The sequence below is a fragment of the Harpia harpyja genome, chromosome 1 (assembly GCF_026419915.1).
Source record: "Harpia harpyja isolate bHarHar1 chromosome 1, bHarHar1 primary haplotype, whole genome shotgun sequence".
Classification (NCBI taxonomy): Eukaryota; Metazoa; Chordata; class Aves; order Accipitriformes; family Accipitridae; genus Harpia; species Harpia harpyja.
In genome coordinates, this window is record NC_068940.1 from 164,712 (window position 1) to 234,870 (window position 70,159).

Here is a 70,159-nt window from a genome sequence, read left to right on the forward strand (position 1 = left end):
GCCCCCACGCCGGCTGACTCGGGGCCCATTTGGGAGCCAGAAAACCCGGCTGCCGAGCCTGTTCTCAAGGCCCAAAAACGCAGGGCCGGACCTCTGTTTCTGGGCCCAAAGCCGCGCAGCAGCTCGGTCTGTTTCCGAGCCCCAAAATCAGCCAGGCGAGCCTGTTGTCAAGCCCCAGGAACAGAAAACTTGTTCTCCATTTCTGACCCTGCAGCGCCCACGGGCGACGCCGAGCGTAGCCACCCCACAGCCCTGCACCCCCGGGGCCCCACGCGCAGTTTTGGGGAGTGCTCGGGACCGGCGGAGGGCCCGGCCCCACGCCTCTGCGGGGCAGCCCCAGCACAGGCAGGGCGTCGCTTCACGATCGCCGTTTCAGGCTTTATTTCCCCGCCACGGCCGGCACGGCCAGGCCCCCACCCCAAACCCCCGAGCCGAAGCACCCCCGCGGGTAGCCGGGCCCAGCCACCCGGAAAACAAGAAAACCAAAGAGGGAACAAGACAGAGAACGTGGGGAAAGGCAAGGAGACGGACACAGAAACAGAGAGAGCGCGAGAGGGATAGGGAGCAGGACAGAGAGATGGAGCAAGAAAGGAAAAAGGGACGGGAGGCAGAACCAAGGGAAAGAGACACAAGGACGGGGAGCAGGACAAAGGGACGGAAGAGAAAAAAAAAAAAACAGCGACGGGCTGCAGGACAGAGATGAAGGGATTAAATAGACACAGGGAGCACGACAGAAGGACAGGGAGAGACAAAAGGGACAAAGAGCAGGCCAGCAGCGGAGGGGAGAAAACCAACTGCGATGGGCAGTGGGAGAGAGATACGGAAAAAGAAAAAAATACTGAGGAGCAGAACAAAGAAAGAAGAGACAGCTAGCTGGACAGGGGGACACAGTTAGAAAGGATGGGAGAGGGAACGGGGCACAGAGAGACAGACAGAAAAGGTAGCGAAAGAAAGCAAGGCAGAGGGACAGCAAGGCGGGGCGGGGGGGAAGGGACAGGGGTCTGGACAGATAAGCAGCAGGGACAGAGAAATAAGCAGCAGGGACAGAGGAAAAGAGACAGAAAGAGGGACAGGGAACATGGCAGAGAAGGACAAATCAGGACAGCGGCAGGACGGAGATAAAAAACTGGGACGGTCCTCAGGACAGAGAGGAATACAAATACGAGCAGGGAGCGGGACAAAGGGATACAGCGAGAAACGACGGGACAGGAAGCAAGACAGAGCGACAGACAAGAACAATGGCAACGAGAGAGAGAGAAAGAGAGAGACCGTGAGAAGCACAGGGGGTTGGGGAATTTAGAAAGAGAAGTATCAGGAGCCCTGCAGAGAGAGGGAGGGTGAATAAAAAAGGGGCAGGAAGCAGCACAAAGGGTCAGAGAGAGTAAGAGATGAACAGGAAGGAGGACGGGAATGACAAAAATAAACAGCAACAGCGAGCAAGACAAAGGGATAGAGAGAGAAAGAGAAAGTAGAAAGAAGAGAGAGAGGAAGGCAGGGACACAGAGCGGCACGTACAGGCGCAGAGAGGAAAAGAATGCCAGGGAACAGGCCAGAGAAATTGGGAGGCGGGGAAAGAGGTGGATGCAGATCAGGACAAGGAGATGGAAAAGGAAAAAACAGCGACTGGCTGCGGGACAAAGACGGGGGGCGGCAGGGGAGGAAGAGGGAGAGGGAGCAGGACGAGAACGCAGAGAGAAAAAGGAAGGGGGGCAGTCGACCAAGAGAGAGAAAGGGGAAGAAGAAGAGGGAGCAGGACAAGAGAAGAGACAGAAGAGGAGAGGTACAGGGAAGAAAAAAAAAAAAAAACAAAAAAACCCACAAACACCACCCAAAAAACCCCAAACGTCACAGCAGCATGGGAAAGCGAGGGGGCCAGGAGAGGGGGAGGGAGGGACCGGGACGCACAAGAGGAGCGACAGGGCCTCGAGGGCCCAGGACTCACCGGAGCTCTCGCTCTTGGAGCTGCCAGGAGACCTTGCCAGCTCAGACGCTTCTTTCTCCTTCTCTCCTCCCTTCCTCTTCTGGAACTCCCGTCGCTTGGCTGTCCTCCATGTAACGGAACACGCGAGCGTCTCACAGCTCTTACGAGATGAGGCCTCCTAGACACGTAGCCTCGCAAGCCTGAGGCTGCTGCAGTCAACGGCATCCCCAGGGGACGAACGGACAACCGCACCCACAGCGTGGCCTCTGGGAGAGGGAAAGAGGCAGCAGTGACCGTTATTACCGCAGCTCGACCCTGGCTGGAGCCCCTCCTTCCGCAGGGCTTCCGCAGACGCCGCTCGTTCCCCGCGCCGCTGCTAACGGCACCCCCGTTAAGGGAGACTCCAGACCACCGCAGGGCCAGCTTGCTGCCCTCGCGACAGGGCTCGGGGGCTGCCTGCGGCTACAGCGCAGGCTTCAGGGGAGGGGCTGGAGCTGGGGGCAGCCGCACGGGCCGAGCGGGGCCGGGGGAGCTCTGGCGACTCGGGCGGGCGCCCGCTGGCCGCGCCTGGGGGGTGCCCGCCTCCGTCCCCTCTTCCCTTCTACCGGCTCTCTCTCGGGGAACTCCCCGGCGCTGCCCTGGCCCGGCTCGCCTCCGGCGGACCGGCAGCCTGCCGCGGCGGCCGCTTCGCAGCTTCCCGTCCCGCCAGCCCCGGGCGGCCAGCGGGCAGGAGGCACCCCTCGCCCTCGCCCCCGCCCCCGCCCCCGCCGGAGGGGATCGCTCGCCTCACCCGCGGTCCCGGCGCTCGCCCGCTGCCGCCGAGACCCGCGCGCCGCCACGCTGCTCCCGGGGACCGCGCATGCGCCGGAGGGGCCGGAGCCGGCGCGCCAACGCCGGGCTGCCCCACGCGCAGGACGGCGCATGCGCCCGGGAGGGCTGGTCGGGGAGCGGGCGCAGCGGGAAGCCCGCGGAAAACCACGCGAAACCGGCAACGCTCCTGAGTCTGACCTGGTCGCACTCCGGGGGCCGCGGCGGCGGCAGCAGCGAGGACTACGCCGCGCCCGAGAGCCACGCGGCTGCCCGGCCGCCGAGTCCGCGGAAACTACAGCTCCCGGCATGCTCCGAGGGGACGCCGCTTCCGTTTCCGCCCACCCCCACGCCGGCGCAGCCGCAGTCCCCGCCGAGCCCCCAGCGCCGCTCCGGGCAGCTCCGGCGCGCTCCCGCCGCCGGCTCCGGACAGTCCCCGCCGCCGGCTCCGGCACGGCGCGGCACCCCCCGCCCGGCTCCGGCTCCGGTCAGTCCCCGTCGCCGCCGCTCCGGCACGGCGCGGCACCCCCCGCCCGGCTCCGGGCAGCGCCCGCCGCCGCCGCTCCGGCACGGCGCGGCCCCGCCCCGCTGCCGCTCCGCGCGTCCGGCACGGACCCCGCCGTCCTCCTCGGGGCTTTCCCCGGGACCCGCCGGGCGATCGCGCAAGCCCCGCCACGGGGCCCGGGCCCCCCCCGGCCCACGTGCTCCCGGCCCCCCGCGAGCCCCCAGGGCCCCGGCCCCCCCCCCCGGCCTCGGCACAGGCGGCCCCCACCTCCCCCGGGCCACCCCCGCCTGGGACGGTCGCGGTCCGAGGGGCGCCCGGCCCCGCTCACCTTCTCCCGAGGGGCAGCCGCAGCCCGGCCACCGCTCTGCTCTGCTCTGCTCCTGCCTGGGCTCCCACCGGCCCCGCCGCGGCCCCTCCCCCGGCAGCCCCCCCTTCCCAGGGAGGGGCCGTCGCCATCAGCCTCACTGCCCGCACCTGGGGCTCCTCCAGCCCCGGCCCGCAGCTGCGGTACCGAAATCCCGAATAAAACTCCACAACACCCATGGGAAGTTCAGAAGCAGGCGCTTCGTTTATGGAATGAAAGATGTCAAAGTAAGATGACTCTTGACGAGCTGTTCACTGGGGTAAAAATACAGATTTTAATACCCGTCTTATTTTAGTTCTAAGACTTGGCAATTGCCAGGTATCATCTTTTCGATTTACCCAGGTCCACCGCCGAGGCCACAAGGGAGATTTCTTCCAGAGAGAGGATAGAGTTATTAAGTCTAAAGTCCATTATTTGCTTTTGTCCTTCAGGAAGAGGTGAGTGGAGCATCTATCATCACTATTCACCCACACAGTTAACCCTAAACTTTTCACCTGTCCTTTAATACAGTCACTTCCAAGCTAATTTTTTTCCATTATTAAGAGGGGACCCAGGATCATTTAAAATATTATTCTACTTTCTACAAATACATGCCCCATCTTAGAGCTTTAGCTACTAGAGAAAGTCTTTGGATTTTGGGGTCAGAGGAGTTGCAAGTCTAAACTTTCATACCCTTCTCTTTAGGATGTGCGATTTTTCTCTGTATGTCTAAACCAATCTAAATTTCCCTAGATGGTCCTGACTCTGGGTGGATCTAACAAGGATCCTGGAACTCCAGTAAATTCTAAACATGGTTTTATATTTTAAATATGGTCCCAAGTTCCTTTCTGCACTTGTCTCTACGGTTTTGGCAACTGACAGCCCCAAGGGGTCTTTGTACAAGTTTCTCCCGAAGGGCGATAAATTTATTCTTTTGTCCGTGAGGTGGATGCTTTGGTAATGTTATAATTCAAAATGCTATAATTCCTTCTTTCAAATTTAAAAAAATAATTGCCTTTTAAATCCATCCAATTTAATTTGCTAAAATGATTCTCATTGTTCTACGTCTTTTCTCAAGTTTTGGTTAAATTCAGTGTCAGTATTCTCCACGGAACTAGATTTTCATCTGACTTTGGAATCGGAAGGCAGGCTGTTATCGAGGTTAAATTTTGTGTCTTTACAAAACTTCGAATCAATTCCAAAACTAGAATTTTTTTTTTTAATCAAAATTACAGAAACGGTTAATATCAAGATTAATAGCTCAAACAATAATTGTTTCATTTTGTTTATCTTATGTTTAGAACCCCTCAAAAAAAATACTTAAACCCTATAACACACAAAAAGATTACTGCCCTTGACAATATTCCTAATAGCAACCCCAATATTATAAACTTTACACAATTGTTTTCCCAAATAGATAACGTGAAACTTACTTATAGGTTTTCAGTTTCAAAGGGCCAGTTTCTTTAGACTTCCAATTTCCTGTTGGTGCTTTCTTTAGTCTTGAATAATGAAGCCAAGGTTCTTCGCCCAGACCTTTACTGCTCTAAGTGTTGTTAAAATGACTCGATACGGTCCTTTCCACTTCTCAGTGATTTTATATATATTCAATCTCCTGGTCGGAAGGGATGCGCTGCTACGTCCAATTCTAAGGGTCCAGCTGCGGAGACATACTGACGAAGTTCTTGAAAAGAATTTCTCAAAGAATTCATAACACCTTTTAAAAACATATCTCCAAAGCCACTCCAGATACTCAGAACATAGGACTCTTGATACGGTCTTTCATATAACATTGCATAATGACTTAAATTTTCTCTCTCTTCTGGCTATACTCTGATTCTTAATAGAGCCATGGGTAAGGCTTTAACCCATGTGAGTGAGGTTTCCTGACAAATTTTACTCAACCGTTGCTTGAGGGTATAGTTCATTCTTTCTCCCCACCCCCCCCCCCCCGCCCCCTTGCTTGTGGTCTATATGGGGTGTGATAGTCTCAATCTATAGATAATACTTTGCTCGACTTGTCTCATCATCTTTGCTATGAAATGAGGGCCATTGTCAGATGACATTCTTACAGGCACCCCATAGTTTGGTATTATCTCTCTGAGCAAGACTTTAACTACTTCTCTTGCTTTGTCGGTGTGACAAGGGAAAGCCTCGGGCCACCCAGTAAAGATATCCACTAAAACTAGGGTAGATCCTTCTTTTCAAGGCAATTCTATAAAATCAATTTGCTAGTATCCCCCTAAAAAATTTCCTTATTTAATAATTCCAAAGATAATCTTATTACTGATTTGGGGATCATTTTATATATAAATTTCACATCCGCTTATAATTGTTTAAACAATCTTTGTCATATTTTACTTTCTGTTCCCCGATATACTTTGTTATGTTCAGCTCGGGCAATTTCTCTTATTATTGTGGGCGGGACTATTATTTGACCTGTCGGTGTTACAGCCTGTCCTGTTTCATTTTGTTAGCCTGCAATCTAACAATTAATTCTTCCATCTTTTTCATTATAATTTGGAGTTTCTTTAGGCAATTTTATACTTTTCTCTGGAACTAGCGCTAGGATGCCTTTTTCTGCAGCCTCTTTAGCAGCTTTATCAGCCAGTCGGTTACCTGCGTTAGGAACAGTCTTACCTAACTGGTGCGCTTTACAGCGCGTTATCGTGACTGCTGTTGGTTTTTGAACGGTTTCTAACAATTTCGGTATTTGTTCTGCATGCTGAATGGTGGTTCCTTGTGCAGATAACAGTCCTCTCTCTCTCTCCATATTGCTCCATGCGCACGTACTACTCCAAAAGCGTACTTTGAGTCTGTCCAAATGTTGACTCGCTTTCCTTGACTTAGTTCCAGAGCTCGAATAAGAGCTATCAATTCAGCCTTTTGGGCAGATGTCATCGAAGGCAAAGTTCGCAACGCAATTACCTCCTCGGTTGTTATTGTCTATCTGGATAAACGTTTTCCTTCACAGATGAAACCGCTTCCGTCGGTATACAGTTCCCAGTCTGCTGCTTCTAGCGGCACATCTCAGAGATCCAGTCAGCTGGGGTAAACTCTTTCGATTGTCTGCAAGCAGTCACGTTCCAGTTCTCCTTTAACTTGATCAGTTGTTGAAAACGCAACAGGGTTAACGGTGGTAGTAGTTTTTAAGTAAACATCATCTTGTTCCAGCAACACCACTCGGTATTTCAGCATTCTGCTAGGGGATAACCAATGCCCCCCTTTCTGTTTTAGCGCAACAGTTATCGTATGGGAAACGTACAGCGATCCTTTGTCCTCAGGTGAACTTAGGAGCTTCCTGGATCAGTAGCGCAGTTGCAGCGACGGCTCTCAGACGACCAGAGCATCCCAGACTCACGTGATCTAATCGCTTCGAGAAGCAGGCCACAGCTCGCCCACTTGGCCCTAAATATTGGGCCGGGATGCCCAGGGCTATACCTCTTCTTTCGCGAGTGAAAAGTTCAAATGTCTTTGTGAGATCCGGCAGGCCTAGGGCTGGCACCCCTATTACAGCCTGTTTCAATTCCTTGAAAGTAGCTTTCTCGGCATCAGTCCAATCCATTGTTTGAGGTTTTGAGCTGCTCCTATAAAGGTCGGACCCGCAAGCCACAACTGATAATCGACAGGTGACACCACGCAACCGTTCCCGGAAATGCTCTTCATTAATTTGTTAGTCTTAGGTTCGGGGAGACGACAAATTGCCTCTTTGCTCTCAGTTCCTAATTGTCTCTGTCCTTTTAGGATTTTAAAACTCAAATAAGTTTCTTCTTTCTGGGTTATTTGGGTTTTTTCTTTTGACACTCGCTATCCACTGATTCCCAAAGAGTTCAAAAAGTTAATAGTTAACTTTGTGCATTGTTCTTCCATCTCAGCTACAATTAACAGATCATCCATACATTTCAACAAGATTTCTTGATTATTTTCTTTCTTCCAAAGCTCTAATTCTCGTGCCAATGGATTTCCAAAGATGGTAAGACTATTCTTAAAGCCTTGAGGCAAGACTGTCCGTGTATATTGTCTTTTTCTCCCAGTCTCAGGATTTTCCCATTCAAAAGCAAAAAGCTCTTGACTGTTGGGATCCAAGGGAATACAGAAAAAGGCATCTTTTCAGTCTAACACTGTGAACCATTCTCGTTTCTCTGTTAGGGTTGTTAACAAAGTATAAGGATTTGCTACTACCGGATGAATATCTTGTACTATTTGATTTATTGCTCTGAGGTGTTGAACTAATCTATAATCTTTTTCATTAGCCTTTTAACAGGCAAGGTCGGGGTGTTATATTTGGATTCACATTCTGTTAACAATTTATATCTTAAAAATTTTTGTATTATCAATACTAACCCTTTCCGGCTTTCCAGTTTTAGGGGCTATGGCTTAATTCTTAGTGGATTCGATCCTGGCTTTAAATCCAGTCTCACAGGTTCTGCTTTTTGGATTTACCGGGAACTTCACAGTCCAGACGATTGGAATTACAGCATTATACTTTGACTGGTATGATCTTCTGCTTTCGGTAACCATCCTGTAACAACAAAGCCACTGCTTCGATACGTTTAGTTTCTGGAATTAAAATTTTAATCTCTCCATTTTTTAATTTAATTTCTGCCTCTAAGTTCTCCAGTAGATCTCCCCTTAACAGGAGTTTAGGAGAATTTGGCACATACAAAAACTGCTGAGTGACCCATTGCTTTCCTAATTTCATTGTTAAAGATTTAAAGAAGGGTCTAGTTTCTCGTTCACTTGTTGCACCAACACCACCAATTTCTTCAAAACTTAACTCTCCCTCTAAGGTATTTAAAACTGAAAAGGTGACTCTAGCGTCAATTCATATTCAATTTTCTGTTCTCCCAGTTTAGCTGTAACCAGAGCTTCTGCTGGGAGACTCCCCTCCGGTCCCCGTCAGCTGCGTTCACTTAAAAAGAACAAATCGACATATGGCACTTCATTCCATTTACTCTCTCTCCTACAAAACAACAGTAATTGCAATATAGTATTATAACTCAAAGTTCTGTTTGTTTCCCATTTTTCCTGCAATTCACCCCAGTGTGCCAACAAACATCCCAACGGTGATGTTTTTGGTATCTTTTCATCAGCAGTTCTATTTCCTGCACTCTTATTCTTAAACAATTTTGCTAGTGCCATTATACTTATATACATTCAAATCCCAAATCCCAAACAAACGCAAATGACAGCTGTCCCAAATAATACACAAAGTCCAACCCAGCAATAGCTTTCGCTTACGACTTAGGGGCAGACGCCTAGGCTTCCACTGCAAACGGGTACCCTCCAAGCCCCAACCCTGCGAAGCTTTCGCCGCGCCTCACGGGCAGGCTTTCCAAACAAATTCCAAAGCAGCAGCGCCTTACCTTTTTTCCAGGGAACGCCGCGAGGAGCTTTGTGAGTCGAGGGCGATGGTTCTCCCCGAGAATACCTCGGCGCCGGCCGGAGTTCGATCGACACTCGATCTCGTCCAGTCTCACTCGCAAGGTCCCGTCTGGGTCGCCAAAACCGTTACCGAAATCCGGAATAGAACTCCTTAACACCAACGTGAAGTTAAGAAGCGGGCACTTAGTTTATCGCAGCGCTGGGGACACGGGGGATCGCTCCTCCAAAGGCGTGTCCCACTTAGTATCAAAATCCGTCAGTTTTTACAGACTTTTTCTGTCAGGTCATTGTTACATAAGCTCTTTCCATAAAAAGGCATACTATGCTCGTTCTTAAATTTAACCTTTCTAAGGATTGGTCCTTTGATTATATAACCTTATCAATATTCTTCTTTAAAAACAATCATTGGTCAGTTACACTTAGCTCTACTGACTGGAATCTTCGATACTCAAATCAAGATGGGAAGGGTAAGGGGGTTTCCAAGCCGCAAACTGGCGTCCACGACGGTTTCCTTCGTTTCTTGAAACGGAACATAGGAAAACCTGTAACTTCCTGGTGAGGTTTCTAGGGTTAGCTATTTCCAACCTTAACAATATTAAGGTTCCGATAGTCACACGTAACGCAGTTCCTAAAGTTTCTATGGCTACGTTTCAAACGTAACAGTCCTATACGTTACGCTTCACAATTTTACTTCTTAATCAAACCTAACTCTTCTACGTGATTAAATTTTGATTTCTTTACCAGAATATTTGCAACAGCTGGAGCCCAGCAGGAACAGGGGGGGCACGGCCCGACCCCCCCCAGCGCCTCACCTCCTCCTCCCCTGGGCTCCCTCACGGCCCCTCGCCCCGTGCAAAGGGAGCGCAAACGCAGCCCGGAGGGCAACGGGGCCGGCCGGCCGGCGTCCGTTCGGTCAGTCGCGCGCCTAACGAGTCCTGCCAGCGAGTCCGCTCCGGGGCTCGGGGCCCCCCCCGACGCTCCCCCTGCCCCTGGGACACCTCTGATAGCATATTTCCGTACATTCTGTATGGCACGTCTAAATAGTTCTGGATGGTTTTAATATTTTGTACCAGCCGTGGAAACTGGTTTGCTGCTAGGTGACTGTAAAAGTGAGATTTAGTAAATAATTATTAGAAATCTTACACTAACGCGATGATTGAAACAATAGACAAAAGTATAGCCAAGCAATTAACTAGCAGAGGTAGGTACTCCTAAGTTTTGCAGTTCTTTGCTCTTATGACTAGATGAGAACAATGCTGAAACTGACCGCATGCGATTGAAACTGCGTTAAGCTTCAAGATCAGAGAACCAAGGACAAGAATAAAGACTTCAAGGACAGCCAGCAAGAACTTCAAATGGGTCGGTGGTCGCAAAAGCAGCCCTTCGTCTCAGATGGATCCTTCATTGCGCGTGATCGGATGTAGGCAGTGCTATGATAATCAGTTGCCATCATTTTTATGTATACATATACTAATCTGATTCATATGCAATTAGTTAGTCTATATGACCTGTTTGTGCTAAAGGTGTGGCACGCACGCTAGGTGGAACTATCCCCCGTGCATCCAGCGCTGCAATGAAGAATGCCTGCTTTCTAAAACGCCAAAACGAGCCTTAGAGAGTTTCTTGGACCGGCTTTTCAGTATCAGAGGTACAAGGGAGGAAAGGAAAAAAAAAAAAAAGCAGCGGTGTGGGAAAGAGAGGGGCAGGGAGGGACCAGAACGCAGAAGAGGGGAGAGAGAGACAGGGCCCCGAGGGCCCGGGGCTCACCACAGCTCTCTTTCTTGGCGCTGCCAGCAGACTTTGCCAGTTCAGACGCTTCTTTCGGCTCCTCTCCCGCTCCCCTCCTCTTCCGTAACTCCGGCTGCACGGCCGTCCTCCCCCTAGGAGAACACGCGTCTCACGGGTCTTGCAAGACGAGGCTTCCTGGGCACGGAGCCTCGCTCGCCCGCACGCCACGCGGCCGTACCGCACCGTACCGTCGGTGCTGCGTACGGACCCTGCGGTGCACCCTGGCGGTCTGACCTGCTGTGGGCTACGAAGAGGGATCCTTCCACACGCGGAGAGGCAGGCGCTCTCTTGCCTGCAGCGGGAGGCAGCTGCCGGCCGGGCGGCCGGCCGGCCTTCCATTTCTTCTTCTCTACCTTTCTCTGGCCTCTCCAGCTTCAGCCGCAGCAGCTCCTGCCCACAGCCAGTAAGTGCCCTGCCTGTCCCTTTGTGCTCCCACGCCATGCCGCGCCGCGCCGCGCCGCGCGGAGAGGGAGGCCAGGCAGAGACAGCCCATGCAAGCTTTCCTTTCCGGCGGCGTTTCCTTACCGGGAGGAAGCGAGGAGCGCGGCGGCACCTCCCGCCGGCGCCGCATTGCCGGTACCGTCGGACGGCACGTGCGGGACGGGGGCAGCCCTGCGCACTCGCAGCCTCCGAGCTGCAGTACCGAACGTTGGTCACGAGGTGGCGGAAGAGAGCGGCGGCGAAAGGCGCCGCCAGCGCGCATGCGCGGATCCCGAGCTCCTGTGCCGCGTTCTGGTTGCCAGGCAACAGCAGGAGGGCTGCAAAACGCGCAACCGCGCATGCGCGGCTCCCGAACGCCAGGACCGCCTTCTGGTTGCTAGGCAACAGCAGGAGTGCCGTAAACCGCGCCACCGCGCATGCGCGGTTGCCGAGGCGTCGTGTCGCGCTACGGTTGCTAGGCAACAGCGGCGAGGGCCGTAACAGGCGCACCGCGCATGCGCGCCTCCGCTCTGCCGTACAGCGTCTCGGTTGCTAGGCAACAGCACGAGCGCCGTAAACCGCCCCACCGCGCACGCGCGGTTGCCGAGGCGTCGTGTCGCGCTACGGTTGCTAGGCAACAGCGGCGAGCGCCGTAAAAGGCGCACCGCGCATGCGCGGTTTCCGAGCTGCCGTACAGCGTCTCGGTTGCTAGGCAACAGCACGAGCGCCGTAAACCGCGCCACCGCGCATGCGCGGTTGCCGAGGCGTCGTGTCGCGCTACGGTTGCTAGGCAACAGCGGCGAGCGCCGTAAAAGGCGCGCCGCGCATGCGCGGTTTCCGACCTGCCTTACAGCGCCTCGGTTGCTAGACAACAGCACGAGCGCCGTAAACCCCGCCATCGCGCATGCGCGGTTGCCGAGGCGTCGTGTCGCGCTACGGTTGCTAGGCAACAGCGGCGAGCGCCGTAAAAGGCGCGCCGCGCATGCGCGGTTTCCGACCTGCCTGACAGCATCCTCGTTGCTAGGCAACAGCACGAGCGCCGTAAACCGCGCCACCGCGCATGCGCGGTTGCAGAGGCGTCGTGTCGCGCTACGGTTGCTAGGCAACAGCGGCGAGCGCCGTAAAAGGCGCGCCGCGCATGCGCGGTTTCCGACCTGCCTTACAGCATCCTCGTTGCTAGGCAACAGCACGCGGGTCGTAAACCGCCCCACCGCGCATGCGCGGTTGCCGAGGCGTCGTGTCGCGCTACGGTTGCTAGGCAACAGCGGCGAGCGCCGTAAAAGGAGCAGCGCGCATGCGCGCCTCCGCGCTGCCGTACAGCATCTCGTTGCTAGGCAACAGCACGCGGGCCGTAAACTGCGCTACCGCGCATGCGCGGTTGCCGAGGCGTCGTGTCGCGCTACCGTTGCTGGGCAACAGCGGCGAGCGCCGTAAAAGGAGCAGCGCGAATGCGCGCCTCCGAGCTGCCGTACAGCGTCTTGGTTGCTAGGCAACAGCACGAGCGCCGTAAACCCCGCCACCGCGCATGCGCGGTTGCCGAGGCGTCGTGTCGCGCTACGGTTGCTAGGCAACAGCGGCGAGCGCCGTAAAAGGCGCACCGCGCATGCGCGGTTTCCGACCTGCCTTACAGCATCCTCGTTGCTAGGCAACAGCACGAGCACCGTAAACCGCCCCACCGCGCATGCGCGGTTGCCGAGGCGTCGTGTCGCGCTACGGTTGCTAGGCAACAGCGGCGAGCGCCGTAAAAGTCACAGCGCGCATGCGCGCCTCCGCGCTGCCGTACAGCGTCTCGTTGCTAGGCAACAGCACGCGGGCCGTAAACTGCGCCACCGCGCATGCGCGGTTGCCGAGGCGTCGTGTCGCGCTACGGTTGCTAGGCAACAGCGGCGAGCGCCGTAAAAGGCGCGCCGCGCATGCGCGGTTTCCGACCTGCCTTACAGCGCCTCGGTTGCTAGGCAACAGCACGAGCGCCGTAAAACCCGCCATCGCGCATGCGCGGTTGCCGAGGCGTCGTGTCGCGCTACGGTTGCTGGGCAACAGCGGCGAGCGCCGTAAAAGGCGCACCGCGCATGCGCGGTTTCCGACCTGCCTGACAGCATCCTCGTTGCTAGGCAACAGCACGAGCGCCGTAAACCGCGCCACCGCGCATGCGCGGTTGCCGAGGCGTCGCGTCGCGCTACGGTTGCTGGGCAACAGCGGCGAGCGCCGTAAAAGGAGCAGCGCGCATGCGCGCCGCCCCAGCTGCCGTACAGCCTCTCCCTTACCAGGCAACAGCGGGGGCCCAGCCACACGCGCCACCGCGCATGCGCGCCTCCCGAACGCCAGTTCCCACCTTCGCTCGCCGGGCAGCAGCACCCCCGCAACGATCCTCTTCTGAGCATCAGCTGGATGAGACACCACTGACAGCTCAGCCCAGTAGAGACCAGCCACAGGCGGCAGCTACTTACTGGGGGCACAGGGCTTACGTTTCCCTGCCCTTTCCCCACTCGCAGCCCGGGCAGTCCTCTTCATTGCCTCCGTTCCAAAAAGCACCCGAGTGGCTGGAGCCTTTACAGCAGTCAAGCGCAAACAACAGACAATGTGGGCGGTCGCTTCTGTCCCTGCCCCCCCACCCCATTCTCTAGAGAGGAGAAGCAGCACAGGGAACCTGCAAACGGCAGGGGGGGTTGCCCTGGACCAAGCCCTAGGGACTGCTGTACCCGTCTGCACGTGGCATCAGGGTTGTGGGAGGGACAGCAGCCAGTCAACAGATACTGGCGAGAGATTTAAAAAAAACAAAAAAAAAATAACGCCTGGTTCAGGTGACAGCCTGAAGGCAGGCCACGAGAGACCCAAAGCTGCTTCGTGCCAGAGGGGCAGCTCTGTTCAGCAGGAAACGGCGCGTCCCAGCGGACCAGATGCGAGCGGCCGACCTGCAAGTGAGCGATACCCTGGCGATCCTGGGGCTCTCTTGGGGTGGGCGCACCTTTCCTCACCTCTGTGCTATCACAACTCTGCTCTCCTAATCCTGCACGCACGCAAGGCTTCTTGGGCGGGGCTTGTCTCTTATGGAAGAGACGCTGCACGGTGTTACTTACCGCCCTGCCCTCCGGCGTGCAAAGTAATTAGACGGGAAGCAGGGAAAGCAAAAGAGGCGCGTCGGGATATTAGATGTCCTCAGCAGATGACCGTAGAGCCCTCGAGGTTCCACCTTTGCTCCCTACAGGAGCGTGGCTCCGCACTCCTTGCCGCTCCCGCCAGCAAGCGTCACAATTGCCCTTTGCTGCCTGCAACGCGCAGTACCTGCACGGCCCGAGTACTGCTGCTTACGGAGCAAGAGGCGCTCGCTATAAAGCGGCAATGAAGAACAAGGACGGCCCGTCAAGACGGCAGGAGGAACACAGAGAGCCTCCAGCATTAGCCAGGCAGGGCTTCCAACTCACCCCGTGTCGTGGTTTAACGCCAGCCGGCAACGAAGCCCCACGCGACCGCTCACTCGCTCCCCCGCCCCCAGTGGGACGGGGAGACAATCGGAAGGGCGGAAGTGGGAAAACTCGTGGCTTGAAACAAAAACAGTTGAATCATTAAAAAGAAACAACAACAACAACAACAACAACTTGTAAGGAAAAGAAGAAAAAAAATGACAGAGAATGGGGTGCAGGCAGCATGCCAGGGGTCTGAAGCCTGACGGATGATGGGGGGGGGGGTGGGTGTGTGGAATACGGAGGAGGGAAGCGGGGGGGGGGGCAGGAGATAGGAGAGCAGGGGATGCGGGGGGAAACAACTCGCGTGGGTGAAGGGGGCGGGCCGGAGCAACAGGGGGGCATATGGGGGAGAAACACACACGGCGGGAGGGTAGGGGAGGGTACAAAGGTGCACGGGGGGACACGGGTGGGGATGACCTACCCCAGGGAGTCCACCCGGGATGATCCACAGCAGGTAACTCACCTGGGATAACCCGCAACAGAGAATCCACACCGGGAGGACCCCCAGCAATGCCCCTCAAACTGCCTGTGCTTCACCCCCAATCTTCCCCAAACTGGGGAGTTTTCTGCTTTTTCAAAATACTCAGTTTGGGGTGTGTTTCAGTGCTTTTCCACAACATAAAAAGGGGAGATCTTTTGGTTGTGGTTTTGTGCATGAAAACGGGGTGGGTTTTTTTGCTTTCCAGCTGCGCAAATCCAGGCGGATTTGGCTTTCCCAGGAGTCCCAAATTCGTTCGGTTTTTTCCCGTTGCAGACCCAGAATCAGGGGGTTTGGGGTTGTCCTGGTTTCGGCTGGAATAAAGTTAATTTTCTTCTGAGTAGCTGGTACAGGGCCATTTTGGATTTAGGATGAGAACAATGTTGACAACACACCGACGCTTTAGTTGTTGCTAAGCAGTGTTTATACTAAGTCAAGGACCTTCCAGCTTCTCATACCGCCCTGCCAGCGGAGGCTGGGGGTGCACAAGAAGAGTCGCTGAGCTAAAGGAGGATTCCAGGTAAACAGGTCAGCTCGAAATACACCACCTCCTTTAAAAGTTAAGAGCGATTTGAACGCTTAAAATCAGCATTCAGGCTAATCGATACCATTTTGAACACCTTCTTAGCATACAAGTAAACACTCTCGCCGGTGTTGGAAAACGTCTCCTCCCTTCCTTACAGCACTGCTGCAGGGAGATAACCCTGGGAGGCTGCGGGACGAGGTCGTACGCAATCAGAATCTACGCTTACGGATCCACCGCAACAGCTACAGCCCTTGCGCTGCTGCTGCTGCTTTGCATCTTGCTCGTTTGGTGAATAAAGCTGAAAGTGAAGTGGAAAACTTCAAAAAGCAAAATGAAAAATAAAGAATAAATCTCAATAATTCACTTTACACTAAAAGGGTGTGCCCATGTTTATATACATCCAATAAAAATACATTATTGAAGCAGTAACTCACCAAAACCACCTCAGGACTCACTGTCACTAGTTACAAGGCTGCTGATGCTTCCTGGGAAAACCTGGAAAACACACGGAAGCGCCGCCAGTTTGTCCTGTTTTGTCCGCGTCTCTTCTTTGACCTTGATTGCTTTTAGTACAGGTGCTAGTTATCTCAGTAAGGTTGTCGAGTACTCCTATAAGATATTTAAAAAAACTCATTGACTGCAGAAGCATAAAGCTTTTATCGTGAAAACAAAGCCCGTTTCTTCTGAACAGCTGAACTCTTACGAACAGTTTCTCCCCTCTTTTAGTACAAAATTATTTTCACGGTATCATTTACTAGTAAGCGCACGGAAACAGAAGATTACGTGCTTTCAGGAAGAGGAAATAGACAGAGGGAAGTCAACCTGGCGTAGGCGTAACGTGCTCCAGAACAGACCTTAGTTTTAGTATTCGTATTAAAATATTTCACAGAAAAAATGTGGAAGGAGAGTTGGCACATTCTTAATGTTAACTTTAAAGTCCATACTACAAGTACCTTTGGAAAAATGCAGACACGCATCGTAGGCGTACCTTGTACTTGCAGACCACTACGGAATCTTTCCATCTGTCTTGTACTTTCACGGCAGAAGAAAGGGCAACCACGGTGAAATGGTGGCAGCTGACATCCACCTGAGAGAGGGGGAAAAAAAAAACCCAACAAACAAAAAAACAAAACAAAACAAAACTTTAGCATAAAACTGGGTAGGAATCCAAAGCTGCCTTTTTTTGTGAAGGTTTGTGAAGACAGTACGACTGAGCAGAGCAAAAACTATTTTTGCATCATCTTCGGTACAGCGGTTGACACAGGCCACTAGAGCTTTTGCATTTTTCAGACAACCGTGCCTTTTTTTATTTTTTTTTTATTTTTTTTGACTCATTGGTAACTTTAGTTTCACTAGAACTCCCTTTCCTAGATACACGCAGGTGACAGACATAGAGACCTACATACATTTTCTCAAGCCTTAGTATAGCCAAGACTTCATCACCCTATATGTCCCAAGCCGAGTATTTTTGCTAAAGAGCACAGCAACACATCTGTCCTTGTGAACTGCCTCGTTGCAAAAAAGGAATGATTTTTTCCAGGCCGTTGCTCCAAACGGTCAAGATCTTTTAAAACCGCAGTTGTGCCACCAAACCCGCTCAGGGTCCCTCCTAGCTTTTGACTGCCCTGAGATTTAACAGGCACACGCTCCATTCCATCTTCCAACAGCAAAAATACATTAACGCTCTCGGACCCAGAGCGCGACCCTACGGATGTCCACACACTCACCCCTTGCCGTTTTGATGAGGAGCCACCGAGCATCCCTGCGAGCACAGCTGCACGCGCCAGATCGGTTTCACCTACGCCGCCAGTTACCGGTTTCGGTGAATGTAGTTTCTGACGCTTTAAACCGAAAACCGTATCTCGGTGCTTCGCCACAGTAGAAACGACCCATCGCTAGAATGCTACAAAAACGCAGTAACACAAGTTGCAAACCCACAGCAGCAACAGCTCCAGAAATATTTAGACCAGGAACAAGGGAGAAAAATAAAACAGCTTCATCTCACGCACAGGGGAGCGGCAGGCAGAGAAAAGGGTCGGCATTCTGAGCCCTTACAGAAAACGGGCATTCTCCTTCCATTCCTCAGCCCGTCCGTTAAGGTCTCAATACCGCAACGCTACTACGGCAACGTCGAGAGTAGGGAACAACAGCCCTGCCGCTGGACGTGCCATTGACCCATGCTATTTACGTAGCAGGATGCGTACGCAGAGGGACGCGTTTTGCCACACACAACCCTGAACTTCCTGAAAGTTTACGTTTACCAAAAAAAGCCATTTGGAACATATTGCCAAACAACATTTGGCAATAAAGCTTTGATGCGTTTGACACACGCAAATTTTTGGTCACTTGCTATTTGCTTCCTGTTGCTGCTGCTGTTCTTCCTTCAGAAATTCTACTTGTAGCCAAGTTATTCACTACTGGTTCAAGCATTTGCCTTCCTGGTATTACCAGCACATTCACAGAGGCAAGTAACTTAATTGCTCTTCTACGATTGTCCAAATGACAATTACAGCCATGAAAGAGAAGGAGAGGTCAGGCAGCAGAAGAGCTCTGCAGGCTGGCACCAGTCAATAATGCACTCTTTAAAAACAAACAACAACAAAACAAAACCGTGACCCTGTATCCTTTTTTTTTTTTTTTTTTCTTTCAGAGCTCATCCCTGCCTCAGCATTTTGTCTCATCAGAGCATGAAGCGCAGGTGACCCGTGCCCTGACGACTTTTGCGTGTGATGAATGCCTGTTCAGAAATAGTCCAGATCTGCAGGACTGGTGTCATTTTTATGGTTTTAATCATCATAACTCAGATTTTATTTACTCACGCATTTGTGAGGAAACTAATTCACTTTTAGACACTGCCTCTCCTTTTTTTTGGGGGGGGGGGGGGGGGGCAGGAGGGGGGGTGGAATGTGCTAGAGACTGAAAAAAATTACGATTCAGAGCTCCCAACCATGACAGAGTGGTGGAGAAAGCAATGAAAGCAAAGACCAACAGCAGCAACATTAACTGAAAGTTGGCTTTAATTCCGATCACGTACTTAAGCGACTCTCCAAGTCTACGCCTCGGTCCGATGAACGACTAGTCCTTTTTTGGAAGGACAAACTTTTTTACTTAAAAGGCCTAGACTGAAGACTCCGCTGAACGGAATGGGGATTGTGCCACGGGACAACACGCCATCACCACTCTTAATGGGGAAGAAAAAAAAAATAAAATACAAATAAAAATCAAGTTTAAGTACCAGTTTCCATCATGTTTCACCCATTACATCTCTACTGGCATCTAGGTGCTCAAAAGTGAACTACAGGGACACCACATATTCCTAAAAATTCAGTTATACATAAAAAAATAAAAGGCTATCTCCAACTTGCCCATAAAATCAGTATGAACAGAGAGAAGAGAAACACTCGACCCTAAAGAAGCTAACAGGCAGCTCTGAATTTACCAGACATGAATTTTCGTTCTTTCACCTGAAACACAAACATATCAAGGGACCAGTTCAGGAACCGGGCACGATCTGTTACAGCAATTTTTCCATCAGCTCTTCTGCACTAGCAGCAAATTTGCCTTTTCTGTGGGTTTAACGTGGAGCATCTGTAGTGCCCTCGAACTCGCAAGTGTTTCTCTCCGCTCCCCCAGCCCGATACGTGCGATTACCTGAGCAGCAAGCGGAATTAACCACGCAGGATTTTCTTCGTGTGACGCGGAAGGTGACGCTGGGAAAAGAGGAGACAAAGGAATGAACCTGCTTGTCACACCCAGCCAACGGTGAAAAGACAGGGGAGGATTCTGCCGGAAGGGCTCTGCACCCCAGGAGCTCCCACCGGCCGGTTTCTCTCCCCTTTGCCCGGTACCGAGGGGACGACGACACCTCGCCCGCGCCCCCTGGCGGGGGGGGGCTGCCCCAGGAGAGCCGGGGGACCCCCACCTCGCTTCCGCCCGCGGGAACGGACCGGGCGAGACCCTCCACGCAGAGAGAGGAGCGTGGCGTGGATCGCATCCCCGAGGGAAGAGGCCGGGCTCCCCGCTGGCAGAAGGACAACTCACCTCCCCGCTGCTCGGAGCCGCTCGCTGCGGACAGCCCTGCCTGCGCCCGGCCGCTCTTCGGCCGTGCCGGGAGCGCGGTCTGGCCGACGGATGCTCCAGCGAAAAGACGCTCCAGCTCATCGCGGCTCCTGCTCGTTACAGCCGCAGGTACTTTTGCCTCTGGCTAACGCACGCTCCAGACAGCGGACACCCCGCCTCGTTCCAGCTCCCGCTTGCTACGGTTCTGGCTCACTGAAGCCCCAGCTCCGCACTGAAGCTCCGGCTGATTTCAGCTGCTTCTCCTTACAAGCTCCAGCTATGTGCAACGGCCTGGGCTTTCCATAAGGTTGTATATCAACTGCTGTCAAAACCGGAGCATTAGGATTAAACATCAGAGTTACACGCCATATAAATATGCGTTAGTTTGGGCGATTAATTACTGAACAACTATTCTGAGCAGCGCAGAAAGAAGAGCTGCACTCAAAGAGGGCACGTGGGGTCTGAAAAGCGCCTTTCCCCCCCACAGACCATCGCAGATGTTGAGTTCGGCCGGCTGCGTGCCGGCCTCCCGAACTTCGGCGTCCGACACAACCAGACCCCCATCTCCGGGGAGGATCCACGCGCCCTGCCCACCCCCTGCTTCCCCCCGCAGCTCCCCACACCCTCCCACCCGCCTGCCAAACCAGCCAAGCCGGCTCCCGCTTTTGGCCCCCACGCCGGCTGACTCGGGGCCCATTTGGGAGCCAGAAAACCCGGCTGCCGAGCCTGTTCTCAAGGCCCAAAAACGCAGGGCCGGACCTCTGTTTCTGGGCCCAAAGCCGCGCAGCAGCTCGGTCTGTTTCCGAGCCCCAAAATCAGCCAGGCGAGCCTGTTGTCAAGCCCCAGGAACAGAAAACTTGTTCTCCATTTCTGACCCTGCAGCGCCCACGGGCGACGCCGAGCGTAGCCACCCCACAGCCCTGCACCCCCGGGGCCCCACGCGCAGTTTTGGGGAGTGCTCGGGACCGGCGGAGGGCCCGGCCCCACGCCTCTGCGGGGCAGCCCCAGCACAGGCAGGGCGTCGCTTCACGATCGCCGTTTCAGGCTTTATTTCCCCGCCACGGCCGGCACGGCCAGGCCCCCACCCCAAACCCCCGAGCCGAAGCACCCCCGCGGGTAGCCGGGCCCAGCCACCCGGAAAACAAGAAAACCAAAGAGGGAACAAGACAGAGAACGTGGGGAAAGGCAAGGAGACGGACACAGAAACAGAGAGAGCGCGAGAGGGATAGGGAGCAGGACAGAGAGATGGAGCAAGAAAGGAAAAAGGGACGGGAGGCAGAACCAAGGGAAAGAGACACAAGGACGGGGAGCAGGACAAAGGGACGGAAGAGAAAAAAAAAAAAACAGCGACGGGCTGCAGGACAGAGATGAAGGGATTAAATAGACACAGGGAGCACGACAGAAGGACAGGGAGAGACAAAAGGGACAAAGAGCAGGCCAGCAGCGGAGGGGAGAAAACCAACTGCGATGGGCAGTGGGAGAGAGATACGGAAAAAGAAAAAAATACTGAGGAGCAGAACAAAGAAAGAAGAGACAGCTAGCTGGACAGGGGGACACAGTTAGAAAGGATGGGAGAGGGAACGGGGCACAGAGAGACAGACAGAAAAGGTAGCGAAAGAAAGCAAGGCAGAGGGACAGCAAGGCGGGGCGGGGGGGAAGGGACAGGGGTCTGGACAGATGGAGAAATAAGCAGCAGGGACAGAGGAAAAGAGACAGAAAGAGGGACAGGGAACATGGCAGAGAAGGACAAATCAGGACAGCGGCAGGACGGAGATAAAAAACTGGGACGGTCCTCAGGACAGAGAGGAATACAAATACGAGCAGGGAGCGGGACAAAGGGATACAGCGAGAAACGACGGGACAGGAAGCAAGACAGAGCGACAGACAAGAACAATGGCAACGAGAGAGAGAGAAAGAGAGAGACCGTGAGAAGCACAGGGGGTTGGGGAATTTAGAAAGAGAAGTATCAGGAGCCCTGCAGAGAGAGGGAGGGTGAATAAAAAAGGGGCAGGAAGCAGCACAAAGGGTCAGAGAGAGTAAGAGATGAACAGGAAGGAGGACGGGAATGACAAAAATAAACAGCAACAGCGAGCAAGACAAAGGGATAGAGAGAGAAAGAGAAAGTAGAAAGAAGAGAGAGAGGAAGGCAGGGACACAGAGCGGCACGTACAGGCGCAGAGAGGAAAAGAATGCCAGGGAACAGGCCAGAGAAATTGGGAGGCGGGGAAAGAGGTGGATGCAGATCAGGACAAGGAGATGGAAAAGGAAAAAACAGCGACTGGCTGCGGGACAAAGACGGGGGGCGGCAGGGGAGGAAGAGGGAGAGGGAGCAGGACGAGAACGCAGAGAGAAAAAGGAAGGGGGGCAGTCGACCAAGAGAGAGAAAGGGGAAGAAGAAGAGGGAGCAGGACAAGAGAAGAGACAGAAGAGGAGAGGTACAGGGAAGAAAAAAAAAAAAAAACAAAAAAACCCACAAACACCACCCAAAAAACCCCAAACGTCACAGCAGCATGGGAAAGCGAGGGGGCCAGGAGAGGGGGAGGGAGGGACCGGGACGCACAAGAGGAGCGACAGGGCCTCGAGGGCCCAGGACTCACCGGAGCTCTCGCTCTTGGAGCTGCCAGGAGACCTTGCCAGCTCAGACGCTTCTTTCTCCTTCTCTCCTCCCTTCCTCTTCTGGAACTCCCGTCGCTTGGCTGTCCTCCATGTAACGGAACACGCGAGCGTCTCACAGCTCTTACGAGATGAGGCCTCCTAGACACGTAGCCTCGCAAGCCTGAGGCTGCTGCAGTCAACGGCATCCCCAGGGGACGAACGGACAACCGCACCCACAGCGTGGCCTCTGGGAGAGGGAAAGAGGCAGCAGTGACCGTTATTACCGCAGCTCGACCCTGGCTGGAGCCCCTCCTTCCGCAGGGCTTCCGCAGACGCCGCTCGTTCCCCGCGCCGCTGCTAACGGCACCCCCGTTAAGGGAGACTCCAGACCACCGCAGGGCCAGCTTGCTGCCCTCGCGACAGGGCTCGGGGGCTGCCTGCGGCTACAGCGCAGGCTTCAGGGGAGGGGCTGGAGCTGGGGGCAGCCGCACGGGCCGAGCGGGGCCGGGGGAGCTCTGGCGACTCGGGCGGGCGCCCGCTGGCCGCGCCTGGGGGGTGCCCGCCTCCGTCCCCTCTTCCCTTCTACCGGCTCTCTCTCGGGGAACTCCCCGGCGCTGCCCTGGCCCGGCTCGCCTCCGGCGGACCGGCAGCCTGCCGCGGCGGCCGCTTCGCAGCTTCCCGTCCCGCCAGCCCCGGGCGGCCAGCGGGCAGGAGGCACCCCTCGCCCTCGCCCCCGCCCCCGCCCCCGCCGGAGGGGATCGCTCGCCTCACCCGCGGTCCCGGCGCTCGCCCGCTGCCGCCGAGACCCGCGCGCCGCCACGCTGCTCCCGGGGACCGCGCATGCGCCGGAGGGGCCGGAGCCGGCGCGCCAACGCCGGGCTGCCCCACGCGCAGGACGGCGCATGCGCCCGGGAGGGCTGGTCGGGGAGCGGGCGCAGCGGGAAGCCCGCGGAAAACCACGCGAAACCGGCAACGCTCCTGAGTCTGACCTGGTCGCACTCCGGGGGCCGCGGCGGCGGCAGCAGCGAGGACTACGCCGCGCCCGAGAGCCACGCGGCTGCCCGGCCGCCGAGTCCGCGGAAACTACAGCTCCCGGCATGCTCCGAGGGGACGCCGCTTCCGTTTCCGCCCACCCCCACGCCGGCGCAGCCGCAGTCCCCGCCGAGCCCCCAGCGCCGCTCCGGGCAGCTCCGGCGCGCTCCCGCCGCCGGCTCCGGACAGTCCCCGCCGCCGGCTCCGGCACGGCGCGGCACCCCCCGCCCGGCTCCGGCTCCGGTCAGTCCCCGTCGCCGCCGCTCCGGCACGGCGCGGCACCCCCCGCCCGGCTCCGGGCAGCGCCCGCCGCCGCCGCTCCGGCACGGCGCGGCCCCGCCCCGCTGCCGCTCCGCGCGTCCGGCACGGACCCCGCCGTCCTCCTCGGGGCTTTCCCCGGGACCCGCCGGGCGATCGCGCAAGCCCCGCCACGGGGCCCGGGCCCCCCCCGGCCCACGTGCTCCCGGCCCCCCGCGAGCCCCCAGGGCCCCGGCCCCCCCCCCGGCCTCGGCACAGGCGGCCCCCACCTCCCCCGGGCCACCCCCGCCTGGGACGGTCGCGGTCCGAGGGGCGCCCGGCCCCGCTCACCTTCTCCCGAGGGGCAGCCGCAGCCCGGCCACCGCTCTGCTCTGCTCCGCTCCGCTCCGCTCCGCTCCTGCCTGGGCTCCCACCGGCCCCGCCGCGGCCCCTCCCCCGGCAGCCCCCCCTTCCCAGGGAGGGGCCGTCGCCATCAGCCTCACTGCCCGCACCTGGGGCTCCTCCAGCCCCGGCCCGCAGCTGCGGTACCGAAATCCCGAATAAAACTCCACAACACCCATGGGAAGTTCAGAAGCAGGCGCTTCGTTTATGGAATGAAAGATGTCAAAGTAAGATGACTCTTGACGAGCTGTTCACTGGGGTAAAAATACAGATTTTAATACCCGTCTTATTTTAGTTCTAAGACTTGGCAATTGCCAGGTATCATCTTTTCGATTTACCCAGGTCCACCGCCGAGGCCACAAGGGAGATTTCTTCCAGAGAGAGGATAGAGTTATTAAGTCTAAAGTCCATTATTTGCTTTTGTCCTTCAGGAAGAGGTGAGTGGAGCATCTATCATCACTATTCACCCACACAGTTAACCCTAAACTTTTCACCTGTCCTTTAATACAGTCACTTCCAAGCTAATTTTTTTCCATTATTAAGAGGGGACCCAGGATCATTTAAAATATTATTCTACTTTCTACAAATACATGCCCCATCTTAGAGCTTTAGCTACTAGAGAAAGTCTTTGGATTTTGGGGTCAGAGGAGTTGCAAGTCTAAACTTTCATACCCTTCTCTTTAGGATGTGCGATTTTTCTCTGTATGTCTAAACCAATCTAAATTTCCCTAGATGGTCCTGACTCTGGGTGGATCTAACAAGGATCCTGGAACTCCAGTAAATTCTAAACATGGTTTTATATTTTAAATATGGTCCCAAGTTCCTTTCTGCACTTGTCTCTACGGTTTTGGCAACTGACAGCCCCAAGGGGTCTTTGTACAAGTTTCTCCCGAAGGGCGATAAATTTATTCTTTTGTCCGTGAGGTGGATGCTTTGGTAATGTTATAATTCAAAATGCTATAATTCCTTCTTTCAAATTTAAAAAAATAATTGCCTTTTAAATCCATCCAATTTAATTTGCTAAAATGATTCTCATTGTTCTACGTCTTTTCTCAAGTTTTGGTTAAATTCAGTGTCAGTATTCTCCACGGAACTAGATTTTCATCTGACTTTGGAATCGGAAGGCAGGCTGTTATCGAGGTTAAATTTTGTGTCTTTACAAAACTTCGAATCAATTCCAAAACTAGAATTTTTTTTTTTAATCAAAATTACAGAAACGGTTAATATCAAGATTAATAGCTCAAACAATAATTGTTTCATTTTGTTTATCTTATGTTTAGAACCCCTCAAAAAAAATACTTAAACCCTATAACACACAAAAAGATTACTGCCCTTGACAATATTCCTAATAGCAACCCCAATATTATAAACTTTACACAATTGTTTTCCCAAATAGATAACGTGAAACTTACTTATAGGTTTTCAGTTTCAAAGGGCCAGTTTCTTTAGACTTCCAATTTCCTGTTGGTGCTTTCTTTAGTCTTGAATAATGAAGCCAAGGTTCTTCGCCCAGACCTTTACTGCTCTAAGTGTTGTTAAAATGACTCGATACGGTCCTTTCCACTTCTCAGTGATTTTATATATATTCAATCTCCTGGTCGGAAGGGATGCGCTGCTACGTCCAATTCTAAGGGTCCAGCTGCGGAGACATACTGACGAAGTTCTTGAAAAGAATTTCTCAAAGAATTCATAACACCTTTTAAAAACATATCTCCAAAGCCACTCCAGATACTCAGAACATAGGACTCTTGATACGGTCTTTCATATAACATTGCATAATGACTTAAATTTTCTCTCTCTTCTGGCTATACTCTGATTCTTAATAGAGCCATGGGTAAGGCTTTAACCCATGTGAGTGAGGTTTCCTGACAAATTTTACTCAACCGTTGCTTGAGGGTATAGTTCATTCTTTCTCCCCACCCCCCCCCCCCCGCCCCCTTGCTTGTGGTCTATATGGGGTGTGATAGTCTCAATCTATAGATAATACTTTGCTCGACTTGTCTCATCATCTTTGCTATGAAATGAGGGCCATTGTCAGATGACATTCTTACAGGCACCCCATAGTTTGGTATTATCTCTCTGAGCAAGACTTTAACTACTTCTCTTGCTTTGTCGGTGTGACAAGGGAAAGCCTCGGGCCACCCAGTAAAGATATCCACTAAAACTAGGGTAGATCCTTCTTTTCAAGGCAATTCTATAAAATCAATTTGCTAGTATCCCCCTAAAAAATTTCCTTATTTAATAATTCCAAAGATAATCTTATTACTGATTTGGGGATCATTTTATATATAAATTTCACATCCGCTTATAATTGTTTAAACAATCTTTGTCATATTTTACTTTCTGTTCCCCGATATACTTTGTTATGTTCAGCTCGGGCAATTTCTCTTATTATTGTGGGCGGGACTATTATTTGACCTGTCGGTGTTACAGCCTGTCCTGTTTCATTTTGTTAGCCTGCAATCTAACAATTAATTCTTCCATCTTTTTCATTATAATTTGGAGTTTCTTTAGGCAATTTTATACTTTTCTCTGGAACTAGCGCTAGGATGCCTTTTTCTGCAGCCTCTTTAGCAGCTTTATCAGCCAGTCGGTTACCTGCGTTAGGAACAGTCTTACCTAACTGGTGCGCTTTACAGCGCGTTATCGTGACTGCTGTTGGTTTTTGAACGGTTTCTAACAATTTCGGTATTTGTTCTGCATGCTGAATGGTGGTTCCTTGTGCAGATAACAGTCCTCTCTCTCTCTCCATATTGCTCCATGCGCACGTACTACTCCAAAAGCGTACTTTGAGTCTGTCCAAATGTTGACTCGCTTTCCTTGACTTAGTTCCAGAGCTCGAATAAGAGCTATCAATTCAGCCTTTTGGGCAGATGTCATCGAAGGCAAAGTTCGCAACGCAATTACCTCCTCGGTTGTTATTGTCTATCTGGATAAACGTTTTCCTTCACAGATGAAACCGCTTCCGTCGGTATACAGTTCCCAGTCTGCTGCTTCTAGCGGCACATCTCAGAGATCCAGTCAGCTGGGGTAAACTCTTTCGATTGTCTGCAAGCAGTCACGTTCCAGTTCTCCTTTAACTTGATCAGTTGTTGAAAACGCAACAGGGTTAACGGTGGTAGTAGTTTTTAAGTAAACATCATCTTGTTCCAGCAACACCACTCGGTATTTCAGCATTCTGCTAGGGGATAACCAATGCCCCCCTTTCTGTTTTAGCGCAACAGTTATCGTATGGGAAACGTACAGCGATCCTTTGTCCTCAGGTGAACTTAGGAGCTTCCTGGATCAGTAGCGCAGTTGCAGCGACGGCTCTCAGACGACCAGAGCATCCCAGACTCACGTGATCTAATCGCTTCGAGAAGCAGGCCACAGCTCGCCCACTTGGCCCTAAATATTGGGCCGGGATGCCCAGGGCTATACCTCTTCTTTCGCGAGTGAAAAGTTCAAATGTCTTTGTGAGATCCGGCAGGCCTAGGGCTGGCACCCCTATTACAGCCTGTTTCAATTCCTTGAAAGTAGCTTTCTCGGCATCAGTCCAATCCATTGTTTGAGGTTTTGAGCTGCTCCTATAAAGGTCGGACCCGCAAGCCACAACTGATAATCGACAGGTGACACCACGCAACCGTTCCCGGAAATGCTCTTCATTAATTTGTTAGTCTTAGGTTCGGGGAGACGACAAATTGCCTCTTTGCTCTCAGTTCCTAATTGTCTCTGTCCTTTTAGGATTTTAAAACTCAAATAAGTTTCTTCTTTCTGGGTTATTTGGGTTTTTTCTTTTGACACTCGCTATCCACTGATTCCCAAAGAGTTCAAAAAGTTAATAGTTAACTTTGTGCATTGTTCTTCCATCTCAGCTACAATTAACAGATCATCCATACATTTCAACAAGATTTCTTGATTATTTTCTTTCTTCCAAAGCTCTAATTCTCGTGCCAATGGATTTCCAAAGATGGTAAGACTATTCTTAAAGCCTTGAGGCAAGACTGTCCGTGTATATTGTCTTTTTCTCCCAGTCTCAGGATTTTCCCATTCAAAAGCAAAAAGCTCTTGACTGTTGGGATCCAAGGGAATACAGAAAAAGGCATCTTTTCAGTCTAACACTGTGAACCATTCTCGTTTCTCTGTTAGGGTTGTTAACAAAGTATAAGGATTTGCTACTACCGGATGAATATCTTGTACTATTTGATTTATTGCTCTGAGGTGTTGAACTAATCTATAATCTTTTTCATTAGCCTTTTAACAGGCAAGGTCGGGGTGTTATATTTGGATTCACATTCTGTTAACAATTTATATCTTAAAAATTTTTGTATTATCAATACTAACCCTTTCCGGCTTTCCAGTTTTAGGGGCTATGGCTTAATTCTTAGCGGATTCGATCCTGGCTTTAAATCCAGTCTCACAGGTTCTGCTTTTTGGATTTACCGGGAACTTCCCAGTCCAGACGATTGGAATTACAGCATTATACTTTGACTGGTATGATCTTCTGCTTTCGGTAACCATCCTGTAACAACAAAGCCACTGCTTCGATACGTTTAGTTTCTGGAATTAAAATTTTAATCTCTCCATTTTTTAATTTAATTTCTGCCTCTAAGTTCTCCAGTAGATCTCCCCTTAACAGGAGTTTAGGAGAATTTGGCACATACAAAAACTGCTGAGTGACCCATTGCTTTCCTAATTTCATTGTTAAAGATTTAAAGAAGGGTCTAGTTTCTCGTTCACTTGTTGCACCAACACCACCAATTTCTTCAAAACTTAACTCTCCCTCTAAGGTATTTAAAACTGAAAAGGTGACTCTAGCGTCAATTCATATTCAATTTTCTGTTCTCCCAGTTTAGCTGTAACCAGAGCTTCTGCTGGGAGACTCCCCTCCGGTCCCCGTCAGCTGCGTTCACTTAAAAAGAACAAATCGACATATGGCACTTCATTCCATTTACTCTCTCTCCTACAAAACAACAGTAATTGCAATATAGTATTATAACTCAAAGTTCTGTTTGTTTCCCATTTTTCCTGCAATTCACCCCAGTGTGCCAACAAACATCCCAACGGTGATGTTTTTGGTATCTTTTCATCAGCAGTTCTATTTCCTGCACTCTTATTCTTAAACAATTTTGCTAGTGCCATTATACTTATATACATTCAAATCCCAAATCCCAAACAAACGCAAATGACAGCTGTCCCAAATAATACACAAAGTCCAACCCAGCAATAGCTTTCGCTTACGACTTAGGGGCAGACGCCTAGGCTTCCACTGCAAACGGGTACCCTCCAAGCCCCAACCCTGCGAAGCTTTCGCCGCGCCTCACGGGCAGGCTTTCCAAACAAATTCCAAAGCAGCAGCGCCTTACCTTTTTTCCAGGGAACGCCGCGAGGAGCTTTGTGAGTCGAGGGCGATGGTTCTCCCCGAGAATACCTCGGCGCCGGCCGGAGTTCGATCGACACTCGATCTCGTCCAGTCTCACTCGCAAGGTCCCGTCTGGGTCGCCAAAACCGTTACCGAAATCCGGAATAGAACTCCTTAACACCAACGTGAAGTTAAGAAGCGGGCACTTAGTTTATCGCAGCGCTGGGGACACGGGGGATCGCTCCTCCAAAGGCGTGTCCCACTTAGTATCAAAATCCGTCAGTTTTTACAGACTTTTTCTGTCAGGTCATTGTTACATAAGCTCTTTCCATAAAAAGGCATACTATGCTCGTTCTTAAATTTAACCTTTCTAAGGATTGGTCCTTTGATTATATAACCTTATCAATATTCTTCTTTAAAAACAATCATTGGTCAGTTACACTTAGCTCTACTGACTGGAATCTTCGATACTCAAATCAAGATGGGAAGGGTAAGGGGGTTTCCAAGCCGCAAACTGGCGTCCACGACGGTTTCCTTCGTTTCTTGAAACGGAACATAGGAAAACCTGTAACTTCCTGGTGAGGTTTCTAGGGTTAGCTATTTCCAACCTTAACAATATTAAGGTTCCGATAGTCACACGTAACGCAGTTCCTAAAGTTTCTATGGCTACGTTTCAAACGTAACAGTCCTATACGTTACGCTTCACAATTTTACTTCTTAATCAAACCTAACTCTTCTACGTGATTAAATTTTGATTTCTTTACCAGAATATTTGCAACAGCTGGAGCCCAGCAGGAACAGGGGGGGCACGGCCCGACCCCCCCCAGCGCCTCACCTCCTCCTCCCCTGGGCTCCCTCACGGCCCCTCGCCCCGTGCAAAGGGAGCGCAAACGCAGCCCGGAGGGCAACGGGGCCGGCCGGCCGGCGTCCGTTCGGTCAGTCGCGCGCCTAACGAGTCCTGCCAGCGAGTCCGCTCCGGGGCTCGGGGCCCCCCCCGACGCTCCCCCTGCCCCTGGGACACCTCTGATAGCATATTTCCGTACATTCTGTATGGCACGTCTAAATAGTTCTGGATGGTTTTAATATTTTGTACCAGCCGTGGAAACTGGTTTGCTGCTAGGTGACTGTAAAAGTGAGATTTAGTAAATAATTATTAGAAATCTTACACTAACGCGATGATTGAAACAATAGACAAAAGTATAGCCAAGCAATTAACTAGCAGAGGTAGGTACTCCTAAGTTTTGCAGTTCTTTGCTCTTATGACTAGATGAGAACAATGCTGAAACTGACCGCATGCGATTGAAACTGCGTTAAGCTTCAAGATCAGAGAACCAAGGACAAGAATAAAGACTTCAAGGACAGCCAGCAAGAACTTCAAATGGGTCGGTGGTCGCAAAAGCAGCCCTTTGTCTCAGATGGATCCTTCATTGCGCGTGATCGGATGTAGGCAGTGCTATGATAATCAGTTGCCATCATTTTTATGTATACGTATACTAATCTGATTCATATGCAATTAGTTAGTCTATATGACCTGTTTGTGCTAAAGGTGTGGCACGCACGCTAGGTGGAACTATCCCCCGTGCATCCAGCGCTGCAATGAAGAATGCCTGCTTTCTAAAACGCCAAAACGAGCCTTAGAGAGTTTCTTGGACCGGCTTTTCAGTATCAGAGGTACAAGGGAGGAAAGGAAAAAAAAAAAAAAGCAGCGGTGTGGGAAAGAGAGGGGCAGGGAGGGACCAGAACGCAGAAGAGGGGAGAGAGAGACAGGGCCCCGAGGGCCCGGGGCTCACCACAGCTCTCTTTCTTGGCGCTGCCAGCAGACTTTGCCAGTTCAGACGCTTCTTTCGGCTCCTCTCCCGCTCCCCTCCTCTTCCGTAACTCCGGCTGCACGGCCGTCCTCCCCCTAGGAGAACACGCGTCTCACGGGTCTTGCAAGACGAGGCTTCCTGGGCACGGAGCCTCGCTCGCCCGCACGCCACGCGGCCGCACCGCACCGTACCGTCGGTGCTGCGTACGGACCCTGCGGTGCACCCTGGCGGTCTGACCTGCTGTGGACTACGAAGAGGGATCCTTCCACACGCGGAGAGGCAGGCGCTCTCTTGCCTGCAGCGGGAGGCAGCTGCCGGCCGGGCGGCCGGCCGGCCTTCCATTTCTTCTTCTCTACCTTTCTCTGGCCTCTCCAGCTTCAGCCGCAGCAGCTCCTGCCCACAGCCAGTAAGTGCCCTGCCTGTCCCTTTGTGCTCCCACGCCATGCCGCGCCGCGCCGCGCCGCGCGGAGAGGGAGGCCAGGCAGAGACAGCCCATGCAAGCTTTCCTTTCCGGCGGCGTTTCCTTACCGGGAGGAAGCGAGGAGCGCGGCGGCACCTCCCGCCGGCGCCGCATTGCCGTTACCGTCGGACGGCACGTGCGGGACGGGGGCAGCCCCGCGCACTCGCAGCCTCCGAGCTGCAGTACCGAACGTTGGTCACGAGGTGGCGGAAGAGAGCGGCGGCGAAAGGCGCCGCCAGCGCGCATGCGCGGATCCCGAGCTCCTGTGCCGCGTTCTGGTTGCCAGGCAACAGCAGGAGGGCTGCAAAACGCGCAACCGCGCATGCGCGGCTCCCGAACGCCAGGACCGCCTTCTGGTTGCTAGGCAACAGCAGGAGTGCCGTAAACCGCGCCACCGCGCATGCGCGGTTGCCGAGGCGTCGTGTCGCGCTACGGTTGCTAGGCAACAGCGGCGAGGGCCGTAACAGGCGCACCGCGCATGCGCGCCTCCGCTCTGCCGTACAGCGTCTCGGTTGCTAGGCAACAGCACGAGCGCCGTAAACCGCCCCACCGCGCACGCGCGGTTGCCGAGGCGTCGTGTCGCGCTACGGTTGCTAGGCAACAGCGGCGAGCGCCGTAAAAGGCGCACCGCGCATGCGCGGTTTCCGAGCTGCCGTACAGCGTCTCGGTTGCTAGGCAACAGCACGAGCGCCGTAAACCGCGCCACCGCGCACGCGCGGTTGCCGAGGCGTCGTGTCGCGCTACGGTTGCTAGGCAACAGCGGCGAGCGCCGTAAAAGGCGCGCCGCGCATGCGCGGTTTCCGACCTGCCTTACAGCGCCTCGGTTGCTAGACAACAGCACGAGCGCCGTAAACCCCGCCATCGCGCATGCGCGGTTGCCGAGGCGTCGTGTCGCGCTACGGTTGCTAGGCAACAGCGGCGAGCGCCGTAAAAGGCGCGCCGCGCATGCGCGGTTTCCGACCTGCCTGACAGCATCCTCGTTGCTAGGCAACAGCACGAGCGCCGTAAACCGCGCCACCGCGCATGCGCGGTTGCAGAGGCGTCGTGTCGCGCTACGGTTGCTAGGCAACAGCGGCGAGCGCCGTAAAAGGCGCGCCGCGCATGCGCGGTTTCCGACCTGCCTTACAGCATCCTCGTTGCTAGGCAACAGCACGCGGGTCGTAAACCGCCCCACCGCGCATGCGCGGTTGCCGAGGCGTCGTGTCGCGCTACGGTTGCTAGGCAACAGCGGCGAGCGCCGTAAAAGGAGCAGCGCGCATGCGCGCCTCCGCGCTGCCGTACAGCATCTCGTTGCTAGGCAACAGCACGCGGGCCGTAAACTGCGCTACCGCGCATGCGCGGTTGCCGAGGCGTCGTGTCGCGCTACGGTTGCTGGGCAACAGCGGCGAGCGCCGTAAAAGGCGCACCGCGCATGCGCGGTTTCCGACCTGCCTGACAGCATCCTCGTTGCTAGGCAACAGCACGAGCGCCGTAAACCGCGCCACCGCGCATGCGCGGTTGCCGAGGCGTCGCGTCGCGCTACGGTTGCTGGGCAACAGCGGCGAGCGCCGTAAAAGGAGCAGCGCGCATGCGCGCCGCCCCAGCTGCCGTACAGCCTCTCCCTTACCAGGCAACAGCGGGGGCCCAGCCACACGCGCCACCGCGCATGCGCGCCTCCCGAACGCCAGTTCCCACCTTCGCTCGCCGGGCAGCAGCACCCCCGCAACGATCCTCTTCTGAGCATCAGCTGGATGAGACACCACTGACAGCTCAGCCCAGTAGAGACCAGCCACAGGCGGCAGCTACTTACTGGGGGCACAGGGCTTACGTTTCCCTGCCCTTTCCCCACTCGCAGCCCGGGCAGTCCTCTTCATTGCCTCCGTTCCAAAAAGCACCCGAGTGGCTGGAGCCTTTACAGCAGTCAAGCGCAAACAACAGACAATGTGGGCGGTCGCTTCTGTCCCTGCCCCCCCACCCCATTCTCTAGAGAGGAGAAGCAGCACAGGGAACCTGCAAACGGCAGGGGGGGTTGCCCTGGACCAAGCCCTAGGGACTGCTGTACCCGTCTGCACGTGGCATCAGGGTTGTGGGAGGGACAGCAGCCAGTCAACAGATACTGGCGAGAGATTTAAAAAAAACAAAAAAAAAATAACGCCTGGTTCAGGTGACAGCCTGAAGGCAGGCCACGAGAGACCCAAAGCTGCTTCGTGCCAGAGGGGCAGCTCTGTTCAGCAGGAAACGGCGCGTCCCAGCGGACCAGATGCGAGCGGCCGACCTGCAAGTGAGCGATACCCTGGCGATCCTGGGGCTCTCTTGGGGTGGGCGCACCTTTCCTCACCTCTGTGCTATCACAACTCTGCTCTCCTAATCCTGCACGCACGCAAGGCTTCTTGGGCGGGGCTTGTCTCTTATGGAAGAGACGCTGCACGGTGTTACTTACCGCCCTGCCCTCCGGCGTGCAAAGTAATTAGACGGGAAGCAGGGAAAGCAAAAGAGGCGCGTCGGGATATTAGATGTCCTCAGCAGATGACCGTAGAGCCCTCGAGGTTCCACCTTTGCTCCCTACAGGAGCGTGGCTCCGCACTCCTTGCCGCTCCCGCCAGCAAGCGTCACAATTGCCCTTTGCTGCCTGCAACGCGCAGTACCTGCACGGCCCGAGTACTGCTGCTTACGGAGCAAGAGGCGCTCGCTATAAAGCGGCAATGAAGAACAAGGACGGCCCGTCAAGACGGCAGGAGGAACACAGAGAGCCTCCAGCATTAGCCAGGCAGGGCTTCCAACTCACCCCGTGTCGTGGTTTAACGCCAGCCGGCAACGAAGCCCCACGCGACCGCTCACTCGCTCCCCCGCCCCCAGTGGGACGGGGAGACAATCGGAAGGGCGGAAGTGGGAAAACTCGTGGCTTGAAACAAAAACAGTTGAATCATTAAAAAGAAACAACAACAACAACAACAACTTGTAAGGAAAAGAAGAAAAAAAATGACAGAGAATGGGGTGCAGGCAGCATGCCAGGGGTCTGAAGCCTGACGGATGATGGGGGGGGGGTGGGTGTGTGGAATACGGAGGAGGGAAGCGGGGGGGGGGGCAGGAGATAGGAGAGCAGGGGATGCGGGGGGAAACAACTCGCGTGGGTGAAGGGGGCGGGCCGGAGCAACAGGGGGGCATATGGGGGAGAAACACACACGGCGGGAGGGTAGGGGAGGGTACAAAGGTGCACGGGGGGACACGGGTGGGGATGACCTACCCCAGGGAGTCCACCCGGGATGATCCACAGCAGGTAACTCACCTGGGATAACCCGCAACAGAGAATCCACACCGGGAGGACCCCCAGCAATGCCCCTCAAACTGCCTGTGCTTCACCCCCAATCTTCCCCAAACTGGGGAGTTTTCTGCTTTTTCAAAATACTCAGTTTGGGGTGTGTTTCAGTGCTTTTCCACAACATAAAAAGGGGAGATCTTTTGGTTGTGGTTTTGTGCATGAAAACGGGGTGGGTTTTTTTGCTTTCCAGCTGCGCAAATCCAGGCGGATTTGGCTTTCCCAGGAGTCCCAAATTCGTTCGGTTTTTTCCCGTTGCAGACCCAGAATCAGGGGGTTTGGGGTTGTCCTGGTTTCGGCTGGAATAAAGTTAATTTTCTTCTGAGTAGCTGGTACAGGGCCATTTTGGATTTAGGATGAGAACAATGTTGACAACACACCGACGCTTTAGTTGTTGCTAAGCAGTGTTTATACTAAGTCAAGGACCTTCCAGCTTCTCATACCGCCCTGCCAGCGGAGGCTGGGGGTGCACAAGAAGAGTCGCTGAGCTAAAGGAGGATTCCAGGTAAACAGGTCAGCTCGAAATACACCACCTCCTTTAAAAGTTAAGAGCGATTTGAACGCTTAAAATCAGCATTCAGGCTAATCGATACCATTTTGAACACCTTCTTAGCATACAAGTAAACACTCTCGCCGGTGTTGGAAAACGTCTCCTCCCTTCCTTACAGCACTGCTGCAGGGAGATAACCCTGGGAGGCTGCGGGACGAGGTCGTACGCAATCAGAATCTACGCTTACGGATCCACCGCAACAGCTACAGCCCTTGCGCTGCTGCTGCTGCTTTGCATCTTGCTCGTTTGGTGAATAAAGCTGAAAGTGAAGTGGAAAACTTCAAAAAGCAAAATGAAAAATAAAGAATAAATCTCAATAATTCACTTTACACTAAAAGGGTGTGCCCATGTTTATATACATCCAATAAAAATACATTATTGAAGCAGTAACTCACCAAAACCACCTCAGGACTCACTGTCACTAGTTACAAGGCTGCTGATGCTTCCTGGGAAAACCTGGAAAACACACGGAAGCGCCGCCAGTTTGTCCTGTTTTGTCCGCGTCTCTTCTTTGACCTTGATTGCTTTTAGTACAGGTGCTAGTTATCTCAGTAAGGTTGTCGAGTACTCCTATAAGATATTTAAAAAAACTCATTGACTGCAGAAGCATAAAGCTTTTATCGTGAAAACAAAGCCCGTTTCTTCTGAACAGCTGAACTCTTACGAACAGTTTCTCCCCTCTTTTAGTACAAAATTATTTTCACGGTATCATTTACTAGTAAGCGCACGGAAACAGAAGATTACGTGCTTTCAGGAAGAGGAAATAGACAGAGGGAAGTCAACCTGGCGTAGGCGTAACGTGCTCCAGAACAGACCTTAGTTTTAGTATTCGTATTAAAATATTTCACAGAAAAAATGTGGAAGGAGAGTTGGCACATTCTTAATGTTAACTTTAAAGTCCATACTACAAGTACCTTTGGAAAAATGCAGACACGCATCGTAGGCGTACCTTGTACTTGCAGACCACTACGGAATCTTTCCATCTGTCTTGTACTTTCACGGCAGAAGAAAGGGCAACCACGGTGAAATGGTGGCAGCTGACATCCACCTGAGAGAGGGGGAAAAAAAAAACCCAACAAACAAAAAAACAAAACAAAACAAAACTTTAGCATAAAACTGGGTAGGAATCCAAAGCTGCCTTTTTTTGTGAAGGTTTGTGAAGACAGTACGACTGAGCAGAGCAAAAACTATTTTTGCATCATCTTCGGTACAGCGGTTGACACAGGCCACTAGAGCTTTTGCATTTTTCAGACAACCGTGCCTTTTTTTATTTTTTTTTTATTTTTTTTGACTCATTGGTAACTTTAGTTTCACTAGAACTCCCTTTCCTAGATACACGCAGGTGACAGACATAGAGACCTACATACATTTTCTCAAGCCTTAGTATAGCCAAGACTTCATCACCCTATATGTCCCAAGCCGAGTATTTTTGCTAAAGAGCACAGCAACACATCTGTCCTTGTGAACTGCCTCGTTGCAAAAAAGGAATGATTTTTTCCAGGCCGTTGCTCCAAACGGTCAAGATCTTTTAAAACCGCAGTTGTGCCACCAAACCCGCTCAGGGTCCCTCCTAGCTTTTGACTGCCCTGAGATTTAACAGGCACACGCTCCATTCCATCTTCCAACAGCAAAAATACATTAACGCTCTCGGACCCAGAGCGCGACCCTACGGATGTCCACACACTCACCCCTTGCCGTTTTGATGAGGAGCCACCGAGCATCCCTGCGAGCACAGCTGCACGCGCCAGATCGGTTTCACCTACGCCGCCAGTTACCGGTTTCGGTGAATGTAGTTTCTGACGCTTTAAACCGAAAACCGTATCTCGGTGCTTCGCCACAGTAGAAACGACCCATCGCTAGAATGCTACAAAAACGCAGTAACACAAGTTGCAAACCCACAGCAGCAACAGCTCCAGAAATATTTAGACCAGGAACAAGGGAGAAAAATAAAACAGCTTCATCTCACGCACAGGGGAGCGGCAGGCAGAGAAAAGGGTCGGCATTCTGAGCCCTTACAGAAAACGGGCATTCTCCTTCCATTCCTCAGCCCGTCCGTTAAGGTCTCAATACCGCAACGCTACTACGGCAACGTCGAGAGTAGGGAACAACAGCCCTGCCGCTGGACGTGCCATTGACCCATGCTATTTACGTAGCAGGATGCGTACGCAGAGGGACGCGTTTTGCCACACACAACCCTGAACTTCCTGAAAGTTTACGTTTACCAAAAAAAGCCATTTGGAACATATTGCCAAACAACATTTGGCAATAAAGCTTTGATGCGTTTGACACACGCAAATTTTTGGTCACTTGCTATTTGCTTCCTGTTGCTGCTGCTGTTCTTCCTTCAGAAATTCTACTTGTAGCCAAGTTATTCACTACTGGTTCAAGCATTTGCCTTCCTGGTATTACCAGCACATTCACAGAGGCAAGTAACTTAATTGCTCTTCTACGATTGTCCAAATGACAATTACAGCCATGAAAGAGAAGGAGAGGTCAGGCAGCAGAAGAGCTCTGCAGGCTGGCACCAGTCAATAATGCACTCTTTAAAAACAAACAACAACAAAACAAAACCGTGACCCTGTATCCTTTTTTTTTTTTTTTTTTTCTTTCAGAGCTCATCCCTGCCTCAGCATTTTGTCTCATCAGAGCATGAAGCGCAGGTGACCCGTGCCCTGACGACTTTTGCGTGTGATGAATGCCTGTTCAGAAATAGTCCAGATCTGCAGGACTGGTGTCATTTTTATGGTTTTAATCATCATAACTCAGATTTTATTTACTCACGCATTTGTGAGGAAACTAATTCACTTTTAGACACTGCCTCTCCTTTTTTTTGGGGGGGGGGGGGGGGGGGGGGCAGGAGGGGGGGTGGAATGTGCTAGAGACTGAAAAAAATTACGATTCAGAGCTCCCAACCATGACAGAGTGGTGGAGAAAGCAATGAAAGCAAAGACCAACAGCAGCAACATTAACTGAAAGTTGGCTTTAATTCCGATCACGTACTTAAGCGACTCTCCAAGTCTACGCCTCGGTCCGATGAACGACTAGTCCTTTTTTGGAAGGACAAACTTTTTTACTTAAAAGGCCTAGACTGAAGACTCCGCTGAACGGAATGGGGATTGTGCCACGGGACAACACGCCATCACCACTCTTAATGGGGAAGAAAAAAAAAATAAAATACAAATAAAAATCAAGTTTAAGTACCAGTTTCCATCATGTTTCACCCATTACATCTCTACTGGCATCTAGGTGCTCAAAAGTGAACTACAGGGACACCACATATTCCTAAAAATTCAGTTATACATAAAAAAATAAAAGGCTATCTCCAACTTGCCCATAAAATCAGTATGAACAGAGAGAAGAGAAACACTCGACCCTAAAGAAGCTAACAGGCAGCTCTGAATTTACCAGACATGAATTTTCGTTCTTTCACCTGAAACACAAACATATCAAGGGACCAGTTCAGGAACCGGGCACGATCTGTTACAGCAATTTTTCCATCAGCTCTTCTGCACTAGCAGCAAATTTGCCTTTTCTGTGGGTTTAACGTGGAGCATCTGTAGTGCCCTCGAACTCGCAAGTGTTTCTCTCCGCTCCCCCAGCCCGATACGTGCGATTACCTGAGCAGCAAGCGGAATTAACCACGCAGGATTTTCTTCGTGTGACGCGGAAGGTGACGCTGGGAAAAGAGGAGACAAAGGAATGAACCTGCTTGTCACACCCAGCCAACGGTGAAAAGACAGGGGAGGATTCTGCCGGAAGGGCTCTGCACCCCAGGAGCTCCCACCGGCCGGTTTCTCTCCCCTTTGCCCGGTACCGAGGGGACGACGACACCTCGCCCGCGCCCCCTGGCGGGGGGGGGCTGCCCCAGGAGAGCCGGGGGACCCCCACCTCGCTTCCGCCCGCGGGAACGGACCGGGCGAGACCCTCCACGCAGAGAGAGGAGCGTGGCGTGGATCGCATCCCCGAGGGAAGAGGCCGGGCTCCCCGCTGGCAGAAGGACAACTCACCTCCCCGCTGCTCGGAGCCGCTCGCTGCGGACAGCCCTGCCTGCGCCCGGCCGCTCTTCGGCCGTGCCGGGAGCGCGGTCCGGCCGACGGATGCTCCAGCGAAAAGACGCTCCAGCTCATCGCGGCTCCTGCTCGTTACAGCCGCAGGTACTTTTGCCTCTGGCTAACGCACGCTCCAGACAGCGGACACCCCGCCTCGTTCCAGCTCCCGCTTGCTACGGTTCTGGCTCACTGAAGCCCCAGCTCCGCACTGAAGCTCCGGCTGATTTCAGCTGCTTCTCCTTACAAGCTCCAGCTATGTGCAACGGCCTGGGCTTTCCATAAGGTTGTATATCAACTGCTGTCAAAACCGGAGCATTAGGATTAAACATCAGAGTTACACGCCATATAAATATGCGTTAGTTTGGGCGATTAATTACTGAACAACTATTCTGAGCAGCGCAGAAAGAAGAGCTGCACTCAAAGAGGGCACGTGGGGTCTGAAAAGCGCCTTTCCCCCCCACAGACCATCGCAGATGTTGAGTTCGGCCGGCTGCGTGCCGGCCTCCCGAACTTCGGCGTCCGACACAACCAGACCCCCATCTCCGGGGAGGGTCCACGCGCCCTGCCCACCCCCTGCTTCCCCCCGCAGCTCCCCACACCCTCCCACCCGCCTGCCAAACCAGCCAAGCCGGCTCCCGCTTTTGGCCCCCACGCCGGCTGACTCGGGGCCCATTTGGGAGCCAGAAAACCCGGCTGCCGAGCCTGTTCTCAAGGCCCAAAAACGCAGGGCCGGACCTCTGTTTCTGGGCCCAAAGCCGCGCAGCAGCTCGGTCTGTTTCCGAGCCCCAAAATCAGCCAGGCGAGCCTGTTGTCAAGCCCCAGGAACAGAAAACTTGTTCTCCATTTCTGACCCTGCAGCGCCCACGGGCGACGCCGAGCGTAGCCACCCCACAGCCCTGCACCCCCGGGGCCCCACGCGCAGTTTTGGGGAGTGCTCGGGACCGGCGGAGGGCCCGGCCCCACGCCTCTGCGGGGCAGCCCCAGCACAGGCAGGGCGTCGCTTCACGATCGCCGTTTCAGGCTTTATTTCCCCGCCACGGCCGGCACGGCCAGGCCCCCACCCCAAACCCCCGAGCCGAAGCACCCCCGCGGGTAGCCGGGCCCAGCCACCCGGAAAACAAGAAAACCAAAGAGGGAACAAGACAGAGAACGTGGGGAAAGGCAAGGAGACGGACACAGAAACAGAGAGAGCGCGAGAGGGATAGGGAGCAGGACAGAGAGATGGAGCAAGAAAGGAAAAAGGGACGGGAGGCAGAACCAAGGGAAAGAGACACAAGGACGGGGAGCAGGACAAAGGGACGGAAGAGAAAAAAAAAAAAACAGCGACGGGCTGCAGGACAGAGATGAAGGGATTAAATAGACACAGGGAGCACGACAGAAGGACAGGGAGAGACAAAAGGGACAAAGAGCAGGCCAGCAGCGGAGGGGAGAAAACCAACTGCGATGGGCAGTGGGAGAGAGATACGGAAAAAGAAAAAAATACTGAGGAGCAGAACAAAGAAAGAAGAGACAGCTAGCTGGACAGGGGGACACAGTTAGAAAGGATGGGAGAGGGAACGGGGCACAGAGAGACAGACAGAAAAGGTAGCGAAAGAAAGCAAGGCAGAGGGACAGCAAGGCGGGGCGGGGGGGAAGGGACAGGGGTCTGGACAGATGGAGAAATAAGCAGCAGGGACAGAGGAAAAGAGACAGAAAGAGGGACAGGGAACATGGCAGAGAAGGACAAATCAGGACAGCGGCAGGACGGAGATAAAAAACTGGGACGGTCCTCAGGACAGAGAGGAATACAAATACGAGCAGGGAGCGGGACAAAGGGATACAGCGAGAAACGACGGGACAGGAAGCAAGACAGAGCGACAGACAAGAACAATGGCAACGAGAGAGAGAGAAAGAGAGAGACCGTGAGAAGCACAGGGGGTTGGGGAATTTAGAAAGAGAAGTATCAGGAGCCCTGCAGAGAGAGGGAGGGTGAATAAAAAAGGGGCAGGAAGCAGCACAAAGGGTCAGAGAGAGTAAGAGATGAACAGGAAGGAGGACGGGAATGACAAAAATAAACAGCAACAGCGAGCAAGACAAAGGGATAGAGAGAGAAAGAGAAAGTAGAAAGAAGAGAGAGAGGAAGGCAGGGACACAGAGCGGCACGTACAGGCGCAGAGAGGAAAAGAATGCCAGGGAACAGGCCAGAGAAATTGGGAGGCGGGGAAAGAGGTGGATGCAGATCAGGACAAGGAGATGGAAAAGGAAAAAACAGCGACTGGCTGCGGGACAAAGACGGGGGGCGGCAGGGGAGGAAGAGGGAGAGGGAGCAGGACGAGAACGCAGAGAGAAAAAGGAAGGGGGGCAGTCGACCAAGAGAGAGAAAGGGGAAGAAGAAGAGGGAGCAGGACAAGAGAAGAGACAGAAGAGGAGAGGTACAGGGAAGAAAAAAAAAAAAAAACAAAAAAACCCACAAACACCACCCAAAAAACCCCAAACGTCACAGCAGCATGGGAAAGCGAGGGGGCCAGGAGAGGGGGAGGGAGGGACCGGGACGCACAAGAGGAGCGACAGGGCCTCGAGGGCCCAGGACTCACCGGAGCTCTCGCTCTTGGAGCTGCCAGGAGACCTTGCCAGCTCAGACGCTTCTTTCTCCTTCTCTCCTCCCTTCCTCTTCTGGAACTCCCGTCGCTTGGCTGTCCTCCATGTAACGGAACACGCGAGCGTCTCACAGCTCTTACGAGATGAGGCCTCCTAGACACGTAGCCTCGCAAGCCTGAGGCTGCTGCAGTCAACGGCATCCCCAGGGGACGAACGGACAACCGCACCCACAGCGTGGCCTCTGGGAGAGGGAAAGAGGCAGCAGTGACCGTTATTACCGCAGCTCGACCCTGGCTGGAGCCCCTCCTTCCGCAGGGCTTCCGCAGACGCCGCTCGTTCCCCGCGCCGCTGCTAACGGCACCCCCGTTAAGGGAGACTCCAGACCACCGCAGGGCCAGCTTGCTGCCCTCGCGACAGGGCTCGGGGGCTGCCTGCGGCTACAGCGCAGGCTTCAGGGGAGGGGCTGGAGCTGGGGGCAGCCGCACGGGCCGAGCGGGGCCGGGGGAGCTCTGGCGACTCGGGCGGGCGCCCGCTGGCCGCGCCTGGGGGGTGCCCGCCTCCGTCCCCTCTTCCCTTCTACCGGCTCTCTCTCGGGGAACTCCCCGGCGCTGCCCTGGCCCGGCTCGCCTCCGGCGGACCGGCAGCCTGCCGCGGCGGCCGCTTCGCAGCTTCCCGTCCCGCCAGCCCCGGGCGGCCAGCGGGCAGGAGGCACCCCTCGCCCTCGCCCCCGCCCCCGCCCCCGCCGGAGGGGATCGCTCGCCTCACCCGCGGTCCCGGCGCTCGCCCGCTGCCGCCGAGACCCGCGCGCCGCCACGCTGCTCCCGGGGACCGCGCATGCGCCGGAGGGGCCGGAGCCGGCGCGCCAACGCCGGGCTGCCCCACGCGCAGGACGGCGCATGCGCCCGGGAGGGCTGGTCGGGGAGCGGGCGCAGCGGGAAGCCCGCGGAAAACCACGCGAAACCGGCAACGCTCCTGAGTCTGACCTGGTCGCACTCCGGGGGCCGCGGCGGCGGCAGCAGCGAGGACTACGCCGCGCCCGAGAGCCACGCGGCTGCCCGGCCGCCGAGTCCGCGGAAACTACAGCTCCCGGCATGCTCCGAGGGGACGCCGCTTCCGTTTCCGCCCACCCCCACGCCGGCGCAGCCGCAGTCCCCGCCGAGCCCCCAGCGCCGCTCCGGGCAGCTCCGGCGCGCTCCCGCCGCCGGCTCCGGACAGTCCCCGCCGCCGGCTCCGGCACGGCGCGGCACCCCCCGCCCGGCTCCGGCTCCGGTCAGTCCCCGTCGCCGCCGCTCCGGCACGGCGCGGCACCCCCCGCCCGGCTCCGGGCAGCGCCCGCCGCCGCCGCTCCGGCACGGCGCGGCCCCGCCCCGCTGCCGCTCCGCGCGTCCGGCACGGACCCCGCCGTCCTCCTCGGGGCTTTCCCCGGGACCCGCCGGGCGATCGCGCAAGCCCCGCCACGGGGCCCGGGCCCCCCCCGGCCCACGTGCTCCCGGCCCCCCGCGAGCCCCCAGGGCCCCGGCCCCCCCCCCGGCCTCGGCACAGGCGGCCCCCACCTCCCCCGGGCCACCCCCGCCTGGGACGGTCGCGGTCCGAGGGGCGCCCGGCCCCGCTCACCTTCTCCCGAGGGGCAGCCGCAGCCCGGCCACCGCTCTGCTCTGCTCCGCTCCGCTCCGCTCCGCTCCTGCCTGGGCTCCCACCGGCCCCGCCGCGGCCCCTCCCCCGGCAGCCCCCCCTTCCCAGGGAGGGGCCGTCGCCATCAGCCTCACTGCCCGCACCTGGGGCTCCTCCAGCCCCGGCCCGCAGCTGCGGTACCGAAATCCCGAATAAAACTCCACAACACCCATGGGAAGTTCAGAAGCAGGCGCTTCGTTTATGGAATGAAAGATGTCAAAGTAAGATGACTCTTGACGAGCTGTTCACTGGGGTAAAAATACAGATTTTAATACCCGTCTTATTTTAGTTCTAAGACTTGGCAATTGCCAGGTATCATCTTTTCGATTTACCCAGGTCCACCGCCGAGGCCACAAGGGAGATTTCTTCCAGAGAGAGGATAGAGTTATTAAGTCTAAAGTCCATTATTTGCTTTTGTCCTTCAGGAAGAGGTGAGTGGAGCATCTATCATCACTATTCACCCACACAGTTAACCCTAAACTTTTCACCTGTCCTTTAATACAGTCACTTCCAAGCTAATTTTTTTCCATTATTAAGAGGGGACCCAGGATCATTTAAAATATTATTCTACTTTCTACAAATACATGCCCCATCTTAGAGCTTTAGCTACTAGAGAAAGTCTTTGGATTTTGGGGTCAGAGGAGTTGCAAGTCTAAACTTTCATACCCTTCTCTTTAGGATGTGCGATTTTTCTCTGTATGTCTAAACCAATCTAAATTTCCCTAGATGGTCCTGACTCTGGGTGGATCTAACAAGGATCCTGGAACTCCAGTAAATTCTAAACATGGTTTTATATTTTAAATATGGTCCCAAGTTCCTTTCTGCACTTGTCTCTACGGTTTTGGCAACTGACAGCCCCAAGGGGTCTTTGTACAAGTTTCTCCCGAAGGGCGATAAATTTATTCTTTTGTCCGTGAGGTGGATGCTTTGGTAATGTTATAATTCAAAATGCTATAATTCCTTCTTTCAAATTTAAAAAAATAATTGCCTTTTAAATCCATCCAATTTAATTTGCTAAAATGATTCTCATTGTTCTACGTCTTTTCTCAAGTTTTGGTTAAATTCAGTGTCAGTATTCTCCACGGAACTAGATTTTCCTCTGACTTTGGAATCGGAAGGCAGGCTGTTATCGAGGTTAAATTTTGTGTCTTTACAAAACTTCGAATCAATTCCAAAACTAGAATTTTTTTTTTTAATCAAAATTACAGAAACGGTTAATATCAAGATTAATAGCTCAAACAATAATTGTTTCATTTTGTTTATCTTATGTTTAGAACCCCTCAAAAAAAATACTTAAACCCTATAACACACAAAAAGATTACTGCCCTTGACAATATTCCTAATAGCAACCCCAATATTATAAACTTTACACAATTGTTTTCCCAAATAGATAACGTGAAACTTACTTATAGGTTTTCAGTTTCAAAGGGCCAGTTTCTTTAGACTTCCAATTTCCTGTTGGTGCTTTCTTTAGTCTTGAATAATGAAGCCAAGGTTCTTCGCCCAGACCTTTACTGCTCTAAGTGTTGTTAAAATGACTCGATACGGTCCTTTCCACTTCTCAGTGATTTTATATATATTCAATCTCCTGGTCGGAAGGGATGCGCTGCTACGTCCAATTCTAAGGGTCCAGCTGCGGAGACATACTGACGAAGTTCTTGAAAAGAATTTCTCAAAGAATTCATAACACCTTTTAAAAACATATCTCCAAAGCCACTCCAGATACTCAGAACATAGGACTCTTGATACGGTCTTTCATATAACATTGCATAATGACTTAAATTTTCTCTCTCTTCTGGCTATACTCTGATTCTTAATAGAGCCATGGGTAAGGCTTTAACCCATGTGAGTGAGGTTTCCTGACAAATTTTACTCAACCGTTGCTTGAGGGTATAGTTCATTCTTTCTCCCCACCCCCCCCCCCCGCCCCCTTGCTTGTGGTCTATATGGGGTGTGATAGTCTCAATCTATAGATAATACTTTGCTCGACTTGTCTCATCATCTTTGCTATGAAATGAGGGCCATTGTCAGATGACATTCTTACAGGCACCCCATAGTTTGGTATTATCTCTCTGAGCAAGACTTTAACTACTTCTCTTGCTTTGTCGGTGTGACAAGGGAAAGCCTCGGGCCACCCAGTAAAGATATCCACTAAAACTAGGGTAGATCCTTCTTTTCAAGGCAATTCTATAAAATCAATTTGCTAGTATCCCCCTAAAAAATTTCCTTATTTAATAATTCCAAAGATAATCTTATTACTGATTTGGGGATCATTTTATATATAAATTTCACATCCGCTTATAATTGTTTAAACAATCTTTGTCATATTTTACTTTCTGTTCCCCGATATACTTTGTTATGTTCAGCTCGGGCAATTTCTCTTATTATTGTGGGCGGGACTATTATTTGACCTGTCGGTGTTACAGCCTGTCCTGTTTCATTTTGTTAGCCTGCAATCTAACAATTAATTCTTCCATCTTTTTCATTATAATTTGGAGTTTCTTTAGGCAATTTTATACTTTTCTCTGGAACTAGCGCTAGGATGCCTTTTTCTGCAGCCTCTTTAGCAGCTTTATCAGCCAGTCGGTTACCTGCGTTAGGAACAGTCTTACCTAACTGGTGCGCTTTACAGCGCGTTATCGTGACTGCTGTTGGTTTTTGAACGGTTTCTAACAATTTCGGTATTTGTTCTGCATGCTGAATGGTGGTTCCTTGTGCAGATAACAGTCCTCTCTCTCTCTCCATATTGCTCCATGCGCACGTACTACTCCAAAAGCGTACTTTGAGTCTGTCCAAATGTTGACTCGCTTTCCTTGACTTAGTTCCAGAGCTCGAATAAGAGCTATCAATTCAGCCTTTTGGGCAGATGTCATCGAAGGCAAAGTTCGCAACGCAATTACCTCCTCGGTTGTTATTGTCTATCTGGATAAACGTTTTCCTTCACAGATGAAACCGCTTCCGTCGGTATACAGTTCCCAGTCTGCTGCTTCTAGCGGCACATCTCAGAGATCCAGTCAGCTGGGGTAAACTCTTTCGATTGTCTGCAAGCAGTCACGTTCCAGTTCTCCTTTAACTTGATCAGTTGTTGAAAACGCAACAGGGTTAACGGTGGTAGTAGTTTTTAAGTAAACATCATCTTGTTCCAGCAACACCACTCGGTATTTCAGCATTCTGCTAGGGGATAACCAATGCCCCCCTTTCTGTTTTAGCGCAACAGTTATCGTATGGGAAACGTACAGCGATCCTTTGTCCTCAGGTGAACTTAGGAGCTTCCTGGATCAGTAGCGCAGTTGCAGCGACGGCTCTCAGACGACCAGAGCATCCCAGACTCACGTGATCTAATCGCTTCGAGAAGCAGGCCACAGCTCGCCCACTTGGCCCTAAATATTGGGCCGGGATGCCCAGGGCTATACCTCTTCTTTCGCGAGTGAAAAGTTCAAATGTCTTTGTGAGATCCGGCAGGCCTAGGGCTGGCACCCCTATTACAGCCTGTTTCAATTCCTTGAAAGTAGCTTTCTCGGCATCAGTCCAATCCATTGTTTGAGGTTTTGAGCTGCTCCTATAAAGGTCGGACCCGCAAGCCACAACTGATAATCGACAGGTGACACCACGCAACCGTTCCCGGAAATGCTCTTCATTAATTTGTTAGTCTTAGGTTCGGGGAGACGACAAATTGCCTCTTTGCTCTCAGTTCCTAATTGTCTCTGTCCTTTTAGGATTTTAAAACTCAAATAAGTTTCTTCTTTCTGGGTTATTTGGGTTTTTTCTTTTGACACTCGCTATCCACTGATTCCCAAAGAGTTCAAAAAGTTAATAGTTAACTTTGTGCATTGTTCTTCCATCTCAGCTACAATTAACAGATCATCCATACATTTCAACAAGATTTCTTGATTATTTTCTTTCTTCCAAAGCTCTAATTCTCGTGCCAATGGATTTCCAAAGATGGTAAGACTATTCTTAAAGCCTTGAGGCAAGACTGTCCGTGTATATTGTCTTTTTCTCCCAGTCTCAGGATTTTCCCATTCAAAAGCAAAAAGCTCTTGACTGTTGGGATCCAAGGGAATACAGAAAAAGGCATCTTTTCAGTCTAACACTGTGAACCATTCTCGTTTCTCTGTTAGGGTTGTTAACAAAGTATAAGGATTTGCTACTACCGGATGAATATCTTGTACTATTTGATTTATTGCTCTGAGGTGTTGAACTAATCTATAATCTTTTTCATTAGCCTTTTAACAGGCAAGGTCGGGGTGTTATATTTGGATTCACATTCTGTTAACAATTTATATCTTAAAAATTTTTGTATTATCAATACTAACCCTTTCCGGCTTTCCAGTTTTAGGGGCTATGGCTTAATTCTTAGCGGATTCGATCCTGGCTTTAAATCCAGTCTCACAGGTTCTGCTTTTTGGATTTACCGGGAACTTCCCAGTCCAGACGATTGGAATTACAGCATTATACTTTGACTGGTATGATCTTCTGCTTTCGGTAACCATCCTGTAACAACAAAGCCACTGCTTCGATACGTTTAGTTTCTGGAATTAAAATTTTAATCTCTCCATTTTTTAATTTAATTTCTGCCTCTAAGTTCTCCAGTAGATCTCCCCTTAACAGGAGTTTAGGAGAATTTGGCACATACAAAAACTGCTGAGTGACCCATTGCTTTCCTAATTTCATTGTTAAAGATTTAAAGAAGGGTCTAGTTTCTCGTTCACTTGTTGCACCAACACCACCAATTTCTTCAAAACTTAACTCTCCCTCTAAGGTATTTAAAACTGAAAAGGTGACTCTAGCGTCAATTCATATTCAATTTTCTGTTCTCCCAGTTTAGCTGTAACCAGAGCTTCTGCTGGGAGACTCCCCTCCGGTCCCCGTCAGCTGCGTTCACTTAAAAAGAACAAATCGACATATGGCACTTCATTCCATTTACTCTCTCTCCTACAAAACAACAGTAATTGCAATATAGTATTATAACTCAAAGTTCTGTTTGTTTCCCATTTTTCCTGCAATTCACCCCAGTGTGCCAACAAACATCCCAACGGTGATGTTTTTGGTATCTTTTCATCAGCAGTTCTATTTCCTGCACTCTTATTCTTAAACAATTTTGCTAGTGCCATTATACTTATATACATTCAAATCCCAAATCCCAAACAAACGCAAATGACAGCTGTCCCAAATAATACACAAAGTCCAACCCAGCAATAGCTTTCGCTTACGACTTAGGGGCAGACGCCTAGGCTTCCACTGCAAACGGGTACCCTCCAAGCCCCAACCCTGCGAAGCTTTCGCCGCGCCTCACGGGCAGGCTTTCCAAACAAATTCCAAAGCAGCAGCGCCTTACCTTTTTTCCAGGGAACGCCGCGAGGAGCTTTGTGAGTCGAGGGCGATGGTTCTCCCCGAGAATACCTCGGCGCCGGCCGGAGTTCGATCGACACTCGATCTCGTCCAGTCTCACTCGCAAGGTCCCGTCTGGGTCGCCAAAACCGTTACCGAAATCCGGAATAGAACTCCTTAACACCAACGTGAAGTTAAGAAGCGGGCACTTAGTTTATCGCAGCGCTGGGGACACGGGGGATCGCTCCTCCAAAGGCGTGTCCCACTTAGTATCAAAATCCGTCAGTTTTTACAGACTTTTTCTGTCAGGTCATTGTTACATAAGCTCTTTCCATAAAAAGGCATACTATGCTCGTTCTTAAATTTAACCTTTCTAAGGATTGGTCCTTTGATTATATAACCTTATCAATATTCTTCTTTAAAAACAATCATTGGTCAGTTACACTTAGCTCTACTGACTGGAATCTTCGATACTCAAATCAAGATGGGAAGGGTAAGGGGGTTTCCAAGCCGCAAACTGGCGTCCACGACGGTTTCCTTCGTTTCTTGAAACGGAACATAGGAAAACCTGTAACTTCCTGGTGAGGTTTCTAGGGTTAGCTATTTCCAACCTTAACAATATTAAGGTTCCGATAGTCACACGTAACGCAGTTCCTAAAGTTTCTATGGCTACGTTTCAAACGTAACAGTCCTATACGTTACGCTTCACAATTTTACTTCTTAATCAAACCTAACTCTTCTACGTGATTAAATTTTGATTTCTTTACCAGAATATTTGCAACAGCTGGAGCCCAGCAGGAACAGGGGGGGCACGGCCCGACCCCCCCCAGCGCCTCACCTCCTCCTCCCCTGGGCTCCCTCACGGCCCCTCGCCCCGTGCAAAGGGAGCGCAAACGCAGCCCGGAGGGCAACGGGGCCGGCCGGCCGGCGTCCGTTCGGTCAGTCGCGCGCCTAACGAGTCCTGCCAGCGAGTCCGCTCCGGGGCTCGGGGCCCCCCCCGACGCTCCCCCTGCCCCTGGGACACCTCTGATAGCATATTTCCGTACATTCTGTATGGCACGTCTAAATAGTTCTGGATGGTTTTAATATTTTGTACCAGCCGTGGAAACTGGTTTGCTGCTAGGTGACTGTAAAAGTGAGATTTAGTAAATAATTATTAGAAATCTTACACTAACGCGATGATTGAAACAATAGACAAAAGTATAGCCAAGCAATTAACTAGCAGAGGTAGGTACTCCTAAGTTTTGCAGTTCTTTGCTCTTATGACTAGATGAGAACAATGCTGAAACTGACCGCATGCGATTGAAACTGCGTTAAGCTTCAAGATCAGAGAACCAAGGACAAGAATAAAGACTTCAAGGACAGCCAGCAAGAACTTCAAATGGGTCGGTGGTCGCAAAAGCAGCCCTTCGTCTCAGATGGATCCTTCATTGCGCGTGATCGGATGTAGGCAGTGCTATGATAATCAGTTGCCATCATTTTTATGTATACGTATACTAATCTGATTCATATGCAATTAGTTAGTCTATATGACCTGTTTGTGCTAAAGGTGTGGCACGCACGCTAGGTGGAACTATCCCCCGTGCATCCAGCGCTGCAATGAAGAATGCCTGCTTTCTAAAACGCCAAAACGAGCCTTAGAGAGTTTCTTGGACCGGCTTTTCAGTATCAGAGGTACAAGGGAGGAAAGGAAAAAAAAAAAAAAGCAGCGGTGTGGGAAAGAGAGGGGCAGGGAGGGACCAGAACGCAGAAGAGGGGAGAGAGAGACAGGGCCCCGAGGGCCCGGGGCTCACCACAGCTCTCTTTCTTGGCGCTGCCAGCAGACTTTGCCAGTTCAGACGCTTCTTTCGGCTCCTCTCCCGCTCCCCTCCTCTTCCGTAACTCCGGCTGCACGGCCGTCCTCCCCCTAGGAGAACACGCGTCTCACGGGTCTTGCAAGACGAGGCTTCCTGGGCACGGAGCCTCGCTCGCCCGCACGCCACGCGGCCGCACCGCACCGTACCGTCGGTGCTGCGTACGGACCCTGCGGTGCACCCTGGTGGTCTGACCTGCTGTGGACTACGAAGAGGGATCCTTCCACACGCGGAGAGGCAGGCGCTCTCTTGCCTGCAGCGGGAGGCAGCTGCCGGCCGGGCGGCCGGCCGGCCTTCCATTTCTTCTTCTCTACCTTTCTCTGGCCTCTCCAGCTTCAGCCGCAGCAGCTCCTGCCCACAGCCAGTAAGTGCCCTGCCTGTCCCTTTGTGCTCCCACGCCATGCCGCGCCGCGCCGCGCCGCGCCGCGCGGAGAGGGAGGCCAGGCAGAGACAGCCCATGCAAGCTTTCCTTTCCGGCGGCGTTTCCTTACCGGGAGGAAGCGAGGAGCGCGGCGGCACCTCCCGCCGGCGCCGCATTGCCGGTACCGTCGGACGGCACGTGCGGGACGGGGGCAGCCCCGCGCACTCGCAGCCTCCGAGCTGCAGTACCGAACGTTGGTCACGAGGTGGCGGAAGAGAGCGGCGGCGAAAGGCGCCGCCAGCGCGCATGCGCGGATCCCGAGCTCCTGTGCCGCGTTCTGGTTGCCAGGCAACAGCAGGAGGGCTGCAAAACGCGCAACCGCGCATGCGCGGCTCCCGAACGCCAGGACCGCCTTCTGGTTGCTAGGCAACAGCAGGAGTGCCGTAAACCGCGCCACCGCGCATGCGCGGTTGCCGAGGCGTCGTGTCGCGCTACGGTTGCTAGGCAACAGCGGCGAGGGCCGTAACAGGCGCACCGCGCATGCGCGCCTCCGCTCTGCCGTACAGCGTCTCGGTTGCTAGGCAACAGCACGAGCGCCGTAAACCGCCCCACCGCGCACGCGCGGTTGCCGAGGCGTCGTGTCGCGCTACGGTTGCTAGGCAACAGCGGCGAGCGCCGTAAAAGGCGCACCGCGCATGCGCGGTTTCCGAGCTGCCGTACAGCGTCTCGGTTGCTAGGCAACAGCACGAGCGCCGTAAACCGCGCCACCGCGCATGCGCGGTTGCCGAGGCGTCGTGTCGCGCTACGGTTGCTAGGCAACAGCGGCGAGCGCCGTAAAAGGCGCGCCGCGCATGCGCGGTTTCCGACCTGCCTTACAGCGCCTCGGTTGCTAGACAACAGCACGAGCGCCGTAAACCCCGCCATCGCGCATGCGCGGTTGCCGAGGCGTCGTGTCGCGCTACGGTTGCTAGGCAACAGCGGCGAGCGCCGTAAAAGGCGCGCCGCGCATGCGCGGTTTCCGACCTGCCTTACAGCATCCTCGTTGCTAGGCAACAGCACGAGCGCCGTAAACCGCGCCACCGCGCATGCGCGGTTGCAGAGGCGTCGTGTCGCGCTACGGTTGCTAGGCAACAGCGGCGAGCGCCGTAAAAGGCGCGCCGCGCATGCGCGGTTTCCGACCTGCCTTACAGCATCCTCGTTGCTAGGCAACAGCACGCGGGTCGTAAACCGCCCCACCGCGCATGCGCGGTTGCCGAGGCGTCGTGTCGCGCTACGGTTGCTAGGCAACAGCGGCGAGCGCCGTAAAAGGAGCAGCGCGCATGCGCGCCTCCGCGCTGCCGTACAGCATCTCGTTGCTAGGCAACAGCACGCGGGCCGTAAACTGCGCTACCGCGCATGCGCGGTTGCCGAGGCGTCGTGTCGCGCTACGGTTGCTGGGCAACAGCGGCGAGCGCCGTAAAAGGCGCACCGCGCATGCGCGGTTTCCGACCTGCCTGACAGCATCCTCGTTGCTAGGCAACAGCACGAGCGCCGTAAACCGCGCCACCGCGCATGCGCGGTTGCCGAGGCGTCGCGTCGCGCTACGGTTGCTGGGCAACAGCGGCGAGCGCCGTAAAAGGAGCAGCGCGCATGCGCGCCGCCCCAGCTGCCGTACAGCCTCTCCCTTACCAGGCAACAGCGGGGGCCCAGCCACACGCGCCACCGCGCATGCGCGCCTCCCGAACGCCAGTTCCCACCTTCGCTCGCCGGGCAGCAGCACCCCCGCAACGATCCTCTTCTGAGCATCAGCTGGATGAGACACCACTGACAGCTCAGCCCAGTAGAGACCAGCCACAGGCGGCAGCTACTTACTGGGGGCACAGGGCTTACGTTTCCCTGCCCTTTCCCCACTCGCAGCCCGGGCAGTCCTCTTCATTGCCTCCGTTCCAAAAAGCACCCGAGTGGCTGGAGCCTTTACAGCAGTCAAGCGCAAACAACAGACAATGTGGGCGGTCGCTTCTGTCCCTGCCCCCCCACCCCATTCTCTAGAGAGGAGAAGCAGCACAGGGAACCTGCAAACGGCAGGGGGGGTTGCCCTGGACCAAGCCCTAGGGACTGCTGTACCCGTCTGCACGTGGCATCAGGGTTGTGGGAGGGACAGCAGCCAGTCAACAGATACTGGCGAGAGATTTAAAAAAAACAAAAAAAAAATAACGCCTGGTTCAGGTGACAGCCTGAAGGCAGGCCACGAGAGACCCAAAGCTGCTTCGTGCCAGAGGGGCAGCTCTGTTCAGCAGGAAACGGCGCGTCCCAGCGGACCAGATGCGAGCGGCCGACCTGCAAGTGAGCGATACCCTGGCGATCCTGGGGCTCTCTTGGGGTGGGCGCACCTTTCCTCACCTCTGTGCTATCACAACTCTGCTCTCCTAATCCTGCACGCACGCAAGGCTTCTTGGGCGGGGCTTGTCTCTTATGGAAGAGACGCTGCACGGTGTTACTTACCGCCCTGCCCTCCGGCGTGCAAAGTAATTAGACGGGAAGCAGGGAAAGCAAAAGAGGCGCGTCGGGATATTAGATGTCCTCAGCAGATGACCGTAGAGCCCTCGAGGTTCCACCTTTGCTCCCTACAGGAGCGTGGCTCCGCACTCCTTGCCGCTCCCGCCAGCAAGCGTCACAATTGCCCTTTGCTGCCTGCAACGCGCAGTACCTGCACGGCCCGAGTACTGCTGCTTACGGAGCAAGAGGCGCTCGCTATAAAGCGGCAATGAAGAACAAGGACGGCCCGTCAAGACGGCAGGAGGAACACAGAGAGCCTCCAGCATTAGCCAGGCAGGGCTTCCAACTCACCCCGTGTCGTGGTTTAACGCCAGCCGGCAACGAAGCCCCACGCGACCGCTCACTCGCTCCCCCGCCCCCAGTGGGACGGGGAGACAATCGGAAGGGCGGAAGTGGGAAAACTCGTGGCTTGAAACAAAAACAGTTGAATCATTAAAAAGAAACAACAACAACAACAACAACTTGTAAGGAAAAGAAGAAAAAAAATGACAGAGAATGGGGTGCAGGCAGCATGCCAGGGGTCTGAAGCCTGACGGATGATGGGGGGGGGGTGGGTGTGTGGAATACGGAGGAGGGAAGCGGGGGGGGGGGCAGGAGATAGGAGAGCAGGGGATGCGGGGGGAAACAACTCGCGTGGGTGAAGGGGGCGGGCCGGAGCAACAGGGGGGCATATGGGGGAGAAACACACACGGCGGGAGGGTAGGGGAGGGTACAAAGGTGCACGGGGGGACACGGGTGGGGATGACCTACCCCAGGGAGTCCACCCGGGATGATCCACAGCAGGTAACTCACCTGGGATAACCCGCAACAGAGAATCCACACCGGGAGGACCCCCAGCAATGCCCCTCAAACTGCCTGTGCTTCACCCCCAATCTTCCCCAAACTGGGGAGTTTTCTGCTTTTTCAAAATACTCAGTTTGGGGTGTGTTTCAGTGCTTTTCCACAACATAAAAAGGGGAGATCTTTTGGTTGTGGTTTTGTGCATGAAAACGGGGTGGGTTTTTTTGCTTTCCAGCTGCGCAAATCCAGGCGGATTTGGCTTTCCCAGGAGTCCCAAATTCGTTCGGTTTTTTCCCGTTGCAGACCCAGAATCAGGGGGTTTGGGGTTGTCCTGGTTTCGGCTGGAATAAAGTTAATTTTCTTCTGAGTAGCTGGTACAGGGCCATTTTGGATTTAGGATGAGAACAATGTTGACAACACACCGACGCTTTAGTTGTTGCTAAGCAGTGTTTATACTAAGTCAAGGACCTTCCAGCTTCTCATACCGCCCTGCCAGCGGAGGCTGGGGGTGCACAAGAAGAGTCGCTGAGCTAAAGGAGGATTCCAGGTAAACAGGTCAGCTCGAAATACACCACCTCCTTTAAAAGTTAAGAGCGATTTGAACGCTTAAAATCAGCATTCAGGCTAATCGATACCATTTTGAACACCTTCTTAGCATACAAGTAAACACTCTCGCCGGTGTTGGAAAACGTCTCCTCCCTTCCTTACAGCACTGCTGCAGGGAGATAACCCTGGGAGGCTGCGGGACGAGGTCGTACGCAATCAGAATCTACGCTTACGGATCCACCGCAACAGCTACAGCCCTTGCGCTGCTGCTGCTGCTTTGCATCTTGCTCGTTTGGTGAATAAAGCTGAAAGTGAAGTGGAAAACTTCAAAAAGCAAAATGAAAAATAAAGAATAAATCTCAATAATTCACTTTACACTAAAAGGGTGTGCCCATGTTTATATACATCCAATAAAAATACATTATTGAAGCAGTAACTCACCAAAACCACCTCAGGACTCACTGTCACTAGTTACAAGGCTGCTGATGCTTCCTGGGAAAACCTGGAAAACACACGGAAGCGCCGCCAGTTTGTCCTGTTTTGTCCGCGTCTCTTCTTTGACCTTGATTGCTTTTAGTACAGGTGCTAGTTATCTCAGTAAGGTTGTCGAGTACTCCTATAAGATATTTAAAAAAACTCATTGACTGCAGAAGCATAAAGCTTTTATCGTGAAAACAAAGCCCGTTTCTTCTGAACAGCTGAACTCTTACGAACAGTTTCTCCCCTCTTTTAGTACAAAATTATTTTCACGGTATCATTTACTAGTAAGCGCACGGAAACAGAAGATTACGTGCTTTCAGGAAGAGGAAATAGACAGAGGGAAGTCAACCTGGCGTAGGCGTAACGTGCTCCAGAACAGACCTTAGTTTTAGTATTCGTATTAAAATATTTCACAGAAAAAATGTGGAAGGAGAGTTGGCACATTCTTAATGTTAACTTTAAAGTCCATACTACAAGTACCTTTGGAAAAATGCAGACACGCATCGTAGGCGTACCTTGTACTTGCAGACCACTACGGAATCTTTCCATCTGTCTTGTACTTTCACGGCAGAAGAAAGGGCAACCACGGTGAAATGGTGGCAGCTGACATCCACCTGAGAGAGGGGGAAAAAAAAAACCCAACAAACAAAAAAACAAAACAAAACAAAACTTTAGCATAAAACTGGGTAGGAATCCAAAGCTGCCTTTTTTTGTGAAGGTTTGTGAAGACAGTACGACTGAGCAGAGCAAAAACTATTTTTGCATCATCTTCGGTACAGCGGTTGACACAGGCCACTAGAGCTTTTGCATTTTTCAGACAACCGTGCCTTTTTTTATTTTTTTTTTATTTTTTTTGACTCATTGGTAACTTTAGTTTCACTAGAACTCCCTTTCCTAGATACACGCAGGTGACAGACATAGAGACCTACATACATTTTCTCAAGCCTTAGTATAGCCAAGACTTCATCACCCTATATGTCCCAAGCCGAGTATTTTTGCTAAAGAGCACAGCAACACATCTGTCCTTGTGAACTGCCTCGTTGCAAAAAAGGAATGATTTTTTCCAGGCCGTTGCTCCAAACGGTCAAGATCTTTTAAAACCGCAGTTGTGCCACCAAACCCGCTCAGGGTCCCTCCTAGCTTTTGACTGCCCTGAGATTTAACAGGCACACGCTCCATTCCATCTTCCAACAGCAAAAATACATTAACGCTCTCGGACCCAGAGCGCGACCCTACGGATGTCCACACACTCACCCCTTGCCGTTTTGATGAGGAGCCACCGAGCATCCCTGCGAGCACAGCTGCACGCGCCAGATCGGTTTCACCTACGCCGCCAGTTACCGGTTTCGGTGAATGTAGTTTCTGACGCTTTAAACCGAAAACCGTATCTCGGTGCTTCGCCACAGTAGAAACGACCCATCGCTAGAATGCTACAAAAACGCAGTAACACAAGTTGCAAACCCACAGCAGCAACAGCTCCAGAAATATTTAGACCAGGAACAAGGGAGAAAAATAAAACAGCTTCATCTCACGCACAGGGGAGCGGCAGGCAGAGAAAAGGGTCGGCATTCTGAGCCCTTACAGAAAACGGGCATTCTCCTTCCATTCCTCAGCCCGTCCGTTAAGGTCTCAATACCGCAACGCTACTACGGCAACGTCGAGAGTAGGGAACAACAGCCCTGCCGCTGGACGTGCCATTGACCCATGCTATTTACGTAGCAGGATGCGTACGCAGAGGGACGCGTTTTGCCACACACAACCCTGAACTTCCTGAAAGTTTACGTTTACCAAAAAAAGCCATTTGGAACATATTGCCAAACAACATTTGGCAATAAAGCTTTGATGCGTTTGACACACGCAAATTTTTGGTCACTTGCTATTTGCTTCCTGTTGCTGCTGCTGTTCTTCCTTCAGAAATTCTACTTGTAGCCAAGTTATTCACTACTGGTTCAAGCATTTGCCTTCCTGGTATTACCAGCACATTCACAGAGGCAAGTAACTTAATTGCTCTTCTACGATTGTCCAAATGACAATTACAGCCATGAAAGAGAAGGAGAGGTCAGGCAGCAGAAGAGCTCTGCAGGCTGGCACCAGTCAATAATGCACTCTTTAAAAACAAACAACAACAAAACAAAACCGTGACCCTGTATCCTTTTTTTTTTTTTTTTTTTCTTTCAGAGCTCATCCCTGCCTCAGCATTTTGTCTCATCAGAGCATGAAGCGCAGGTGACCCGTGCCCTGACGACTTTTGCGTGTGATGAATGCCTGTTCAGAAATAGTCCAGATCTGCAGGACTGGTGTCATTTTTATGGTTTTAATCATCATAACTCAGATTTTATTTACTCACGCATTTGTGAGGAAACTAATTCACTTTTAGACACTGCCTCTCCTTTTTTTTGGGGGGGGGGGGGGGGGGGGGGGCAGGAGGGGGGGTGGAATGTGCTAGAGACTGAAAAAAATTACGATTCAGAGCTCCCAACCATGACAGAGTGGTGGAGAAAGCAATGAAAGCAAAGACCAACAGCAGCAACATTAACTGAAAGTTGGCTTTAATTCCGATCACGTACTTAAGCGACTCTCCAAGTCTACGCCTCGGTCCGATGAACGACTAGTCCTTTTTTGGAAGGACAAACTTTTTTACTTAAAAGGCCTAGACTGAAGACTCCGCTGAACGGAATGGGGATTGTGCCACGGGACAACACGCCATCACCACTCTTAATGGGGAAGAAAAAAAAAATAAAATACAAATAAAAATCAAGTTTAAGTACCAGTTTCCATCATGTTTCACCCATTACATCTCTACTGGCATCTAGGTGCTCAAAAGTGAACTACAGGGACACCACATATTCCTAAAAATTCAGTTATACATAAAAAAATAAAAGGCTATCTCCAACTTGCCCATAAAATCAGTATGAACAGAGAGAAGAGAAACACTCGACCCTAAAGAAGCTAACAGGCAGCTCTGAATTTACCAGACATGAATTTTCGTTCTTTCACCTGAAACACAAACATATCAAGGGACCAGTTCAGGAACCGGGCACGATCTGTTACAGCAATTTTTCCATCAGCTCTTCTGCACTAGCAGCAAATTTGCCTTTTCTGTGGGTTTAACGTGGAGCATCTGTAGTGCCCTCGAACTCGCAAGTGTTTCTCTCCGCTCCCCCAGCCCGATACGTGCGATTACCTGAGCAGCAAGCGGAATTAACCACGCAGGATTTTCTTCGTGTGACGCGGAAGGTGACGCTGGGAAAAGAGGAGACAAAGGAATGAACCTGCTTGTCACACCCAGCCAACGGTGAAAAGACAGGGGAGGATTCTGCCGGAAGGGCTCTGCACCCCAGGAGCTCCCACCGGCCGGTTTCTCTCCCCTTTGCCCGGTACCGAGGGGACGACGACACCTCGCCCGCGCCCCCTGGCGGGGGGGGGGCTGCCCCAGGAGAGCCGGGGGACCCCCACCTCGCTTCCGCCCGCGGGAACGGACCGGGCGAGACCCTCCACGCAGAGAGAGGAGCGTGGCGTGGATCGCATCCCCGAGGGAAGAGGCCGGGCTCCCCGCTGGCAGAAGGACAACTCACCTCCCCGCTGCTCGGAGCCGCTCGCTGCGGACAGCCCTGCCTGCGCCCGGCCGCTCTTCGGCCGTGCCGGGAGCGCGGTCCGGCCGACGGATGCTCCAGCGAAAAGACGCTCCAGCTCATCGCGGCTCCTGCTCGTTACAGCCGCAGGTACTTTTGCCTCTGGCTAACGCACGCTCCAGACAGCGGACACCCCGCCTCGTTCCAGCTCCCGCTTGCTACGGTTCTGGCTCACTGAAGCCCCAGCTCCGCACTGAAGCTCCGGCTGATTTCAGCTGCTTCTCCTTACAAGCTCCAGCTATGTGCAACGGCCTGGGCTTTCCATAAGGTTGTATATCAACTGCTGTCAAAACCGGAGCATTAGGATTAAACATCAGAGTTACACGCCATATAAATATGCGTTAGTTTGGGCGATTAATTACTGAACAACTATTCTGAGCAGCGCAGAAAGAAGAGCTGCACTCAAAGAGGGCACGTGGGGTCTGAAAAGCGCCTTTCCCCCCCACAGACCATCGCAGATGTTGAGTTCGGCCGGCTGCGTGCCGGCCTCCCGAACTTCGGCGTCCGACACAACCAGACCCCCATCTCCGGGGAGGGTCCACGCGCCCTGCCCACCCCCTGCTTCCCCCCGCAGCTCCCCACACCCTCCCACCCGCCTGCCAAACCAGCCAAGCCGGCTCCCGCTTTTGGCCCCCACGCCGGCTGACTCGGGGCCCATTTGGGAGCCAGAAAACCCGGCTGCCGAGCCTGTTCTCAAGGCCCAAAAACGCAGGGCCGGACCTCTGTTTCTGGGCCCAAAGCCGCGCAGCAGCTCGGTCTGTTTCCGAGCCCCAAAATCAGCCAGGCGAGCCTGTTGTCAAGCCCCAGGAACAGAAAACTTGTTCTCCATTTCTGACCCTGCAGCGCCCACGGGCGACGCCGAGCGTAGCCACCCCACAGCCCTGCACCCCCGGGGCCCCACGCGCAGTTTTGGGGAGTGCTCGGGACCGGCGGAGGGCCCGGCCCCACGCCTCTGCGGGGCAGCCCCAGCACAGGCAGGGCGTCGCTTCACGATCGCCGTTTCAGGCTTTATTTCCCCGCCACGGCCGGCACGGCCAGGCCCCCACCCCAAACCCCCGAGCCGAAGCACCCCCGCGGGTAGCCGGGCCCAGCCACCCGGAAAACAAGAAAACCAAAGAGGGAACAAGACAGAGAACGTGGGGAAAGGCAAGGAGACGGACACAGAAACAGAGAGAGCGCGAGAGGGATAGGGAGCAGGACAGAGAGATGGAGCAAGAAAGGAAAAAGGGACGGGAGGCAGAACCAAGGGAAAGAGACACAAGGACGGGGAGCAGGACAAAGGGACGGAAGAGAAAAAAAAAAAAACAGCGACGGGCTGCAGGACAGAGATGAAGGGATTAAATAGACACAGGGAGCACGACAGAAGGACAGGGAGAGACAAAAGGGACAAAGAGCAGGCCAGCAGCGGAGGGGAGAAAACCAACTGCGATGGGCAGTGGGAGAGAGATACGGAAAAAGAAAAAAATACTGAGGAGCAGAACAAAGAAAGAAGAGACAGCTAGCTGGACAGGGGGACACAGTTAGAAAGGATGGGAGAGGGAACGGGGCACAGAGAGACAGACAGAAAAGGTAGCGAAAGAAAGCAAGGCAGAGGGACAGCAAGGCGGGGCGGGGGGGAAGGGACAGGGGTCTGGACAGATGGAGAAATAAGCAGCAGGGACAGAGGAAAAGAGACAGAAAGAGGGACAGGGAACATGGCAGAGAAGGACAAATCAGGACAGCGGCAGGACGGAGATAAAAAACTGGGACGGTCCTCAGGACAGAGAGGAATACAAATACGAGCAGGGAGCGGGACAAAGGGATACAGCGAGAAACGACGGGACAGGAAGCAAGACAGAGCGACAGACAAGAACAATGGCAACGAGAGAGAGAGAAAGAGAGAGACCGTGAGAAGCACAGGGGGTTGGGGAATTTAGAAAGAGAAGTATCAGGAGCCCTGCAGAGAGAGGGAGGGTGAATAAAAAAGGGGCAGGAAGCAGCACAAAGGGTCAGAGAGAGTAAGAGATGAACAGGAAGGAGGACGGGAATGACAAAAATAAACAGCAACAGCGAGCAAGACAAAGGGATAGAGAGAGAAAGAGAAAGTAGAAAGAAGAGAGAGAGGAAGGCAGGGACACAGAGCGGCACGTACAGGCGCAGAGAGGAAAAGAATGCCAGGGAACAGGCCAGAGAAATTGGGAGGCGGGGAAAGAGGTGGATGCAGATCAGGACAAGGAGATGGAAAAGGAAAAAACAGCGACTGGCTGCGGGACAAAGACGGGGGGCGGCAGGGGAGGAAGAGGGAGAGGGAGCAGGACGAGAACGCAGAGAGAAAAAGGAAGGGGGGCAGTCGACCAAGAGAGAGAAAGGGGAAGAAGAAGAGGGAGCAGGACAAGAGAAGAGACAGAAGAGGAGAGGTACAGGGAAGAAAAAAAAAAAAAAACAAAAAAACCCACAAACACCACCCAAAAAACCCCAAACGTCACAGCAGCATGGGAAAGCGAGGGGGCCAGGAGAGGGGGAGGGAGGGACCGGGACGCACAAGAGGAGCGACAGGGCCTCGAGGGCCCAGGACTCACCGGAGCTCTCGCTCTTGGAGCTGCCAGGAGACCTTGCCAGCTCAGACGCTTCTTTCTCCTTCTCTCCTCCCTTCCTCTTCTGGAACTCCCGTCGCTTGGCTGTCCTCCATGTAACGGAACACGCGAGCGTCTCACAGCTCTTACGAGATGAGGCCTCCTAGACACGTAGCCTCGCAAGCCTGAGGCTGCTGCAGTCAACGGCATCCCCAGGGGACGAACGGACAACCGCACCCACAGCGTGGCCTCTGGGAGAGGGAAAGAGGCAGCAGTGACCGTTATTACCGCAGCTCGACCCTGGCTGGAGCCCCTCCTTCCGCAGGGCTTCCGCAGACGCCGCTCGTTCCCCGCGCCGCTGCTAACGGCACCCCCGTTAAGGGAGACTCCAGACCACCGCAGGGCCAGCTTGCTGCCCTCGCGACAGGGCTCGGGGGCTGCCTGCGGCTACAGCGCAGGCTTCAGGGGAGGGGCTGGAGCTGGGGGCAGCCGCACGGGCCGAGCGGGGCCGGGGGAGCTCTGGCGACTCGGGCGGGCGCCCGCTGGCCGCGCCTGGGGGGTGCCCGCCTCCGTCCCCTCTTCCCTTCTACCGGCTCTCTCTCGGGGAACTCCCCGGCGCTGCCCTGGCCCGGCTCGCCTCCGGCGGACCGGCAGCCTGCCGCGGCGGCCGCTTCGCAGCTTCCCGTCCCGCCAGCCCCGGGCGGCCAGCGGGCAGGAGGCACCCCTCGCCCTCGCCCCCGCCCCCGCCCCCGCCGGAGGGGATCGCTCGCCTCACCCGCGGTCCCGGCGCTCGCCCGCTGCCGCCGAGACCCGCGCGCCGCCACGCTGCTCCCGGGGACCGCGCATGCGCCGGAGGGGCCGGAGCCGGCGCGCCAACGCCGGGCTGCCCCACGCGCAGGACGGCGCATGCGCCCGGGAGGGCTGGTCGGGGAGCGGGCGCAGCGGGAAGCCCGCGGAAAACCACGCGAAACCGGCAACGCTCCTGAGTCTGACCTGGTCGCACTCCGGGGGCCGCGGCGGCGGCAGCAGCGAGGACTACGCCGCGCCCGAGAGCCACGCGGCTGCCCGGCCGCCGAGTCCGCGGAAACTACAGCTCCCGGCATGCTCCGAGGGGACGCCGCTTCCGTTTCCGCCCACCCCCACGCCGGCGCAGCCGCAGTCCCCGCCGAGCCCCCAGCGCCGCTCCGGGCAGCTCCGGCGCGCTCCCGCCGCCGGCTCCGGACAGTCCCCGCCGCCGGCTCCGGCACGGCGCGGCACCCCCCGCCCGGCTCCGGCTCCGGTCAGTCCCCGTCGCCGCCGCTCCGGCACGGCGCGGCACCCCCCGCCCGGCTCCGGGCAGCGCCCGCCGCCGCCGCTCCGGCACGGCGCGGCCCCGCCCCGCTGCCGCTCCGCGCGTCCGGCACGGACCCCGCCGTCCTCCTCGGGGCTTTCCCCGGGACCCGCCGGGCGATCGCGCAAGCCCCGCCACGGGGCCCGGGCCCCCCCCGGCCCACGTGCTCCCGGCCCCCCGCGAGCCCCCAGGGCCCCGGCCCCCCCCCCCGGCCTCGGCACAGGCGGCCCCCACCTCCCCCGGGCCACCCCCGCCTGGGACGGTCGCGGTCCGAGGGGCGCCCGGCCCCGCTCACCTTCTCCCGAGGGGCAGCCGCAGCCCGGCCACCGCTCTGCTCTGCTCCGCTCCGCTCCGCTCCGCTCCTGCCTGGGCTCCCACCGGCCCCGCCGCGGCCCCTCCCCCGGCAGCCCCCCCTTCCCAGGGAGGGGCCGTCGCCATCAGCCTCACTGCCCGCACCTGGGGCTCCTCCAGCCCCGGCCCGCAGCTGCGGTACCGAAATCCCGAATAAAACTCCACAACACCCATGGGAAGTTCAGAAGCAGGCGCTTCGTTTATGGAATGAAAGATGTCAAAGTAAGATGACTCTTGACGAGCTGTTCACTGGGGTAAAAATACAGATTTTAATACCCGTCTTATTTTAGTTCTAAGACTTGGCAATTGCCAGGTATCATCTTTTCGATTTACCCAGGTCCACCGCCGAGGCCACAAGGGAGATTTCTTCCAGAGAGAGGATAGAGTTATTAAGTCTAAAGTCCATTATTTGCTTTTGTCCTTCAGGAAGAGGTGAGTGGAGCATCTATCATCACTATTCACCCACACAGTTAACCCTAAACTTTTCACCTGTCCTTTAATACAGTCACTTCCAAGCTAATTTTTTTCCATTATTAAGAGGGGACCCAGGATCATTTAAAATATTATTCTACTTTCTACAAATACATGCCCCATCTTAGAGCTTTAGCTACTAGAGAAAGTCTTTGGATTTTGGGGTCAGAGGAGTTGCAAGTCTAAACTTTCATACCCTTCTCTTTAGGATGTGCGATTTTTCTCTGTATGTCTAAACCAATCTAAATTTCCCTAGATGGTCCTGACTCTGGGTGGATCTAACAAGGATCCTGGAACTCCAGTAAATTCTAAACATGGTTTTATATTTTAAATATGGTCCCAAGTTCCTTTCTGCACTTGTCTCTACGGTTTTGGCAACTGACAGCCCCAAGGGGTCTTTGTACAAGTTTCTCCCGAAGGGCGATAAATTTATTCTTTTGTCCGTGAGGTGGATGCTTTGGTAATGTTATAATTCAAAATGCTATAATTCCTTCTTTCAAATTTAAAAAAATAATTGCCTTTTAAATCCATCCAATTTAATTTGCTAAAATGATTCTCATTGTTCTACGTCTTTTCTCAAGTTTTGGTTAAATTCAGTGTCAGTATTCTCCACGGAACTAGATTTTCATCTGACTTTGGAATCGGAAGGCAGGCTGTTATCGAGGTTAAATTTTGTGTCTTTACAAAACTTCGAATCAATTCCAAAACTAGAATTTTTTTTTTTAATCAAAATTACAGAAACGGTTAATATCAAGATTAATAGCTCAAACAATAATTGTTTCATTTTGTTTATCTTATGTTTAGAACCCCTCAAAAAAAATACTTAAACCCTATAACACACAAAAAGATTACTGCCCTTGACAATATTCCTAATAGCAACCCCAATATTATAAACTTTACACAATTGTTTTCCCAAATAGATAACGTGAAACTTACTTATAGGTTTTCAGTTTCAAAGGGCCAGTTTCTTTAGACTTCCAATTTCCTGTTGGTGCTTTCTTTAGTCTTGAATAATGAAGCCAAGGTTCTTCGCCCAGACCTTTACTGCTCTAAGTGTTGTTAAAATGACTCGATACGGTCCTTTCCACTTCTCAGTGATTTTATATATATTCAATCTCCTGGTCGGAAGGGATGCGCTGCTACGTCCAATTCTAAGGGTCCAGCTGCGGAGACATACTGACGAAGTTCTTGAAAAGAATTTCTCAAAGAATTCATAACACCTTTTAAAAACATATCTCCAAAGCCACTCCAGATACTCAGAACATAGGACTCTTGATACGGTCTTTCATATAACATTGCATAATGACTTAAATTTTCTCTCTCTTCTGGCTATACTCTGATTCTTAATAGAGCCATGGGTAAGGCTTTAACCCATGTGAGTGAGGTTTCCTGACAAATTTTACTCAACCGTTGCTTGAGGGTATAGTTCATTCTTTCTCCCCACCCCCCCCCCCCCGCCCCCTTGCTTGTGGTCTATATGGGGTGTGATAGTCTCAATCTATAGATAATACTTTGCTCGACTTGTCTCATCATCTTTGCTATGAAATGAGGGCCATTGTCAGATGACATTCTTACAGGCACCCCATAGTTTGGTATTATCTCTCTGAGCAAGACTTTAACTACTTCTCTTGCTTTGTCGGTGTGACAAGGGAAAGCCTCGGGCCACCCAGTAAAGATATCCACTAAAACTAGGGTAGATCCTTCTTTTCAAGGCAATTCTATAAAATCAATTTGCTAGTATCCCCCTAAAAAATTTCCTTATTTAATAATTCCAAAGATAATCTTATTACTGATTTGGGGATCATTTTATATATAAATTTCACATCCGCTTATAATTGTTTAAACAATCTTTGTCATATTTTACTTTCTGTTCCCCGATATACTTTGTTATGTTCAGCTCGGGCAATTTCTCTTATTATTGTGGGCGGGACTATTATTTGACCTGTCGGTGTTACAGCCTGTCCTGTTTCATTTTGTTAGCCTGCAATCTAACAATTAATTCTTCCATCTTTTTCATTATAATTTGGAGTTTCTTTAGGCAATTTTATACTTTTCTCTGGAACTAGCGCTAGGATGCCTTTTTCTGCAGCCTCTTTAGCAGCTTTATCAGCCAGTCGGTTACCTGCGTTAGGAACAGTCTTACCTAACTGGTGCGCTTTACAGCGCGTTATCGTGACTGCTGTTGGTTTTTGAACGGTTTCTAACAATTTCGGTATTTGTTCTGCATGCTGAATGGTGGTTCCTTGTGCAGATAACAGTCCTCTCTCTCTCTCCATATTGCTCCATGCGCACGTACTACTCCAAAAGCGTACTTTGAGTCTGTCCAAATGTTGACTCGCTTTCCTTGACTTAGTTCCAGAGCTCGAATAAGAGCTATCAATTCAGCCTTTTGGGCAGATGTCATCGAAGGCAAAGTTCGCAACGCAATTACCTCCTCGGTTGTTATTGTCTATCTGGATAAACGTTTTCCTTCACAGATGAAACCGCTTCCGTCGGTATACAGTTCCCAGTCTGCTGCTTCTAGCGGCACATCTCAGAGATCCAGTCAGCTGGGGTAAACTCTTTCGATTGTCTGCAAGCAGTCACGTTCCAGTTCTCCTTTAACTTGATCAGTTGTTGAAAACGCAACAGGGTTAACGGTGGTAGTAGTTTTTAAGTAAACATCATCTTGTTCCAGCAACACCACTCGGTATTTCAGCATTCTGCTAGGGGATAACCAATGCCCCCCTTTCTGTTTTAGCGCAACAGTTATCGTATGGGAAACGTACAGCGATCCTTTGTCCTCAGGTGAACTTAGGAGCTTCCTGGATCAGTAGCGCAGTTGCAGCGACGGCTCTCAGACGACCAGAGCATCCCAGACTCACGTGATCTAATCGCTTCGAGAAGCAGGCCACAGCTCGCCCACTTGGCCCTAAATATTGGGCCGGGATGCCCAGGGCTATACCTCTTCTTTCGCGAGTGAAAAGTTCAAATGTCTTTGTGAGATCCGGCAGGCCTAGGGCTGGCACCCCTATTACAGCCTGTTTCAATTCCTTGAAAGTAGCTTTCTCGGCATCAGTCCAATCCATTGTTTGAGGTTTTGAGCTGCTCCTATAAAGGTCGGACCCGCAAGCCACAACTGATAATCGACAGGTGACACCACGCAACCGTTCCCGGAAATGCTCTTCATTAATTTGTTAGTCTTAGGTTCGGGGAGACGACAAATTGCCTCTTTGCTCTCAGTTCCTAATTGTCTCTGTCCTTTTAGGATTTTAAAACTCAAATAAGTTTCTTCTTTCTGGGTTATTTGGGTTTTTTCTTTTGACACTCGCTATCCACTGATTCCCAAAGAGTTCAAAAAGTTAATAGTTAACTTTGTGCATTGTTCTTCCATCTCAGCTACAATTAACAGATCATCCATACATTTCAACAAGATTTCTTGATTATTTTCTTTCTTCCAAAGCTCTAATTCTCGTGCCAATGGATTTCCAAAGATGGTAAGACTATTCTTAAAGCCTTGAGGCAAGACTGTCCGTGTATATTGTCTTTTTCTCCCAGTCTCAGGATTTTCCCATTCAAAAGCAAAAAGCTCTTGACTGTTGGGATCCAAGGGAATACAGAAAAAGGCATCTTTTCAGTCTAACACTGTGAACCATTCTCGTTTCTCTGTTAGGGTTGTTAACAAAGTATAAGGATTTGCTACTACCGGATGAATATCTTGTACTATTTGATTTATTGCTCTGAGGTGTTGAACTAATCTATAATCTTTTTCATTAGCCTTTTAACAGGCAAGGTCGGGGTGTTATATTTGGATTCACATTCTGTTAACAATTTATATCTTAAAAATTTTTGTATTATCAATACTAACCCTTTCCGGCTTTCCAGTTTTAGGGGCTATGGCTTAATTCTTAGCGGATTCGATCCTGGCTTTAAATCCAGTCTCACAGGTTCTGCTTTTTGGATTTACCGGGAACTTCCCAGTCCAGACGATTGGAATTACAGCATTATACTTTGACTGGTATGATCTTCTGCTTTCGGTAACCATCCTGTAACAACAAAGCCACTGCTTCGATACGTTTAGTTTCTGGAATTAAAATTTTAATCTCTCCATTTTTTAATTTAATTTCTGCCTCTAAGTTCTCCAGTAGATCTCCCCTTAACAGGAGTTTAGGAGAATTTGGCACATACAAAAACTGCTGAGTGACCCATTGCTTTCCTAATTTCATTGTTAAAGATTTAAAGAAGGGTCTAGTTTCTCGTTCACTTGTTGCACCAACACCACCAATTTCTTCAAAACTTAACTCTCCCTCTAAGGTATTTAAAACTGAAAAGGTGACTCTAGCGTCAATTCATATTCAATTTTCTGTTCTCCCAGTTTAGCTGTAACCAGAGCTTCTGCTGGGAGACTCCCCTCCGGTCCCCGTCAGCTGCGTTCACTTAAAAAGAACAAATCGACATATGGCACTTCATTCCATTTACTCTCTCTCCTACAAAACAACAGTAATTGCAATATAGTATTATAACTCAAAGTTCTGTTTGTTTCCCATTTTTCCTGCAATTCACCCCAGTGTGCCAACAAACATCCCAACGGTGATGTTTTTGGTATCTTTTCATCAGCAGTTCTATTTCCTGCACTCTTATTCTTAAACAATTTTGCTAGTGCCATTATACTTATATACATTCAAATCCCAAATCCCAAACAAACGCAAATGACAGCTGTCCCAAATAATACACAAAGTCCAACCCAGCAATAGCTTTCGCTTACGACTTAGGGGCAGACGCCTAGGCTTCCACTGCAAACGGGTACCCTCCAAGCCCCAACCCTGCGAAGCTTTCGCCGCGCCTCACGGGCAGGCTTTCCAAACAAATTCCAAAGCAGCAGCGCCTTACCTTTTTTCCAGGGAACGCCGCGAGGAGCTTTGTGAGTCGAGGGCGATGGTTCTCCCCGAGAATACCTCGGCGCCGGCCGGAGTTCGATCGACACTCGATCTCGTCCAGTCTCACTCGCAAGGTCCCGTCTGGGTCGCCAAAACCGTTACCGAAATCCGGAATAGAACTCCTTAACACCAACGTGAAGTTAAGAAGCGGGCACTTAGTTTATCGCAGCGCTGGGGACACGGGGGATCGCTCCTCCAAAGGCGTGTCCCACTTAGTATCAAAATCCGTCAGTTTTTACAGACTTTTTCTGTCAGGTCATTGTTACATAAGCTCTTTCCATAAAAAGGCATACTATGCTCGTTCTTAAATTTAACCTTTCTAAGGATTGGTCCTTTGATTATATAACCTTATCAATATTCTTCTTTAAAAACAATCATTGGTCAGTTACACTTAGCTCTACTGACTGGAATCTTCGATACTCAAATCAAGATGGGAAGGGTAAGGGGGTTTCCAAGCCGCAAACTGGCGTCCACGACGGTTTCCTTCGTTTCTTGAAACGGAACATAGGAAAACCTGTAACTTCCTGGTGAGGTTTCTAGGGTTAGCTATTTCCAACCTTAACAATATTAAGGTTCCGATAGTCACACGTAACGCAGTTCCTAAAGTTTCTATGGCTACGTTTCAAACGTAACAGTCCTATACGTTACGCTTCACAATTTTACTTCTTAATCAAACCTAACTCTTCTACGTGATTAAATTTTGATTTCTTTACCAGAATATTTGCAACAGCTGGAGCCCAGCAGGAACAGGGGGGGCACGGCCCGACCCCCCCCAGCGCCTCACCTCCTCCTCCCCTGGGCTCCCTCACGGCCCCTCGCCCCGTGCAAAGGGAGCGCAAACGCAGCCCGGAGGGCAACGGGGCCGGCCGGCCGGCGTCCGTTCGGTCAGTCGCGCGCCTAACGAGTCCTGCCAGCGAGTCCGCTCCGGGGCTCGGGGCCCCCCCCCGACGCTCCCCCTGCCCCTGGGACACCTCTGATAGCATATTTCCGTACATTCTGTATGGCACGTCTAAATAGTTCTGGATGGTTTTAATATTTTGTACCAGCCGTGGAAACTGGTTTGCTGCTAGGTGACTGTAAAAGTGAGATTTAGTAAATAATTATTAGAAATCTTACACTAACGCGATGATTGAAACAATAGATAAAAGTATAGCCAAGCAATTAACTAGCAGAGGTAGGTACTCCTAAGTTTTGCAGTTCTTTGCTCTTATGACTAGATGAGAACAATGCTGAAACTGACCGCATGCGATTGAAACTGCGTTAAGCTTCAAGATCAGAGAACCAAGGACAAGAATAAAGACTTCAAGG

The 70,159-nt window shown here is 52.7% G+C and overlaps 7 long non-coding RNA genes across 7 annotated transcripts; 4 read left to right on the plus strand and 3 right to left on the minus strand.

The window, feature by feature from the left end:
* Window positions 1-3,856: 3,856 nt before the first annotated feature.
* LOC128144403 (uncharacterized) lies at window positions 3,857-9,983 on the plus strand. Its single transcript, XR_008236078.1, has 3 exons — window positions 3,857-4,034; window positions 4,330-4,374; window positions 9,706-9,983. It is a non-coding gene; the product is annotated as an uncharacterized LOC128144403 (long non-coding RNA).
* Window positions 9,984-15,512: 5,529 nt separating this feature from the next.
* Window positions 15,513-16,739, minus strand: LOC128144434 (uncharacterized). Its single transcript, XR_008236087.1, has 2 exons — window positions 16,626-16,739; window positions 15,513-16,132 (listed from the first exon to the last, which is right to left on the minus strand). It is a non-coding gene; the product is annotated as an uncharacterized LOC128144434 (long non-coding RNA).
* Window positions 16,740-24,221: 7,482 nt separating this feature from the next.
* LOC128144477 (uncharacterized) lies at window positions 24,222-30,348 on the plus strand. Its single transcript, XR_008236100.1, has 3 exons — window positions 24,222-24,399; window positions 24,695-24,739; window positions 30,071-30,348. It is a non-coding gene; the product is annotated as an uncharacterized LOC128144477 (long non-coding RNA).
* A 4,904-nt stretch (window positions 30,349-35,252) lies between these two features.
* On the minus strand, window positions 35,253-36,479 carry LOC128144527 (uncharacterized). Its single transcript, XR_008236113.1, has 2 exons — window positions 36,366-36,479; window positions 35,253-35,872 (listed from the first exon to the last, which is right to left on the minus strand). It is a non-coding gene; the product is annotated as an uncharacterized LOC128144527 (long non-coding RNA).
* Window positions 36,480-43,957: 7,478 nt separating this feature from the next.
* Window positions 43,958-50,092, plus strand: LOC128144554 (uncharacterized). Its single transcript, XR_008236122.1, has 3 exons — window positions 43,958-44,144; window positions 44,440-44,484; window positions 49,815-50,092. It is a non-coding gene; the product is annotated as an uncharacterized LOC128144554 (long non-coding RNA).
* A 4,909-nt stretch (window positions 50,093-55,001) lies between these two features.
* Window positions 55,002-56,228, minus strand: LOC128144603 (uncharacterized). The gene is made up of 2 exons (XR_008236139.1): window positions 56,115-56,228; window positions 55,002-55,621 (listed from the first exon to the last, which is right to left on the minus strand). It is a non-coding gene; the product is annotated as an uncharacterized LOC128144603 (long non-coding RNA).
* Window positions 56,229-63,709: 7,481 nt separating this feature from the next.
* On the plus strand, window positions 63,710-69,889 carry LOC128144621 (uncharacterized). The gene is made up of 3 exons (XR_008236143.1): window positions 63,710-63,896; window positions 64,192-64,236; window positions 69,568-69,889. It is a non-coding gene; the product is annotated as an uncharacterized LOC128144621 (long non-coding RNA).
* Window positions 69,890-70,159: the final 270 nt, after the last annotated feature.